Consider the following 62803-nt stretch of genomic DNA (forward strand, 5'->3'; position numbering starts at 1 on the left):
GTTGCCTGTAGAAAGTCAATGAACTAGAAACAATGTTCCATCAGAAGCTGTGTCAGACTGCTGAAGGGAAGGAAAAGAGTAGATGGTGCCATCTCTGACAGCCTACCCCCGTCCTGGGTCCCCTGCCCAAATGGCAAACAGTCTCACCCTTGCTGATAGCCTCAGAGGCCCCATACAGCCTTAGCTGGACGTTGCTCACCCTGAGGTTTCAGGAAGGTAATGACCTTGGTGGAAGGGCCGTGGAATCAGGAAAATGAAGGATGGAGAGCCAGGACTTGTTGGTATCTAGATGAGGACCCTGAATGTGGACTGAAGGGACCACTCTGCCCATTATCCAAAAGATCTCTGTCCCGCAGTGCTCCGCCCCTGTACTCAGCCCTGGGAGGATGGACTGCGCTGCAGGCTGCCTTCTGCCTGGTAGATCTCAGGGAGGGGAGGACCTTGGTCTAAGGAGTGCTACAGAGAGAAGAGACCTGGATCCTACTTGGAGTCCAGGTGAGGAAGCCAAGTGTGCCATTTGGACTCCTGTTCAAATGGTGGAGGCTGGCAGGGCTCCAACCCTGTTATCAGGACTTGGAGCTCTAGACAGGGGTAGCCAGGGTATCATAAGACTCCAATTCCGCTTCCAAGGGGGTAAGGATGTGATGGCCTTGTGGGGAGGCTTTTAGATTCAGATCAGTAAGGAGACCTCTGACAAGCCCAAGATAGAGCATGTCGTCTTCAGGGCTATCAGCACTGAATGCCCCCTGGCAGGGTTGGTGGCTGAAATGCCCCTTCTCTTTCTTGCAGAGGATTCCAGAAACGTGAGGGCCAACTTTAAGATGTCAACTTCAGCACAGTGGAGGGAAGGGGCTCAGGCCCTGTCGCCAGCTGATATGATGGTACTGAATGTGAACTAAGAGGTCCACCACCCCAGAAGAGCAACTCCACACTACCAGCTCTTGCCATCACTCCAGGAAATCCAAGGCAGGGCTGGCAGGCTGTAGGACAAAATACACTCTAACTTCATCCATGGAGTCCTCAGGGGACAGACTAACTGAGAGAATAGGAATCCCACCGGGTCCTAGAGCAGCACCCACAATGATACCTGCACAGGGGCCTTCTGAAAGCCAAGGTGGCACCTCCCTGCCGAGGGGTTCACAAACCTTCTGTTCCTCCTCCTCCACATGGCTGCATCACATGCCCTCCTGTAGTTGACCTGCCTGCTGTCCCTGAGCACAGTATATCAAGACTGCTGTTCAGAAGACTCGATTGGAGCCCTAAGTGGAGTCTGGATGAAGACCCTGAGTGCTTTGGAGAGGACTTCTCCCCAAAAGAGTTCGCTGAGCCAACCCCTGCCCTGCTCTCAGCCCTGGGAGACCCCTAATGACCTCAGCTGGATTTGCCTCACTCTGATTCCCACCTTGGAAGCTTCCAGGACCAGAGGATCTGGGTCTAAGGGATGCTGCCTCAGGCTACCAGAATCCCAATGAGACAGGATAATAAGGTCTGGAGGCAGGGAACCTAAGGCCCATTCACACTGACTTTCTAAAATTAAATCAAAAGGGAAACCCCAACTTTCCACTTTTGTCCTAAGTTACAAAAAGACCAGAGGCTACTGCAAACCACCCTCCCTTTTCTGCTTTCCCTAACTTTTATGTAACTCCCATACAAAGATGCATAGGAGTACAACTTTGTAACTTTAGCCTTTGATTGCTTGCTTCCTGCAACCAATCAGACATTTGCATAGGAATGTAACCTTTGTAACTTCACTTCAGCCTCTGATTGCTTGCTTTCTGCAACCTCATTTGCATGGGGTGAACACCAAGAAACCAATGGGAAACCTTTAGATTAGGGAAACCTTTAGAGGGTATTTGGACCCCAGAAGATTCTGTAACAGGGCCTCAAGCCTCTGCTTGGGTCACTCCCACCCTGTGGAGTGTACTTTCATTTTCAATAAATCTCTGCTTTCATTGCCTCATTTTCTCCTTGCTTTGCTGTGGGTTTTACCCAATTCTTTGTTGAAAAGGCCAAGAACCTGGACAGCTTGCATTCAAGACCCTCTACCTGTAACACCAGGACTGGTTGTGTATCAAGGTCAAGACCCTGATTGTGGACTGAAGGACCCACCTGCACACAGCCAAGGCAGTTGCGTGAGCTCCTCACCCCAGCCCCTCTGCGCCTGCCCCTTGTCACCTCAGCCCTGTCCCAGCTGTGGCTTTGACTTCCGCCTGGAGTTTTCCAGGGAGGGAAGGGCTTGGTTTTAGAGTGAGGACCTGATTCTGCAGAGAGACAGATGCTTAGGTCCTAATCGAAGCAAGGACCCTGTTGCTGATAAGGGGACCTCTCTCAAACACAGGGGGCCCACAAGGTGGGGTGCGGTGGCTCACAACTGTGATCCCAGTGCTTTGGAAAGCTGAGGGAAGAAGTTTGCTTGAGTCCAGCAGTTGGAAAGCAGCCTGGGCAACAAGGCGAGACCCCATTTCTCCCAGAAAAAAAAGAACAAAAATTAGCCAGGTTAATTAGCAGAAAGCAAATGGCTCAGTGGTTCTCAGTCAGGGGAAATCTTTTTCCTTCTCTTCTCCCAAGGCCACACTTAAAAATGTCAGGAGACATTTTTGGTTGTTACACTAGGGGTAACACTGTGTAAATGGGATCTAGTGGGTAGATGCCTAGACTGCTGCTAAACAGTGTCCCACAACAAAGACTTCTCCAGCCCTGAATGTCCTTAATGCTGAAATTGAGATATGCTGGGAAGTGATAAGCCATGAGAGTTTTGCCCACGAAAGGATGACTTTCTCAAAGAGTGTAGGTGGCAAGAAATATGGGCTAAATTATCAGCCAAATGAAACTCTGTTACCTCATGGAAGGAAGGTCAAATTGTTAGGTCCCTCTCCAATGTAGAAACATCAGTACATCAAACTGGCATCATCTCTAGGCTGAGTGAAACCTTTCACAGGAATATTTAAGCAGTTCGTGGTTTATTGATTGCGATACATACAAACTGTCTTTCCAGTCCCACCTGTTTCCCACAGAGTGGAAAAATCCTTCATTGCGCAGTGAGTGTTAAGACGACTTAGGGTAATTTGGGGCAATTTCAACTCCCACAAGTGGGAGTCCGACCAAAGGTCTCTCTGGCCAGCCATTTAGTAATTTAACTGAAATCTGATTATTAGAGTTACTGGATCTATATACATCACCAACAATTTCAGTGGCTTCCATTCAGGAGACCACTTTCCCTCAGAAGAAATAATGCACTGCCATTGAGAAACAAAGAAAATCTCAAGATGATTCAATCACATTTTAGTTTTGATGTTTAACTTAGGGCAAAAAATATAAACTTTTGATGATTCTGTAACATATATTGTTATCAGCAGACTTCCTAGGGTTATTAATGAGAAGAAGTAAAATAATCTTTAGGAGAGAATCTGAATCAGTCAAGATTCTGTCAGAGAACAGAAATACAATGTAGAGTGTGGGATTTATTATTGGATTTGCCCTTATGCAATTGTGGAGGTTAGGGTCAGTTGTTTCTGCATCTAGAGTTATGCTGTAAGTAATTATAGGTTACCCAGACCAGAGTTTGGAGGTGAGCTAGGTATGGATGCAAGCAAAGAGAAACTAGAACCTGCATTTCTCAATACTTCCCACCTCAATGCCATGGATGACCTTCAGAAGCTGGCTTTGCCATGGCACTGCACATGCACTTGCCTCCAAGAACTCTAAGAAGGGAAGCTATCAGGAGCTGGAAGAGCTGGTTGTTCAGGTACTGCCCAGTGTTGACAAGGTGAACCAGCAAATTGGTGACAACCTGCCTGGCACTCTATAGCAGAGTGTGAACACAGCTGCTGCTTCACTTCTCCCTTCTAAATCTCACGCAACTTTCTTTTGTGGCCAATCCTAACCTGGAACCACAAAGGGAAAGGAAATATGGAAAGCACAGTACAAAGCCACCACAAATATCCTGCTTTCCAAAGGAAGGGCAAAAACTCACAGATAAGCATTTCCCACCATGAAATTAGTGGATGATTGTATGAGAGGTTGGCAGAAGCCTTGGGACTGTGGATGTCAGGGAATACAATTCTAGTGGATGATAAAGATAAAATGACACAGGGAGTCTTCAGGGAATTCTCTATCCAAGAGGATGCGTACTGTGAAACAGACCGTGAATATGTTTAAGCTGGCAGGTAAAACGGTGATTAGAACTCGGGAGGGCAACAGTGGAGGCTAGAAGGTAATTCCTTATAGGCTATGATGTTTTATTCTATTTTATGAATGTGGAACTGTAAAAATTGGTTTGGAAGACTAAGTAAGCTAGAGGATGGAAGATTAACAAACCAAAAGAAAAGGACATATGATACTTTCTGTAGAATCTGAGATGGCATTTGGAAAAATTTAATAACTGTTTGTGATTTTAAATGAACTATTAATAAAATAAGAATTGGCTGGGTGCAGTAGCTTACACCTGTAATTCCAGCACTTTGGGAGGTCAAGGCAGAAGGATCATTTGAGGCCAGGAGTGCAATACCAGCCTGGTCAACATGGTGAAACCCCATCTCTACTAAAAATATTAAATACAAAAATTAGCCAGGCGTAGTGGTACATGCCTGTAATCCCAGCTACTCAGGTGGCTGAGGCATGAAAATCACTTGAATTAGGGAAGCAGAACCTGCAGTGAGCTGAGATCATGCCGTTGCACTCCAGCCTGGGCAACAGAACGAGACTCTGTTTCAATAAATAAATAAATAAAATAAGAATTGATGAATTTACTTTCTTATCATGATAAAATATATCCAAAGAGTCAGCATTGTGATTTATGAGAAAATGCTAGCAACATCCCTATTAAAATGAGTGTAAGACAAGGATACTTTTAATTACCATTGCTATTTAACATTTAGAACAAATTTTAGCCAAAACAATTAGACAGAAAATTAAATCAAAAATCATAAAAAGTGGAAAGGAGTGGGTCAAATTGTCATTATTTATGGATAAAATGATTTTGTTTTGCTAGAAAATGTAATGGAATGAACTAAAAAACTATTACAAATAATAGGAAATTTGAGTACATTTCTAGGTATAAAGTTAATATACAGAAAACAATAGCTTTAACACAAATAAACAACTACTAATCACAAGATGTACTGGAGAAGCCAGGCACAGTGGCACACATGGCATTCCCAGCTACGCCAGAGGCTTAGGCAGGAGGACTGCTTAAGCCCACAAGTTTGAGTCCAGCCTGGACAACGTAGCAAGACCCCATCTCTAAATATATGTACTGGAGAAGACTCTACTTAGAATAGCCACAATTGCCACCAAAAAAAAAAAATGAAATGCCTGGAAATAAACAATAAGAAATGTACAAAATTTATATAAAGAAAATGTTTAAGGGATCTTGAGGGATAAAAGAAATATATACAATATCCTTGGATAGAATGACTCAATATCATAAAAATGTTGGTTCTCCTTAAATTAATCTATAAATTTAGCAGAATCTCAACAAAAATTCCATGGACTTCTGGGGAAAATATACAAGACAAATCTAAGGTTCTTATAAAAAAGTTAACAAGCAAGAAAACCCAGTAAACCTTTACCAATTATTAGGTTTTCAATCTTACAAGACCTGGAACAGCAACTTCTCCATGATTGTATATTCCATACCATACGCAGCAAAGAAATAAGGTGGTTAATATAACAGAATTGGTGTGGGAACTTGGCTTACACTGGATATGAATCCTTGATGAATCACTTACTAGCTGGGTGACCTTGGATATGTTACTTAATCTCTCTGTGTCATATTTTCTGTATCTATCACATGGTGATGATAATCCCTAGCTTACAAGATTGTTGTAAGAATTGCAAAAGGCATGAAGCGATGTACAACTTAACTAATAATTAAGAAATTTAAAGCCAGACTGCAAGGAAATACCATTCTACATCCATACAATTGGGAAAAAAGGAACCCTGGTAATATCAAGTATTGAAAAGGAGATGAAACAATAGATCTCTTATGCAATGCATCTCTCATACATTGTATATTGGTCCAAATGATTTGGAAAACAGCATAACATTATATCATAAAGTTGAACATTCTTTAAACTCTGTAAAACAGCAATTCTACCCCCAGGTATATCCCCAAAGGAAACGCTTGCCCATGGTTATTCAAAAATATATACAAAAATGTTTATGTTAGCACCTTTCAAAATAACAAAAATTTTTGAAACAACTCAAATGCCCATTGACAGGAGAATGGGAAAACTAATTATGATACATTCACACAATGGAATATTAAACAGCAGTGAAAATGATTGAACCACAACTATTTGCAGCAATATGTTGAGTGAAAACCAAGCACAATACCCTTTCACAATGTTCACTGAAAGTCAAAACATACATTTATGTTAAAGCATATGACATATGTCAAAACAAAACAAAAAGGCAATGGGACAGTAAACACAAAATTAATATAGTGGCTATCTCTGAGGAAGAGGCAGAATGGGAAAGGGGCAGAGAACAGAGTTAAAGTCAGTTTTTGTATGTTCAAATTCCTGCTTTAAGTAGCAGGTTCATGGATGGTCATGGAATAATCATTAACAGATATGATTAACATTATAAATGCAGCTGAGGTGGATCCAGGTTTTGTAGGGGTTTCTTTTAGAAAAATAATATGAGGTTATAAACATCCAATATCCTTGGCCACTCCCATGCTCCTTTGCATGAAGGGGAAGTGTGATGGAGAAGTCAGAATGGAAAGAGAGTTCTTAACCAATCCTGTTTAAAATATCTTTCTTTTGCAGATTTTACAAAACTGGTATGGCTATGATAACACATTGCTCATGTTCTGCAAGGGGCATGGAAGAGGCCTCTGCAAGTGAGGGGCCCTGAAGCTTAGGCTTCAGTGGCTTCATGGTAAATGCATCTCTGCCTGATCAAGGAAATTCGATGTAAAGGGCCCTGGCTGGGTCTAGTTCTGGCTCTAAAACTAGAGCTGCGTGTCATCAGGCAGGTCACTTACCTCCTCTAAACCTCAGCTTCTTTCTCTGTAAAATGATGGATCAAATAATATCTTCAAACTTGAACATCCTGCAACTCTGTTAGTGAAGTTTATAGACTCATTTAGTAGATACACACAGTGTGGAGTCTATGTCATCAACATAGTGTGTTTACAATGGGTTTTAAGGTAAAACTCTGTCATCTCCTATGTAGCCTGTAATAGAATTTATACTGAAAAGGTTAATGGCAGCACAAAAGAGAGTTTCCTTAGCACATAATTTTTGTTCCTTCAGAATGTAAATATTTTAAAACATTATGAAAGTTCAAGGCTATTTAAGGAGATAGGTAAAGTAAGTTATATATGAAAAGAGGGAATGGAAATAAAGTTAACCCCAATTAACATGCATGTTATCTTAAAAAGTTAAGACATTATAATGAATAATTACAGTTACTAATAAAAGAATTCAATAAGAATGAAGGCCGATTAAAAAAACAGACAAAAATTAATCACTTTTTATTTAATTCCAGATACAGAATTTGAGTCCTTTCTTTCCCTACACTGGTGGTAATACTATCATCAGGGGGTGGCACATGGTCACTCTCTTTTTTTTGCTTTATTTTCTTTTATCACCAACCAGCAGACCAGTGGCTGCATTTCCACTACAACCAGAAACCCACTTGAACATATTTGTTATATCTCCTTTGGCATATATACATTTTTGCAAAGTATAAAATGTATGTATTTAAATTTATATAATGGTATTGTCTTGTAGATATCATCTGTTTCTCTTTTTTTAACTTGAGAGTGCATTTTTAAGATCTTTCCACAATGCAGTTGCTCCTAATTCCTGTATAGTATGCATTTCATTTATCCATTTCCCTATTGATGGATGGCAACAATGCTCCAATGAATAAGTTTATTCATATACAATTACACACCTGTGTGAGGGTGTTATCACATTCTACACAGAGTGGGATTGCCAGTTCATTGGGAATTTGCATAATTTCTCTTAGGATACCAATGCTTTTGTTCACAATAACTGCACCAGTCTACTGCATGCCAGCAGTGCATGTGTGTTTCTATTTCCTCACCTTTTCACAAACCCTTGAAATTTTCTGACTTATTTTTTGACAATAAAACGAGAATAAAGGTGTATTGCTGTTTTACTTTGCATTACCTGAGGTTGAGCATCTCTTCTTATTGTTGTTTGCCCATTTAGAATTCACTTTCTGTGACTTTCCTTTTCATAGAAATTGCCCATTTTCTTATTTTTCTTTTCTTTATCTTGTTGATTTGCTTGATTTCCTTGTATACTGTAGTATTAATCCTTTGACTCTAGTTTTCGATGTTACAAAAATTTCCCATTAAGCCACTCACTTATTAATTTTATATGTGATATCCTTCATTCCAAAATGCCTTTGTGTTGATATGAACAAGCAATACTTAGCTATTAATTAGACAATAATTAATTTTTAAATAATGGTAAAAAATCATTTACTAGTAGAAAATCATATGGAAAGAGTGTGATGTTGAGAAGTTCAAGGTGGAAAAGTTCTGCCTATGTTTCCGTAAACTAATTTTGAGCTACTTTTTAGTTTTTTTGAAAATCAAACACCTTATCTGGATGCAAATACCTCTCTAAAGTGCAATGAGTCAAATAATCATATATGCAGATTGTATGACTTAGACAAAAAGCAGAATTCTGTTTAAGAATGATGTTAACTGTAATCCCAGCTACTCAGGAGGCTGAAGCAGGAGAATCACTTGAACCCAGGAGGCGGAGGTTGTGGTGAGCTGAGATTGCACCATTGCACTCCAGCCTGGGCAACAAGAGCGAAACTCTGTCTCAAAAAAAAAAAAGAATGATATTAAATTCTCTTTTAAAAATATGTTCTTTAATTTGTACATATTTTACATATGTTTAATTTATATGTATGTTTTATACACAATTTTTACATATCATATTACACAATAATAAAAATTAATAAATACAATGTTCACTATAGGTGTTTAGTTTGGTTTTGATTTTTGAAACAGGGTCTCACTTTGTTGCCCAGCCTAAAGTGCAATGGCACAATCACAGATCACTGCAGCCTTGAACTCCTGGGCTTAAGTGATCCTCCTGAGTAGCTGGGACTACAGGCGTGCACCACCACACCCGGCTAATTTTAGAATTTTTTTAGAGACAGGTTGTTATTTATATTGCCCAAGCTGGTCTTGAGCTTCTGGTCCCAAGTGATCTTCCCATCTTAGTCTCCCAAAGTGATGGGATTACAGTTGTGAGCCACTGTGCCCAGTTTATTGTGAGTTTTTAACAGAGCTTTTATCAAATTAAGAAGTTCCTTTTTCTTTTCTTTCTATTATTTCTGGTAGAGTTTTCCTTTTGTTTATATGATGTTTCTCTTTATTTCTAGTAATAATTTTAATTAAATTTCATTTTATGTATTGCTATTATTATCCAAGTTTTAATTTGGCTAATATTGATCTAATGCACTTTTTTCAGGTCTTTATTTTAACCCTTTATATATGGTTTTGTTTTAGAAATTTCTCTTATAAATTAAGGTGGCAAATTTTGTTTTCACTTTTAGTCTAATCTGATAATCTATGTCTTTTACTGGGTGAATTTAATTTATATATATTTTTTAGAACTCATCACTCTTAAAAACATATTTGCATATAAATTTTTGAAGCAATACAATGTTAACCAGTTTTATTTATCTTCCTTCCAATGGCAAAGATTTTAGCTTGCTTTAACCGTGCATTGAACAACTCGATCATTTTATTGTTGCTTTGAAATTTAGTTTTACTCTTGTTTATACAAAACAATTACTTCTTTCAGTCATTAATTAAACTTACTGGCATATTTTACCAATTTATTTGTTCATTGTGATTTTGCACATCTTAAGCATTCCCTCTGTGTTCACTTCTCTTCTTGATAATGTACATAGTGTAATATTTCTTTCAACAGGAGTCTGTGAGTCATAAATACAGCCTTTGCAAATCTGAAAATATTTTAATTTTTCCTTCATTCTTAAGAATTTATATGCACATAAATTTCTTGCTTGAATATGTTACTCCATTGTCTCCTTGCAACTATTGTTAAAGAGAAGTCTGTTCTCTAATTGTTTTGTTATATCTGCCTTTTTATTTGGTAGCTTTTAAGGTATTTTCTCTATATTCTTGCTGTTCTTTATTTCCACTGCAATATGTCTGTGGCTTGAAGACTCATGTCTGTTGTCAGTTATAGAAAATCTTCACTTTTTCTTTTTTTTCCTTTTAGACAGAGTCTCACTCTATTGCCAGGCACCAGGCTGGAGTGCAGTGGCGTGATCTCGGCTCACTGCAACCTCTGCCTCCCGGGTTCAAGCAATTCTCCTGCCTCAGCCTCCCGAGTAGCTGGGACTACAGGTGCACACCACCACACCCAGCTAATTTTTGTATTTTTAGTAGAGATGGGGTTTCAACATGTTGGCCCATTATTTTCTTAAATATTGCCTCTTCAACTTCCCACTCTCTTTTTTCTCACGGAATTCACATTATGCCTGTTTATTCCTCAACCTTATTGTGACTGTTCTTTTATATTTGATATCAGTATCTGTGTGCTATGTTCAGGTTAAATTCTTCAAGACTTTTCTGATCCACAAGTTCTCTATTCAAATACATCCAGATTTCAGGTCATTTTATCCTTTGAGCCTTTAACACAATTAACTATATGTTTCATTCTGTTTTGTTTTGCTTCCTTTCATATCTACCCACCCTTGTTCTTTCAAGTCTGCTTTTTTTTATATATATAATTTTTTGTTATTTTTATAAAAATGTAGTTTTCAACATATCTTAGGCTTGCTTATGATCAAGTCTTTTTTAAACTTTTACAAATTATTTAAATTTCATCCTGAGTGAATTCATGTTTGAGTGGTGATTTTGTCAGCCACCTTTCTTAACACACAATTTCTTTACTTTCTTTGGAGTTTGGGTTTATAAGACCATTTTGAGTCTTTGAGACAGAGCTCTCTCCCTTTCTCTCGTATTGCTGCTTCCCAGCAGGTTTTTAGTACCTCTACCTCTGGACTGATAATACAGAAACAGGAGGTTTGGTTTTTTTTATAGTTCTGGGTCTCAGCCCTGTGATGGTATCAGGGATGTCTCAGATCCAGTCACTAAGCCTGTGGACATCTTGGCTCCATTCTGGTGTGAGAGCTGCTTATGTCTTCCCTTCTGTTAGAGCCCCACCTGTGAACTACAGCCAATAAACCACAGCCCCAGGTGGCAGTGAGCAGCAGATCTTTATAGCCGCCTTTCACCTTTTACCACTTTTTCTCCTGCTTCTGTAGGCAAACAGAACAAGGCACAATACTTGGCACCTATTTCTAAAAGATGGCTGAACTTTGTGTGCCTTGCTGCCTGGATAATGTTTTAAGACAGAGAAGCAGACAGTCTGTCCTTCTGGGGAGCTTCAGGAGTCAGGTTTTTAAAGACCAAGAGGAAATTTTACTTGAAAATTAATCTGATTTTATATGGCGTTATTTGCCCACAAATAACAGAAAGATGTTCATTATAAGTGCTTTTCTATGGGAGATCTATCAAGGATTCAGTAAATGAACCTACCTTAAAGAACATCAGAACATGAGAAAACATTCCAAGGACCGAAGGAGGGACCAGAGCAGGGGAAGGTAAGCAGGGAAAGAGAGAAACTAGAAGGAAAGAGAGAAGGGGATAGAAAAACGAGGTAGGGAGAGAGGAAGGGAAAAGAGACAGAAGCAGAGATAGAGAGACAGGTCAGGGGCAGAAAGAGCCAATGGGAGAAATATAGACAGTATGAGAGAGAGCCAAAGGCAGAGATAAAAAAAAAAAAAAAAAAAAAAAAAGCTTGCGAAAAGTAATGTCACTACATTGAAGGGATTCAATTTTCTGGCTTTTATAAAAGAAAATATGGCCATAGCCCTATGAGTAGATGCACCCTACTTGCTGAGTCTGTTGAGAGGATAACCCAGAAGGAGGGAAGTGATCAAAATGACTAATCTGGTAAAAATGACTAATCCTCCTGTCAGTTGACTGACCCCTTCCAAGCCTGAGACAGAAGGCTGCTCTACACTAGCTGTTGCCCAGCACAGACAAGGAGCCTTCCCACTGCCTCTGGCCACTTCTAACAGCCAGGCTGATTCGATAGTCTCTTCAATAACCCATTCATCCACAGCCTTATATTCGTTTTCATCCTGAGTAACACTAATTGCCCTTCTGCTGAGAGCATGTGGAAGGCATTGATTGATGACATTGCAGCATTTTCCACCTCAGCAGCAGCAGTCATGTGTGTCTTGGCTGATGCAGACTTTTCTCCCCACATGGCAGGTGAGCATTTTCCAGGATCAGTGACTGTAGGAAAAGTGAGCCCTCATCAGCAAACTAGTTGTTGGGTTAATAAAATAAACCACAAAAGATTAACCCCAACCTAATGACTGATCCTTCCCTATGAAACATCACAGTAAACTCTCATAATGAGGCCAAATACTCACTCTTCTTAAGACTGCTTCCATTTATCCAAAGCTGTCTTTGCTTGGGTTTCCCCAAATGCAGAATCTGAGAGAAGGAGTGCAGGTAGTTTATTTGGGAGATGCAGATAACATTGGTAGGAGAGTGGGGAAACGTGACAAAACAGAGAAGACAGCCAATAAAGGATGCATTCTCAAGCCAGCTTCCACTGTGGGCAACTAGAGCTTATTCTACAGGGAAACTCTGAGAAGTGGTGTGAAACCTATGCCTTGAGGGGTTTTAACCCAAGGAGAAAGGGAGCTGGGGTATTTATATACCAACTTCTGTCAGGCATTAGCCTCTCTTGGGAGAAATTGTTTCCTGGAAGTTCCAGCCTGCCTTACATATAAGCAGAGTGGCCTCCCACTTAAACAAGAAAGGCAGACATTTGCAGTTGAAAGTTGGATGGGGTAGACTAAACTGTTAAGGCCTGAGGAATATGTGGCACTTCTGCAAAGCTTGCCCAAAAGCCTTAGGGGAAACACTGAAATTTGCTTCCTTTACTGAGCTCCTCTGAAAACAGCTTTCCGTTTCTAATGGTTCACAGCATGAGCTCATTTATAAGTAGTTTAGTAACCTACATTTGTGGTACACCCGAATTGGTCCCAGAATTTAGGTTCAACATCAACTCTTGATATATAACTAACCAGGCAAAGACATTTAACCTGAGTCTCAATTTTTTTCATCTGTCAGGATGAGATACTAAGTTCTGACCTCCCTCACACGCGTGAAATGAGGCTCAAAATATGATAATATGCATGAGGTGTCAATAAACTTTACTAAAGATCCAGATACTAAATATATCAGCCTTTGCAGGCCATGTGCTATCAGTGGCTACTCACCTCTGCTATTTCAGCAGGAAAACAGTTTACACAATAGGTAAACAAATGAGTGTGGCTGTATTCCAATAAACTTGATTTACAAAATAAGGCAGCAGACTAGATTTGACCTACCAATCCATGCGCTGTGGTTTGCCAACCTCTTATATACATGAAAGACTTTTGTAAACTTTAATGCTATGTACATTCTCTGTATCATTTATCCCTCATTCAATAAATCGTTGGAATTCACTATCCCTGTCATCCTGGGGGTGGAATTCTTAGTTTCTTCCTTCATACAGCACATGTTTACTGAGCTCCTCTTCTGTGGAAGGCATTATGCTGACCCTGGGATTCAGTGCTAATAAGACAGACACAGTCCATGCCCAACACCTAGAAAGGCAATCCTAAATCTGTTCTCCCACCAGTCTGTACAAAATAGCTATTCCTTTGGATGAACAACTGACAACTGCAACTGAAACTCTATCTGAGCCTGGGAGAGCTGGAGGCACTGGCAGCATTACTAAAACAGCTTAACCTCAGGGCCCTGGAAGGGGCCCTAGCAGTGATTCATATGGTCATGTGTTTTCGTCAAATTCACAAATACAAGCTATTTTTTTCCACTCTGACTTATCTTCCATTACACTTCCCCTATGTTAGATGGTTTCCCTGATTCTTCCCTTTGAAACAGCATTGTAAGCTATGAGTGGTCATTCGAAACTATTTTTAATAAAAAAACGTTATCACTGTGTAGACTTTGGAGTTATGGTCTACTGGAACTTCTTTCAGATATGCCCCTGTTTGAGAGACAAGAATGACCAATAGTTAAATAATGATTCACCTCAGCTCTTTGGTGCCTCTGTAGCCAAAGCACTGTTGGAGACGGCTGGTATTAACATTCACGATAACTTCTAGGATAAGAACTAGTGGGAAGATGTAAAATGACAAGAGGTGCTGTCAAATTATTTAAGGAAGCAAACTTCTAAGTTTAGGGAAAGAGCTCAGGAAAATCCAAGTAAAATATATCATCACTAAGATTTGGACATTTACAAACTCACTGTTAGCCTTTTACAGGTTTGTATTCATTCCTGAGCTAACCTGAGCCCCATACATTGACAACATTTACCCACCTAAGGACCAGCCCAGTATTCATGAAAAACCCATGAATGCAAGTGTTCTTCTGTGTACGGATATGTATCCATGTGCATTTGAGTGTATATGTACACATGTAACTACGTAATTATGTTTGACATCTATTTAAAACTCTCTTAAAACAAATATTCACGTACTAGGAAAAGGTAACATCATTATACTTCCAAAGATAGACCAATTATATGAACAATAGCTATCATTCCTTGAAAGCTTACCATATGCCAAATACTATGCAACCATTTACACAAAACCCTACAAAGTAGGTACAGTTGGTACAGTTATTATTGTCTCTGTTACTTGGATAAAGAAATTGGAACACTAAGAGGTTACGAACTTTCCTAAGATCAATAACTTATAAGTGATGCAGCTAGGATTTAAACTCAGGTACTTTTGACTCCAGAACCTGATTTTTAACTACCATATAGTCACGTTAAGTGTAAATGTCCTGTCAAAAGGACAATGTCTTCACAAAACAACCAGAGCCTTGGGAATGAATTTGTTCACCAAGCGTCATTGTAGGAAAGTGGCATTTGTATGTCTGGGTGAGGGCCAGGGTTGGGGCACAGAGAACATTTTCTCCTGATGTCAGTGTTATGGACAGGACTCCAGGACTCAGCCTCACTCTCTCTTAATGCTTTTCCATTATGTCAGTCACCCCAGGGATTATTCCGTCTGTCTTTCTCCAGATTCCATGAGGCCCATTTTCTGACAAAGATGTCTATCATCTCTGACCCACTAAATATTGACACCATACACCTCTCCCCTGGGCAGCTTTATCTAAGTAAGGCACATATTCAATACAAGGTTTCCATATGATGCATACAAGTTTTGTTTCTTTCTGCTTCTAGTAGCCAAGAGATCAGGCTAAAAATGATTGAGGTACAAGAAGTCTCTCAAGTGGGACATAATTGAGTTTTGCTACTAACCTAGATGCAGATGGTCCACAAGGTGTGATTTTTCTTGGTATTCACATTGTCTTGAAAATTCCACTCAATTTCTTAATACTTCTGTTAATGTACTTCTGCTGAAGACCACCAGGAGCACACCTATAGTCAGTCAAAGTTGGCTTTATTGACTTAATACAATGAGAGTGAATGAACATTATGGGGAGCCATAGGGCATTTCAATAGAGGGTGTTAGGATTTATCATAATATTTGAACTTGTAGTGGGTGATTTGAGGAAGGTTCAGGAAGCAAGACTTTATTCCAGATTACATGCTGTTAGAAAAGGATAATCCTATTATTGAGTATCATAATGTATCTTATCTAAAGGAAGGAAGACTAATATGAGGCTAACACTGTCATTGATAAGGCAGCATCAGTTACATTAGGCAAGATAGAAAGCCATTTGATCATTTTTGTGGTTTGAACAATGATCATGCTTTTGTTTCTCTTCATACATGGCTAAAAAGTGGTCTTATTTTCTCTTGATTCATCGTGGTCACAGTGTGGGCTTATCTGAATCTGATGTTCTGTGTGATTGTTTACGCTTAACAAAACACCGTGGTTTAGCTGTAAGTGCCAAGCTAGCTCTTAGCAACACCAAGGATTAGTTAATATGACCAGGCCAACTCTTGAGCTTAGAGATGCTTCAAGTTTGCTGTTTTCTTATATTTTCTAGATATTGTAGTTTTAAAAAAATTGATCCATAATTGATGTACATATTTATGGGATACATATGATATTATGATATATGTATGCAATGTGTAATGACCAAATCAGAATAATTGGGATATCTATCATCTCAAACATTTTTTATTTCTTTGTGTTGGGAACATTTTACATCTTCTCTCTTAATTATTTCAAATATACAACAAATTATTAACTATAGTCACCTTACTATGCTATTGAACTTATTCCTTCTATCTGACTGTATTCTTGGATCAGGCACACTGGCTCACTCCTATAATCCCAGTGCTTTGGGACTGATGCAGGAGGATAACTTCAGTCCAGGAGTTTGAGACCAGTCTGGGGAACAGAGCAAAACCCTATCCCTGCAAAAAATTTAAAAAGTAGCCAGGCCTGGTAGACCTAGTTATGTATCTTTAGTCCTAGCTACTCAACAGGCTGAGGTGGGAGGATCACTTTAGTTCAGGAGTCTGAGGATGCAGTGAGCTATGATCATGCCACTACACTCCAGACTGGACAACAGAGTGCTGTCTTTAAAAGAATAAAATAATATATATTTTTTTGAGATGGAATCTTGTTCTGTCACCAGGTGGGAGTGCAGTGGCACAATCTCGGCTCATCGCAACCTCTGCCTCCCAGTTTCAAGTGATTTGCTTCAGCCTCTCATGTAGCTGGGATTACAGGTGCGTGCCACCATACACAGCTAATTTTTGTATTTTTCTTTTTTTAGTAGAGATGGGGTTTCACCATGTTGGCCAGGACGGTCTCCATCTCTTGACTTCATGATCCACCTGCCTCAGCCTCCCAAAGTGTTGGGATTACAGGCGTGATCCACTGCGCCTGGCCATAAAATAAATTTTTTAAAAATAAATTAAAAATAAAATAAAATAATTTAACTGTATTTCTGTACCAATTGACCAACCTTTCTTCATGTTTCCCTTCCACCTACCCTTCTCAGCCTTGTCACCACCATTCCATTCACCAACTCCAATCAATTTTTTAAGTTTCCACATATTGTTGAGACCATGGAATATTTATCTTTCTGTGCCTGGCTTATTTCACTTAACATAATGTTTTCCAGTTCCATCCGTGTTGCCACAAATGACTGGATTTCATTCTTTTTATGGCTGAATAGTATTCTATTGTGTATACATACCGTATTTTCTTTATGCATTCATCATTGATAGGCAGTTAGGTTGATTCAATATCTAGAATATCTAGGCTATTGCGAATAGGGATACAATAAACATGGAAGTGCAGACATTTCTTTGATATGCTGATTTCCTTTCTTTTGGGTATATATCTAGCAGTGGGGTTGCTGGATCTTATCGTAGTTCTATAAGTCTTTGAGGAAACTACATACTGTTTTCCAGAGTGGCTATACTAATGTACATTCCTACCGAGAGTATATGTACTTACTCAGTTTTCTTATCCTTCAGCAGACATTTCTGAGCCTCACCTCTTGAATGAATATGTTTCATCATGGCCACCCCTCCTACATATAGAACTCATAGAAAAAGACAAAGTATCTCAAAGATGCTAATAGTGAGCCTTAGGCCTTCCAAAAGATCTTTCACATTGGAGTGGAAAACACAGACACTATGTTTTCTCTGTTTTAGTTCTCATTCCCTCATAATATGGAAATAATTCCATCTGTAGCTGTACTTAGTATAGACCAAATTATAGTGCCTCATTGCTTGTGGCCTAATTAAGTAGACTAAGAAAAGAGAAGTAAGCATCAGTGCAAGCTGAAACCTGAAATTCAACAGTCCAAAGGTCATACAATGGCACATGCTAACAATAAGCAACACATTCTCTCTCACCACTCTGTGTTTGGAAGCTTTTTAATAACACACCTCTCTCTTGGGTAGCAGAGGGGACCTTCCTCTTTCCTTTTGTCTTGGGCTCTGCCTCTCCTCCACTCCTTTCATCCTTTTGACTATCACCTCCCTAATAGCCACAATGACTGGTTTCCTATGAACCGAAGCTTCCAAATGTCCTTCAGTACCAGAGAATAAAGCATTTAACACAGACACACATGTTTATATTTCCTGGGCTGCTAATAATAAATGTTGCCATCTTGATGTCCTCAAATAGAAACTGAAACTATCTGCCAGTAGGATTTGCATTTGTCTTTCAGACAATACAATTTTTCTCCCTGCATTGTTCATCAACTCTTTAGTGTGTTTTCTCTGCAAGAAAAATATTTTCTAGAACTGAAAGTTGTCAGCTTGTTCTGATTTCTACCACTACATAATAATTTGCAAGTTCTACAACTTTATATAAATTCAATTATGCAATATGTATTCTTTGTGTCTGGTATCTTGCCCTTAGCATGTTTCTAAGACTTATTCATGTTATTGTTTGTATCGGTAATTCTTTATTTACTGCTAAGTATTATGCTATTGTATGAAAAAACCACAATTTGCTTATCTGATCTATAGGTGGATATTTCATTTATTTCCAGTTTGGGGCTATTAAAAATGAAATTGTTGTTAACATTCTTATACATGGCTTTTTGTGGACATATGTTTTCATTTCTCTTAAGTAAATACCTAGAAGTAGAAATTTTGGGTCATAGAGTGGTGTACATTTAATTTTATAGGAAACTAACAAATGGATTTCCAAAGTGAGTATATTATTTTACACTACCACCAGCAATGGCACTTCTGGTTGCTCCACATCCTCGCCAACATTTTTTTTTCTGAAAGTCTTTAAAATTCTAGCTATTCTAGTGAAGTTTTATAGCATTTTAAAGTTTTCTGATTGTCCACATCAATAAGAATGCTAGATTCAATTATTGTATTTTTTTGTTGGCCAGTAAGCAAAACTAGAAAAGGTAAGAATTTTTCTTTAAAATTGTACCAAAAAGACTAACCATAAAAAAGATTGATAAACTGAACTTAACTAAAATTAAGAACTTCTGTTCATCAAAAGATACTTTTAAGAAAGTAAAAAAGGCAAGCTACAAATGGAGAAACATTTTTAGATCTATAAAAAATGAATCATATCTGGAATACATAAAGAACTCTTATAAATAAATATTCAAAAAAAGACAAATAGCCAAATTTAGAAACAGGCAATAGACTTGAACCAGCACTTTACCAAGAATATCCATATGGTTAATTGGTTAATAAAAAGATATACAACTTCTTTAATTCTCAGGAGAAGTCAAACTTAAATCACAATAAGATATTACTGCACACTGAATAGAAGTTCCAAAATTAATAAGATTGATAATACCAAGTGATGACAAGGATGTGAGAATGTGAATCAATTGGAATTTTCATATAGATTATTAGTAGGAATGTAAATTGGTAAAGCCACTTTAAAACACTGATGGTAACTACTTATGCTAAACAAGTATCTACTTAGGATAAACATGACCTAGCAATTAACTCCTAGGAAATAACCAAGAAAAATTAGTTCATATATGTTCCAAAGACATATACAAACTTGCCCATAGTAGCCTTATTCATAATAACCTAAACTGGAAACAACCTAAATGCCTATCAATAGGAGAAAGAGATATCAATTGTAGTATACGCATATAATAGAATAATATACAACAATAAAAATGAACTACAAAAACATACAGTGACATGGATAGCTCTCATAGACTTGAAGAGTAAAAGAAGCCAGACCAAAAATGACATACAGGTATTGATCAACTTACAACCTATGCAACTTACGACCATTCGACTTTACGACCACAATCGCTAGCCACGACTGCTCCGCGCCTGGCAGCGCAAATGTTGCCCAGCTGGGCGTACAACAGTGCGGACCAGCTTCCGGCAGCACTACCATCTCTGCGTGCACCATTTCAACTGTTATCCCAGACTGGGTACAGCAAACTCAACTTACAACCAAATCGTGTTACGACTGGTCTGTCGGAACCAATCGTGGTGGTAAGTCGAGCACTAGCTGTATACTGTATAATTTCCTTTGTATTAAATTCATTCACAAGCAAAGTTAATTGATGTTGTTTATCTGTCAGATACATTTTATCTCTAAAAAGGGGGTATTGGGCCTGGCACGGTAGTCACACCTGTAATTCCAGCACTTTGGGAGGCTGAGGCAGGTGGATCACCTGAGGTCAGGAGTTTGAGACCAGCCTGGCCAACGCGGTGAAACCCCATCTCTACTAAAAATACAAAAAAATTAGCCAGGCATGGTGGTGAGTGCCTATAATCACAGCTACGCTGGATGCTGAGGCAGGAGAATTGGTTGAACCCAGGAGGCAGAGGTTGCAGTGAGCCAAGATCATGCCACTGCACTCCAGCCTAGGCAACAAAGTGAGACCCCAGCTCATAAATAAATAAATAAATAAGGTAGTGATTGAAAACGGACATGAGGTAGCCGAGTACAGGAAATGTTCTTTATTTTGATCTGAATCATAAAAATTCATCAAGTTATACATGTATAATTAGTGCACTTTATTGAATACTTAAATATTTTTTGAAAAGTAGCAGGATTACATTAGACATATGGAGAATTAAAAATCAGACAGTAAGGAATTTGTTCCTTAAAATATGTAACCCTCAGAATGCTTAAATGTTATAATTCTCCCCTTAAAATAGTAATTATTTATTTGCTTCCTAAATGGGGATGGAAAATATTCTGAATGGATGCTGTCTAGTTTGTAAACCACTGCCCAGAGACCTGGTTCTTAGGATCTTTTCAAGATGGCTTATTATCTCTGATATGTCAAGACCTCATTTGGAAGGATTAGAGGCTCTTCAATGCCATTAACATTTTAATATTGGATTATGGCCTTCAAATTAACTCATTTTTCTGGTCACTTGGTTTCACCGATATAAATTTGGAGAAAATTACATTATAAACCATGTTTATGAGCTATAACCACAATATTGCGATGCCAAGCCTGCAAGAAAATGGTAACCTACTCAAGCATCCTGGCCAGAAAATACGGTTTGCAACACCATGCTATGATGGTCATCCAGGTTTACGTGTGTGTGTGTTTGTGTGATAGCGTGTGTGTGTGTGTGTGTGTGTGTATGTGTGTGTGTGTGTGTGCGTGTGTGTGTTTCTAAAGTCTGGCTTGCTTTCCTTTTATAACCAATGTTTTGCCATTTAAAAAATATTTTTGTCCTGTTGCCTTGGGTCTAAATAGGAGCAAAAACAATCTTTAAAACTTTACTCAATTTTTTTAGATATAATTTTCTACACTTTCCCTTATATTACATTAATGCCAATGCAAAAGCAACACACTGAGAGTGGAGCAGTAGGGGGAAGAGGTAAGAACAAAATCTTACTGGAGTAGCAAGAAGCCCTTTTGAGGGACTAAAATGGCAACCAAGAGATTATGATTTATAAATTATAATAATACTCATATTTAGCAACTCAACCATAGTATCAATATGAAACTGAATTAGTTTCATTTTTCCATAGAGGAAAGGCTAAGGGCAAAATAAACTCTACATGCATAATGAAATGTCAAAATGCCTTTATAAGAATGTAAAATTTCCTTCTTTTGTCATTATGATGGCCAATTCTGCTTATATTACAGTGTTCACTCAAGTTTACCATGTAAATCCTTCCTTTGGAGTACACATGATAGTAAGCAAAGCAGTTTCTGAACATACTTGATAAGTTCTTACTGTATTGGATAAGGTAAGGTCTGGTGATAAAATATTTATTTGGTAGGAACAAATCTTCCTCCGTTTGATAAATATCGTCTCCTTTGACTTCTAAGAGTGAACCTATAATACTTTTTTCCTGGGGACTCCTGAGTGGAGAAGACAGTATTGATATGACTGGCTAGGATACAAATTTAAAAAGGCAAATTTTATTCCACAGGGATCACCTCCATGTCCCAGGCTTTCCAGATGGGATAGCCAGCCATGCCCAATAGCTCCCAATTTTTGTTACTCTGCTATGAACATGCTGAATGAACCCTCACATATCTGGTGTAATGCATGAAAGTGAGGCCACCACTCAGCAGGAGAGAAAAATTCACTTGGCCAATCACTGATTTTAAATAGCTGGGTTAAATATTTATTTGCAAAAATGTCCAACAGTAGGCTAATTATAGGGAACAAAAAACCTTTTATCACAGTACTCTCAAAAAAAAAAAAAAAATTCCTGTATCACAGAACATCCCTCAAAGCCACGAAAAGATTGTGACAACGAATTGAGGGAAGGTTTCTTCTTAGGCAGGCCATTGCCACTTATTGTGAAATGAGACGTTTGATTTTAGAACATGTTTTGCTTTTAGCAGATTTTTACATTGCTTTAATTCTTTGCCTTGATTGTTTTGGTGACAGATTCTCAAGTCATACTTGAAGGAAGTTTCGTTGAGGACATTGTGGAACATTGGAATACAGTGACATGTTACATATTGTCCAACAACGAGTGTTTTTAAAAGTTTTTAATAATATTTTTTATACTACACATTGTTCAGCTTACAAATGAAGAAAAATTGTATTAATTATTTGGGATGCCTAAAGGGAACATTTTATTAGATGATGCTGTGATTTGGATATGGTTTGTTTGTTCCCACTAAATCTCATTTTGAAATTTAGCCCCCAGTTTGGTGGTGTTGGGAGGTAGTACCTAGTGGGAGGCATTTGGGTCATGAGGGTAGATCCCTCATGGATAGAATAATGCCCTCCCTTGGGACTGAGTGATTTCTCACTCCGTTAGTTCCTGAGAGACCTGGTTGTTACAAGAGCCTGGCATCTTTCCCTTCTCTCTTTCTTCTTCTCTCACCATGTGGTCTCTGCACATGCTGGCTCTCCTTTGCCTTTTGCCATGAATGGAAGCTTCCTGAAGCCCTCAACAGATGGAGATGCTCAATCACGAACTTTCCAACCAGTAGAATTGTGAGCCAGTAAACCTTTTTTCTTCCTAAATTGCCCAGCCTCAGGTATTCCTTGATACTAATGCAAAATGAACTAAGGCAGATGGGAATGTTACACTAAAGTACAAAGCAGAAATATGCCATCTACGGTTTCATGGGTACACAGACTATCACTGTTATATTTTTTTGTATTTTAACTTAACTTCTGACTCCAAATACCCATTCCAACAGGTTAATGGATTACTAAGCCTCTGTGCTTCCTATAGTGCCCAACTTTCTCCTCAATGTTGTATCAGGCTTCTTATGTCTTGGGACATAAATGTTAACTGGAGGCAGGGATGAGGAGTGCTCAGAATGATCATCCGATTTTCAGTCACGGTCCATGAAGGCTTCTGCTGAGTCATCTCCTATCTCTAACAACATCTCCATTGGGACAAGGACATAGTTTGCTACTTTCAACGGTAAAATGCACCATTGAGCCAATCAGCTTTGGGAGTTTGCCAGCAGAACATCCAGGAAGCTATCTGAAGATCCTTAGATTCTCCTTCTTCTTCCATTTCCCAGGGGAAATTAATTTCTAGTCTGGAAGAGAAGAAAACCGCTCTTCCCTCTGCTTTTTCAAAACTCTGAAAATGGCTGAAAACACACAATAACTACTCTTTATCTTCTTTGATAACCCACTAGGACATCCTCAGAATATCATGGAGACCCTAAAAACTTAGTCTTTTGGATAAAGTCAGAAAAATGTGGATTACTTCTGGTTTTCAATCCTTTCCATATACATCACCCCAAAAATGAACACACTGCTATCTGAGTGAGTAAGCAGAACAAAAGGGAATTTAAAAAGAAAACTTTTATAAGTTAATCTGTAGAAACGTTATCTCTCCAAAATTATGCGGCTTTATTTTTCCAAGTGCAGTTTTAAACATCGAGAGGGTAAAAATCATGTTGTCAAGTCTTCGATGCCCTTTATCCGCATAGTTAGACCAGTACCTAGAATATAATACAGTATCAATGAATAAGTGAAAGGAATAATAAATGAATGTTCTACCTGTTGTGGGAGCTTCAAGCAAAGGGAAATCCCAGTAGAGCACAATAGATGAAAGATGCTGCAAGGAAGCAAAGGATCCTGATATAGACCACAAATGTCTTTAGCAGGTGGAAAGGAGAGAGAAAAAATGACACTAGTTAAGTTGCAAAGGAGATAGGACACATTGTATTCAGGAGTAAGGAGTTCAGGCTGTCGAGAAGATGGGATGGAAGCAATAGTACATGGTAAACTAGCTTAAGTAGTGTAGGGAAGTTGAAACTTTCCCTCTGAAGGTCTGAACAGACATACAATAGGCAGAATAATAAAAGAAAAAGCATGCTGTAAACCAAAAAATAAAATTCTAAGCCACCCAACTGACTGAACAGCCCCCTCTTGGCCAAGGAGACCCCAGAGAAACCTGAAAAACTGAACTCCCAACCACGACAGGAGGGAGTTAACTCCTTTTTGCAGTTTAGGCACATTTGACAAGCATTAGAGTTCAAATAGAGAGCACAGGACTGAAAAACCAGACTCTTTGTGGCAATAAGATACTAAGTTGTAAATGAGACCTAAGGTCATGCAAAGCAAAGGCTAAGTAACTCTACAAACCATAAAACCTTGTTAGGTTTTTTATTTACCAGGTATAACGTGGCTTAATTTCCAAACTGACTCCGCTATAGCATCACATGACAGATAGAAGACCCTGAGGGAAATTAAAATATTTTACCCCCCCCCAATATATATATAGACATCAGTTATTTAATTAGGTTTTCCTTAAGAAATTTAGGATACTGGGCAGCCACGGTAGCTTATGCCTACAATCCTAGCACTTTGGGAGGCCGAGGTGGATGGATTACGAGGTCGGGAGTTCAAGACCAGCCTGACTAAGATGGTGAAATCCCATCTCTACTAAATATACAAAAAATTAGCCAGGTGTTGTGGCGGGCTACTATAATCCCAGCTACTCGGGAGGCTGAGGCAGAGAATTGCTTGAAACTGGGAGGTGGAGACTGCAGTGAGCTGAGATTATGCCACTGCATTCCAGCCTGGCGACAGAGACTCTGTCTCAAAAGGAAAAAAAAAAGAAATTTAGAATACCAATTTATGAGGATAAATTCCATTTATCAGGGCAAACACAGGTAGCCCTGGAGCTGAGGAAGAGCTTTGAATTTTGGTAAAATTTGTGAGTCCACAGCCTTCTAATCAACCTTACGATGCTCTGTAATGTCGTATTTCTCTTTTTCTGTGTCGAAGATCTCACCCTCCTGGTGTCTGGGCTTCCACAGCTGCTGCTTCTTGAAGTAAATGTCAGTAAGATGTTTGGGGATTTTTTACATTGCTCATACCAATTTTGGTTGAGGTGGCAATGACAAATTTCTGGTGTGTTCTTAGTAGAGGAACTCGATTGAGAACCAGAGGTCCAGTCACAAGTAACAAAACACTAGCCAGCTGCTTCCGGAAAACCACCCTCTTGCCTCTGTGGCGTCCAGTGAGGATGATTAGAATGGTCCCAGGGGTAATGCTGGCTCACAGTTTTCTCCCGTGCTGACTGAAGGGTTTATTGCCATGGCTCAACAGCTTTTGAAGCATATATTCAGGAGGATAATATCTAGTCATTTTGAGAAGTTTAAGCACCCATGTACCATCACTCTTGTCACTACCAACTGATTTTGTAACATTTGCAAGAAACATCTTCTTTTTCTTTTCAACCTTGGATTTAGCAGCTGAATGCTTCCACTTGTACATGGCCTTTCTGGAATACATAACAGATTGGGAGTATCTGCCAATTCCTCTGTCAAGGACAGGATTGTGACTGCAATGGCTATTTTCCTTCTTGGGCTTTTTAGCCTTGAGGTAATTATCCTTTTCACCTTGCCACTGGCATCAGCCTTCTTGGCTTTGGGTTTCTTGTCTTTAGTATCCGGCTTCTCAACGTTTTCACCTGCCATCTTGCAAGATGGCAAAAAGCCAGAATATATCTTTTTGACATATTTTGAAATGGCCCTGCAAATCTGTCTTTTGCGGGAAAAATTTGCATCCATAGAGAATCTCCATAAATGCAGCCAGGTCTTTCCTGGATCTAGGAGAGATGAAAAGTCTGATGCCTTTAAGGACTGGAAAGAAACATTTACCATCTATTCTCTCTAAGGGCTGCTACCTAGGAGGCTTTATCTACATAACAAGGGCCTTGCACCCCCCACCCGCCCCCTCAGCTCCCTCATCTTAACTCAAGCATTCCTTTCTACTGACTCCTAATCTTTAGACAATAGCTTAACTCTCTCACCCAGCTATCAACTAAACTAAAGAATCCCAAAATCCCACCTATGACTTGTAAACCCGCATGTCGAGATGTCCTGCCTTTTTAGGCCAAATTGATATATACCTTCCATGTACTGATTTATATCTTTGCCTGTAACTTCTGCCTCCCTAAAATGTGCAAAACTAAACTGTAACCTGACTGCTGTATGTGAACTTTCTCAGGGCCTCTTGAAATGGTGTTCCCTGGGCCACGGTCACTCCATATTGGCTCAGAAGAAACCTGTTTAAAATATTTTACAGACTTTGTTTTCTCTGTTAACAATACAAATTTATTAACATACACATGGGCACAGGAGTCCAGAAATATGAGACAAAAAGGGCCAGATGATTAAGACTTAATCATTCTCTTCACAGGGGAGAGTGAAGTAGGTTGCTGCAGGCAATTTTAGAGAGGTAGTTAATAAGTTTTAGGGAAAATAAATGGACCTGGATACAGACATTATCTTTTAAATTATTTTCTTAGAAAACCAAATAGTAAGTTATAGGAAGGTGATCGGTAGAACAGTAGTGTGAACAAAGATTGTCTTCTTATGTAAATAAACTTTCCCAGGTATTCTCTCAAAACTGCCCTCAGAAGCATAGACGAAAAGTCTATCCAGGTGTGTTGATGACTTTTAGTCTCTTCTCTTCTCCAGTGATTAATCATTCCTGGTTATTTGACAAGATTCCCAAGGAAGCATTCATAAGACAATTGCATTTCTTTTAAAAATAACCCTTCTGTCCAGGCACGGTGGTTCACTCCTGTAATCCTAGCACTTTGGGAGGCCAAGGTGGGTAGATCACGATGTCAGGAGTTCGAGACCAGCCTGGCCAAAATAGGAAACAGCATCCCTATTAAAAATACAAAAAGTAGCCAGGCGCAGTGGTGGGCGCCTGTAATCCCAGTTACTTGGAAGACTGAGGCAGGAGAATCACTTGAACCTGGGAGGTGGAGGTTGCAGTGAGCCAAGACTGCGCCACTGCACTTAGCCTGGGTGACAGAGCAAGACCCCATCTCAAAAACAAAACAAAACAAAATAAAATAAATAAAATAAAATAAAAATCTCTCCTTAGTCAGATAAGGAAATTCCAGAGTTTCTCCCTGCATTCAGGAGAGGGAGGAGAGCCTTCCAATTTATTTTAAGTCAAAGTGCTCAGCATGCCAAACCACCATACTTTGGGAGTATTATTCTTTGTGCCCCAATAGTAGTAACAGGATATATTTGAATGTGGTTGAAGAACCAAAGTAGAACTTTGGACACTTGATCAATAGACTTGACTACCACAGTGGGAGATCTTGTTGTGAAATGTAAACCCGCATATTTGAGGGCTACAAGTAGAACTTTTGGTGAGAAATGATTATTTCTAATTTCTCTTGATATATCTTAGCTCCGTAACAGGTTCTAACTTACAATTGAGAAGAGATACTCAATAACACTTTGTTAGTTGACTAATTACGGTGTAAAGGTCTTTAAATCTTGTATAAAAACATGGACTACAGTCTTAGCTCTGCCACTTAGTTGTACTTGGTCTCAGTTTTCTCAACTGTAAAATAAAGAGACTGGATTTAAAAATACTCAACTCTCAGGCCGGGCGCAGTGGCTCATGCCTGTAATCCCAGCACTTTGGGAGGCTGAGGCAGGTGAATCACCTGAAGTCAGGAGTTCGAGACCAGCCTGAGCAACATGGAGAAACCCCATCTCTACTAAAAATACAAAATTAGCCAGGCATGGTGGTGCATGACTGTAATCCCAGCTACTCAGGAGGCTGAGGTAGGAGAATTGCTTGAACCCGGGAGGCGGAGTTTGCAGTGAGCTGAGATCGCGCCATTGCACTCCAACCTGGGCAATAAACATGAAACTCCGTCTCAAAAAACAATAAAAAATAAAAATAAATACTCATCTCTCTTTGGGCTCCCAAAGCATATAATTGATTAAAGCCCAACTAAGGAATCAAGTTACAAAAGATTTTCTGGAAGAAATGAATCCTCAAGAGATTTTTAAAAGAAAATATATATCAACAAGCAAGGATAACAAATGAATCATTGAATCTTCATTTAATTACAAGGGTAGTACATCAGTGAAATCACATTGCAGGCTAGAAATTCTATTTTCAACAAAAGTAGGGAAATGTAAAGCCAGATTGATTCCTAATTGGAGAGAAGACCAATGTGTGTTCATGCACGCACGCAGGCACACGTGTGTGTGTGTGTGTGTGTGTGTGTGTGTGTGTGTCTAAAGGCATTCTCCATTCTCACTTCAGATCAAAGTAAATATGTCCTCAATGACCTGAATTTTCTACTGTGACCTCTATTCTAAACTGGAAAGTCAACAGGAAGTTAGCAAAAGCTTTCATTTAGCTGAAATCATTCAGAATATATGAAATCAATTAAAACCTTTTCCCTGTATGTAATTCAGATAATTCTCTGCCCACCATACTTCAGGGTAAGGTAAAGGTGAGGGGAGGTCAGAAAGTCATAGTCTCCAAATTCATCAATAGAACAAATCACTCAAGACATTTGAGTTAATTTTTTCTGTTGTTTAGATTCCTGTTTTTAATAGCGTCTAGAACACAGACCATAGACTTATACCCAACCCTAGAATTTTATCTTGTTGTACACTATTTTTTATCAATAATAAAGAAAAAAAAGGCTATAAATGAAAGTGGAAGAATTTTGAGCTCCTCAGAAATGGTCCTTGGATTTATTTCTTCATGTGTAAGATACTCAAAACACTAGACAATGACGAGTGTACAATAACTTACAGTGAGCCTGTGTTGACCTTCCATACCTCCCCAAAAGCCTGACATGAAAAGATTACCTAGAACATTAAGATTGTCTTTCTCAGGTATGTACGCTGGGAGGTATGTAATACATTAGTCATTGAAAGGATGTGTATAGGAAATGTCATATGTAGGATCCAGGTCATGATGGACCATGGCAAGTTTATATAGTGAGAAAGCAGAAACCGAGTAAATAAAAGACATGTTAAGGAAAAGTCAGGCAGAAGGCAGAAGAGAATGGAGTAGATTTTCAGAGCAATGCAAAAATGCCATAACAAAGGCCCTCTCGGATATATTGAAAGAAGTGAATTCCTAGAATCACCTTTTACCTCCCATTTCAGTTCAGACTACCTAGATCCTAACTATGGATGAGAACTTTCCTTGTGGTAACTTGAGAAAGACACTACTCTTTGAAGCCAAAAGGCTTAGCTAAAATAATAAAGAATATTTAATGCTGTGTGGCATTTATGTCCAACAATTCAATCCCAGAGGTAGGATAAACTTATTAACATCTTGTAAACAACAATGGCAATTCAGTCCAACCCCTCCCCCCATTTTGCAAATGGGAGAACTGAGGGTGAACAGCAAAATAATATAACCAGTATCATGCTGGTATACTGTCACTTGACTAAAATATAAATTTTCTTTTGTGATTGTTTCTAAAATGGTTCCTAGTGATCTCTTCTTCCTACTATTCATGTCTTCATGTAATCCCCTATCCTTAAGTGTGGGTTGGACCTAGTAAAATGCTCCTAATTAGTAGAACATAGCAAAAGTGATACGATGTCACTTCAGTGATTAGGTTGCAAAAGACTGTGACTTCCATCTTGCTTGCACTCTCTCTTTGGCCCTTCTTGCTTGCTCACTTTGATGAAGCCAGCTGCCATGCTGTGAGCTGCCCTATGGAAAAGCTCATGTGGCAAGTAACTGAGGGCTGCCTCTGGTCAACAGCCAGAGAGAAACTGAAGCCCTCAGTCCAACAGCCTATGAAGAACTGAACCCTGTCAACAACCATGTGAGTGAAATTATAAGCCATCAAGCCTTGAGACTACAGTCCCCATCAGTACCTTGTTTGTGACCCACTGAGAAACCCTGAGTCAGAAGACTCAACTAATCCTTGCCCATGTTTCTGATTCACAGAGATTGTGAGATAGTTAATATTTCTGTATAAAGCTGCTAAGATTTTGGGATAATTTGTTAGGCAGCAAAAGACAAATAATACACACCCAATGCCTAGACCAGTGCTTTTTGCTCAACAGCAGATTCCTGCAGAGTCAATAGTAGCCATGCTCACCTCTATTTAGATGGAAGCTGTGCCTGTGATTAACCTTTGATCCTAACACCAGGTGTTTTTCCCTACTGACCTTGGCAAAGAAACAATATTAAAATGACATTGGAGCAAGTAAAACTTGGGTGTGAGATTAAAACAAATGCAAACAAACAGTTGCTATCTCTAAAGTGAACGCCGATTTCTGTGATCTGGAAGCACAGACTCAAATTATCTACAGCTGCCCCTTAAACATTTCACCAGTAAATGCACAGCAACAATCTTGTTTCTGGTGATGTTCACAGTGAAAACAAACACTCTTGATCAATTTTTTTCCCTCCAATAGAATGAGTTACCCATGTTCTTTGTCAGTGTGGGCAAACATGTATGCGTATGTATATGGGGAAAGTGCACACCTTTCTCACTTGTTCAGTATAAAGAGTTACAGAAATCTAAGATTTGCATTCAGTTTTTAAAGACTTTGGTAGCTAGTCACACAGTATAAATTAAGATAATGAAAATTTCTCATGGAGAATAATTTTATCATTTTTTTATTCAGCCATTTACTCATTCATTCATTCATTCACTTACTTATTCAACAAATACTTATGATGTATCTAATATGTATCAGGCAATGCTTAAGGTCCAGGAGACCAAACAATGAATAAGATAAATTCCCTGACATCAAGGATTTTGTGGTCTAGAGGGGAAAATAGACAAAAATTAGGCTCTTTCTGTTACAAACCTGTAACATGACCAAAGTAACCACTGAGTCTTTAGATTTCTATAACTTTCCTAAATTTAAACAATCTTAGTGAAATTTTACAGACCATTAGTTTTTATCTTTCTAGATGAAATTTTGGATCACACCACATAACTTATTTTTGTAATCAATCATGTAGCCATTCTGTCAAAACTAGCCTAAGGGGCCCATGTTTGTGGCAGTACTGTTCACAATAGCTAAGATTCTGAAGCAACCTTGTGTCCATCAACAGATGAGTAGATAAAGAAAATGTGGTATATATACACAGTGGAGTACTGTTAAGCCATTAAAAAAGAATGAGATCCTGTCATTTGCAACAACATGGATGGAACTGGAGATCATCATGTTAAGTGAAACAAGTCAGGCACAGAAAGACAAACATCACATGTTATCATTTATTTGTGAGATCTAAAAATTAAAACAATTGAATCCATGGAGATAGAGAGTAGAAGGTGGGTTACCAGAAGCTGGGCAGGGTAGTGGGGGACTGGTGGGGGAAGGTGGGGACAGTTAATGAGTACAAAAAAAAAATAGAAAGAATGAATATGACCTAATATTTGATAGCACAACAGGGTGATTATAGTCAATAGTAATTTAATTATACATTTAAAATAACTAAAAGAATTATTTTTAACTGGGTTGTTTATAATACAAAGGATAAATGCTTGAGAAGATGGATAGCCCATTCTCCATGATGTGAATATGTCACATTGCATGCCTGTATCAAAACATCTCATGCATCACATAAGTATATACATCTACTATGTATTCACAAAAATTAAAAATTTAAAAAAAATACTAGACTGAAGGGTATGTGGTGCCACCCACTTGAATCTTATCAGTTCTCTTGCTCCATTTCTGGATATTCTTAACAGAGCCCTGCTCTCTAGGCTCCTACCCTCAGACTCTAGATAAAAGAGACCTTTTTGGCCCCAAGTGACTGTGCCATCTGCTCACATGTTGTCTCTGCTTAAAAAAAAACAACAAATTTGTTTTATCTGACTCTGTTTATTCCAAAAGATCTTTTGAAGTCATGAGTTCTGGCACAAGTTCAACCAAGGCCTATTCAGATCAAGATCAATACTTTTCTACATCTTCCATGCTCTTAGCATCTGCTCTAGTGGAGTAACAAGGAGGAAAGCCCATGTGACAGTAATTTTAAGATGTAAGTTTCCACCTTATACTGAAGTACTGGTCCACATATAAGTAATTATAAAGTTCCTTTTAGTTCCAGAGAAATGTCATAAAAAGTAGCATTTAATAGGTGCAGTGAAAAACAAAAGTACTAGTGAGCAAGGCCATTCAAGTCAGCTCCTGGAAGGTTTAAACTTCTCATCAGCAACAGAATTATCTGTTTGTGTCATAGAATTGCTCTTGGGTTTTTCTGTGTCTTTCCTTTATCATAATTGGTTTCCACAGTATGTAAACTTACTATTGAATATTAATATCCAACACTCCACAGGACACTGCTATTTTATTGTGGATCTTCAATTTCTCTGGGTATACTAAGTCCAGGTACCTTCTGGAGAGCCAAATTCTAGGTCACTGATGACAACTGGGGTCTCATTTGTTCTCACCTTGATGAGCGTCATTGGTGGCACTGATATCAATGCATGAAAAAGGTAGAGAAGAGATCAAATCCTCTCCAATTTCTGAGGCCAGACTCTGGTCCCAGCATCAGGTGAGGGCTGGTATGAAAGGGTTTCTGAAAAGAAAATAATCCATTACAAATACAAAATTATTTGATCTACTTTGTTTTATCCCAAAATTTCATTGAAATTTTGCATTCTGGTCAATAACACTCATACCAGAAACTGCCAAAATCTGAAGTCTACAACACAATAAATTGTCACAAACTGGAATCAACCACGCGATCAGCTCCCAGAACATTACCATCAGGCCCAAAAGCCCCATTGTGTCCTCCTCCAGTCACTATCTACTATTTCATCCACACCTCGAGGGTAATCATTGTCTTGACTTCTAAGAGCACGGATTTGTTTTGCCTATTTTTGAACCAAATGGAATTATACTCAACAAACTCTTGTATCTGGCTTCTGTCATTCTACATCATGTCTGTGACTTTCATCCATGTTGTAGTATGTAACAGTAATAATATTGTTCTGATGGGTAAACATGTACCAATGTATTTTTTCCTCTGTTAATGAACATTTGTATTGCATTCAGTTTGTGCTTATTACTAATATTGCAACTATGAACATTCTTCTGTTCCTTTAGCTGGGCACATTTCCATTGGAAATATATCAAGGATTGAAATTTCATAAGACAGGCAAATCTTCAGCTTTTATAATACTGCCAAACCATTTTCCAAAGTGGTTTTGTCAATTTGCACTCCCACTAGCAGTGTATGAGAGTCCCAGTTGCACTAAATCCTTGCCAACATTTATTATGTTTTGTCTTTTAAAAATTTTAGCCAATGTGATGTGCATATAGTAGTCTATGATTACTTTAATATGAAAGTCATGACTCTCCCCCAATCTTTGAATGAAATTGAACCCTCCATCAATATGCCACATTTATAGTCTTCATTTCTGTGTTTCCTGACATGACATCCTATATGTGTTTTTCTCCCTTTGTGAGACTAAAGCCTGATGAGTGGCAAGCATAAGTCTTGAGGTCCAGCAGAGTTTTCAAACTCTGTCACTCATGCTGTGATACCAAGGTCAATTTACTTAATCTGTTTTAGCCGGAATTCCTGTCATCTAAAAATGGAACAAAAATACATTGTTTGCAAGATTGTTAAAGGAGTTCAAATGAGATGATGTAGATAAAACACCTTGTCTGTAGCAGTTACACAATCAATGTCTTTTTTTTTTTTTTTTTTCCCCATTTGGAGAGAATGAAAACCTCACTGGACTTCAGATAAATCCCGAATTGTTCTCTGGAGCACCTTGATTCTAAGGAAATAGTACAGTTTTTTGTTTCCAATACACCTTCTGCAGGAATGAGTTCCTGGCTTCTGCGTCTCCATTTTGACACTTGCTATCACAAAACACTCTGAAACAATTGGCCCTTGAACGAGAGGTGGGGTTAGGGATCCCAACCCCCCATGCAGCTGAAGATCCACATATAACTTTTGACTCCCAAAACTTAACTGGTAATGAACAATTTGCAGTTGCAAAATCCTGGAACCAATCCAAATGCCCATCAATCAACAAGTGGATAAAGAAACCTTCGTATATTTATATGATGGAATACAACTCAGCCATTAAAAAAGATGACATAACGGTATTTGTAGCGACCTGAATGAGATTGGAAACTATTATTCTAAGTGAAGTAACTCAGGAATGGAAAACCTATCATATATTCTCATTGATATGTGGGAGCTAAGGTATGAGAACGCAAATATGTAAAACTAATACAATAGGCTGGGCGTGGTGGCTCATGCCTGTAATCCCAGCACTTTCAGAGGCCCAGGTAGGTAGATCACGAGGTCAAGAGTTTGAGACCAGCCTGGTCAATATGGTGAAACCCCATCTTTGCTAAAAATACAAAAACTAGCACCTTTAGTCCCAGCTGCTCAGGAGGCTGAGGCCGAATAATCGCTTGAACCTGGGAAGCAGAGGTTGCAGTGAGCCGAGATCATGCCACTGCACTTCAGCCTGCATGACAGCAAGACTCAGTCTCAAAAAAGAAAAAGAAAAAAGACTGATACAATGGACTTTGGGTACTTGGGAGGAACGGTGGGAAGGGGACAAGGGATAAAAGACTACAAATACGGTGCAGTGTATACTGCTCGGGTGGCGGGTACACCAAAATCTCACAAATCACCACTAAAGAACTTACTCATGTAAGTAACTACCACCTGTACCCCAAAAACTTATGGGAACATTTTAAAAAGTAAAAAAAAAAAGAAAAAAAAAAGCTGCTATGGCCTACTGTTGACCGGAAGCCTTACTGATAACATAAACAGTATTACCACGTATTTTGTATGTTATAGATATTATATGCTGTATTCTTACAATAAAGTAAGCTAGAGAAAAGAAAATGTTATTAAGAAAATCATAGACCTTGCCCTCCACACTTTATCTGATTTACTGCTGCTTGACAACAACCAAACTAAAAGGTTAACTCCATAACTGTACTTGGCCTCCTGAGTCTTCACAGGTATTTTTTAAAAAAATCATCGTAGATAATTATCCATCCTCTAAATAGAAAATCAAGGTAATTCATGTTCATGCCTCTGATCATCTTTCAGCAGATGTTCAGACACCAGGTGAAAGTAGTCATTTTGAGTTGTAAGTGTCAAAGTAACTTGACAATCTACTTAAGGCCTGGCTTTCTTCTCTGATAGATACTGTTATTCTCTGCTACTGAGAATTCACCCCAGGTAGATTTTGTAATCATTATTGCTCCTTTTCTTCTTTTTTCTTCAGCAATTCTTCTATTCACTGAATACATTCTATGTAATGGACATTGTGTAAGGTATTTGACAACCAGAAGATCTGGATTTTTCCAGGCTTTGCCACTAATTAACACTGAATCTAAGATGTCATCAATTATAAGATGTACCATTATTTATGTAACCCTAAGAAAGAAAAAGTACTTAAATTATAATACTTCCAAAATACTTATAAATTTTATGTATAGTTTTTGAAAGAACTCTCTTAGGCTTAAGCACAGATTTTAACCATATTTCACTATTATGCATATACCTAAAAGGGAAATATGAATGGAATAAACTGATTTAATTCCTAAGGATTTTTCAAATTTATTGTCTAACTCTTTTGAATCATTTTTCATTGCAGAATTTTCATGCCCAGGTTTTGGTTTTACATCTGTGTCATACCATAGAGTACATATGATCTTGTCCTCTATGTTACCGAGAGCTCTGGTAATACAGCATTTCTTAAGATGGTGCTCCATTATTGTTCCTGCAATGTCCTTGCAAGCTGCTGACACTCATTCTGCAAGTGCTGGTGTTGGCATATTCTTGCCTGATAAGGTATGGGTAAAGTTTTTGCCTGAACACAAATGGCAAAATGCAGCAGCGTTTCATCTACCTGTGGATATCTTCCTTAACTAGATATTATAAAGCACTTGGTTGTTGCATTGAAAGAAAATGTAAAATTGTCATCACTCCTTCAATGACAGATATTTGTTTCACTAATATCAAATTTACACCCTGCTGCTTTGTTTCTCTGCTTCTCTGCATTCACATTATGTTAATGTTTTAATACCAAATCACGGAACAATCCATTAAAGATACTTCAAATGCTAGTTAAATTTAAATTTAAATACCAGTTATATTTATTACCACATTGCTATATGAACAAATAACAGTACATATAAGTCTATTGAAATGGTAATATGAACACTGTGTATGATCAAGCTGGTGCCCATCCATGCGATAACCACATGATAACGACCACCTGGCTACCAATGATTGTAAGACACCACCAGCCATTAGAAACATCTTGATTTCAGAATGTTAATATAGAGAAGTGGGTATATCTTGAAATTGATGAAATATGTAGATTTTAAATAAAATCAAGAATGTGTTTAGATTTGTTCACTTAAGCATCAGTTCCAGTATTTCCCCTTTTCTCTATGTGGGATCATTAGTAGTTGCAAAGTGAGCTTGAGAAGGAAATCCAGAGATTCTACCCACACTTTTGCATAATTTAAATAAAAATACTCAGTGTGATTGTGTTTCTTTCTGATGATGTTAAGAACTCAGCCTATGTACAGTTTTATGTCTAGCTCAGTCCCAGGCATGGTTTAGGGAGCTTGATTTGAAAAGAGACATCTCATTTCAGGACTCTTTTTTTCCTGGTTCCCTTCCTCTATTACAAAAACATATCAAGGTAGCCTTTCTCTTAGAGAAAACCTGAGTATTCACTAATAACATCTGAAATGACTCAAAATGATTCTCTTTCTAGGATTATGTGCATTTTAATTGGGAACTCTGAAAGAAAGAAGCCTTCAGAACCCAGAAGAGTTAGTCTCCCAAAAAAAAAAGGATATGTGTGGGGTGATATTTTGGTTGAAAGAGATTTCCTAGCACACCTCCTTCTTCTGCCTACTCATGAGGATGGCTCAGCTTCCTAACAGACACGTGGGAGTAAGCTGCAGATTTCCTCAGTGAGTTGTCTCACCATGGCCAGTCCCTGGGACTGGAGATTTACTGAAAGCTTCTTACTTTGAGATTAAAAAGAATGAAAGATTTTTTTGGAAGGCCAAGAATATCATGATCATGTCAGATATCCAAATTTCCCTAGCGTTAGGTCCTTATCTTTCAAATAATATGGTTAGATAGAGTAATCTCTAACATCCCTTCCTGCTCTCCCATTTTATCATTCTGTGCCATGATCCAGTGAAAAGAAAACTGAGAGAAGAAGAGAGGATGACTGATTCCCGGTCCCAAGTATGCCATAACTTAGCTATATAACCTAGTGCAAGTCACTTAGCTTCTCTAAACCTCAATGGCAAAAGGAGAAAGCTGAAGAAAACTTTGTCTAAAATTCTATCAAGGTCTACATTCTGTTCATAGCTTCCATTTGTAAGTGATCAAATAATTTCCACTCTTTGGAAACCTTCATTCAGAGATACATATCAAAAGTTATTTTAGCTCAGAAAAAGAGAACTTAGAGTAAACAAAATTAAATGGAAACCAATTTTGGATTCTTTAGATGAGTATTAAAGAAAGGGGAAACTTGGCCGGGCGCGGTGGCTCACGCCTGTAATCCCAGCACTTTGGGAGGCCGAGGTGGGCATATCACGAGGTCAAGAGATCGAGATCATTCTGGCCAACATGGTGAAACTGCATCTCTACTAAAAATACAAAAATTAGCCAGGTGTGGTGGTGCACACCTATAGTCCCAGCTACTTGGGAGTCTGAGGCAGGAGAATGATTTGAACCCAGGAGGCGGAGGTTGCAGTGAACTGAGATCACACCACTGCACTCCAGCCTAGGTGACAGAGTGAGACTCCCTCCAGGAAAAAAAGAAAGAAAGAAAGAAAGAAAGAGAGAGAGAGAAAGAAAGAAAGAAAGAAAGAAAGAAAGAAAGAAAGAAAGAAAGAAAGAAAGAAAGAAAGGAAGGAAGGAAGGAAGGAAGGAAGGAAGGAAGAAAGAAGGAAAGAAAGAAAGAAAGAAAGAAAGAAAGAAAGAAAGAAAGAAATCTTTAAAAGTATTTAAAAGTATAAAATACAGAGAGGTTGTGGGCCTAAAAGAATACCAACATAATGTACTATTTTATTTTGAAAGCCTTTTAATGAACATCCTTGGAAGGAAAATAAATAACTATGCCACTAAGAAAGGTAGAGTTTATAGCATGTTTAATCAGAAAAGCCTGCTATGAAGAGCCAAATCAAAACACTTGCATGACACAATGTAGATGACTTGGAAGTAGTGGCTACTGTAGTAGCAGCAGGAGCAGCATGAAGTACAAAGTGACACAGATAAAGAATAGCTCATTTGGAGAGTGAGGTTTTGGGACAGAACATAGAAGTGATAAACTATAAACACAGCTCTGGTCATAAATTAGGGGGAAACTCTACTACATGCATCATGAAAACCAGTGAAAAGCCCTTGAGTATATTGATAGCAATGGCCAACATTTGTAGCTAAACCAACAATTATATTTAGGATACGATGCCAGAATTTCTACTAGGCATCTTTGAAAGGGAGTATCTTTTTAAATAAAATAATTTCGGTTGACTGAAGAATGCATTAATTCCTGCTGATGGTTCTTTGTGGTATAATGAAAGTAATATCAGCATAATAATTAATGTAAGAAAGGACAGACTTCTTCACTGTTAGTTATATGTGAGGGTGTGATGCTGTGCTGTGACCTCAAACAGGGGAAAAAGATTGGAACACAAAATTAACGTATGATAGTTGCAGCCCTACAAGTAGAGGCCATGTTTTGATTATCTGTTTTCTCTCTTCATCCATAAACTCACCCTTTGAGCAATAAATAGCCAGCTCACATACAAGGCAATCTTCTGATTAGTTTTCACCTTGTTCCCCCAAAGCCACATAAAAAAGGTACCAATTTAGATGATGAAGCCAGGCCTAATGGCCTGGTTGCATCATATAAAGGCTCCACATTGAATGAGCTGTGTGGATTCAAAAAGCTTAAAAAGCAATTCCTGGGTCTGGGTTTTCCATTAAAAGAGTTTATTTTTTTTTCTTTAAAATGGCCAATTTGAAATCTAATAAGATTCTTCATGATGTTATTCCTGTTCTGCTGTATACTTGAAATGGTGACTCAATTTGTAGCCCATTAGACAACATGTGGGCTAAACCTTCAGACAAATCAGAAAATGGACCCACAGTTTGTATAAAAATTCAATTAAAACTATATATTGATCCATCTTGTACTCTAGGCACTGGCACAAGGGATATGGAGGAAAGCCAGATATATTAGTCATCTTTTTTGTATGACAAATAGCTTCAACTATCTTGAGAACTTGCTACAATATTTGTTTGATACTCATGAGTCATAAGTTGGCTGTTATTTCAATGATCTCAGCCAGCCTAGGCCTAATGCTACCTATGGTTCATGTCTGCTCCACATTGTAGGACTCAGTCTGAAGAAGCAATGACTCTTGGGGCCATGCTGTTCTCATAGATGGTAGCAGCTCAGAAGAGCTGGTGGAAACTTGCAATACATGCCAGTCATGAATTTATTGCCTCTCAACTCCAAATTCACCCTTTAGTACCTGCTCTGCAACAATAGCCTAGACTCTTTAATCATTTGTCCTTTATAGTAAACATGTCCTTTAAGTCAGTTTTGTCAGTAGAGGTACATTACAGGAGGAAGGGGCCTTCTTTTCCTGGTTCCATTGTGCTGATTTTTGCTTTTCCTTGCTTCTGCTATATGGTGCATGTGTATAGGGACATCTAGTGGTGCAATGTCCCAGCTATGTGCTGAGAGTGTACCATAAGTCAGTGATCCCACAACCTGGCCCAGATCCAGTGACCTCCATGGCATGGTCCTCCTAATGTGGACACTGATGAACTCCAGGCCTCATGCTGGCAGTGATACTCCAGCTCTCTCTGTATACTCACCCAAGAGCCTTCGCTCACTGGTGCCCCAGTTATTAGTGTCTACAGCCCTCCCCCAAAGGCACCATGTATCACGGGCTGTGTACCACCTTGCCAGTGAGTGGGCTGCAGGTACCCTGACTCCCTCTATGCCCCTTTCTATCAGCCCCTGTCTGTGACTGTGGCCCAGCTCTGGTCAGAGCAACCCAGCAAAACTTCTTCATTATCCAGTAGGCTGTGGCTACACTCTCTCCAATGAGGTCTAAACTCATCCCTGGGAAACAGAGCCTCTTCCATGTTTTTTCTCCTTGATTCCTCTCTCTTCCTCACCTGTCCCCTCTGTCTCTATCTCTCTCTAAGTTATCCCTCAGTTCCTTTTATGTCTTTATATTAAACTTCTACACTACAAACCTCACCCTCTCTGCCATGCTTTTCCTGGCCACCTCCTCATTACTGGCCTCCCAGCACCCTTCTTTCTTGGTTTCAGTTAAAGATGGTATTTAAGCCTGAAATCAAAGCCATCTCTTAAAGAGTTATTCATTTCCCATGGGTATCTCCCATGCGTACATGAGGTATACATGCTACTAAACTTCTGTCTGATCTTCTCCTGTTAATCTGTCTTTTGTTAAAGACATCCATCTCAATTAAGCACTCAGAGGGAGAGAGGAGAAAATTATTTTTTCCACCCCTCCACCAACATATGGGAAGTGAACCTCCAGCATCAGATTTTCAAAAATGAATAAGAAACTGTCATATTCCTCAAAGAGCTTCAAGTCTTATAGACAAAACCTGCATATAAATGCATAATTTATACACCTGAGATTATAAAGTGAAACACTGGACATGTACATATAGAGTTAACAACAACAAAAAGGTATCAAGAAAGTTTTGGAGGGAGGAACATCTGATCTGATCAGGAGTCAAAAAGACCCATGGTGAATAGCAAGGTTGTGCACAGAGTTAGACTGAAGGGGAAAGGGATGAAAGAGGCAGAAGGAATACAAACCACGGAAAGTCAAGAAAAAGTCATATCATGACCTGACATTTGTATAGCATTTCAGACATTTCTAATTATAATCACATCCACTATCCCATTTGATTTTTAATGAACTCATTGACGTTAAACTATAGTGCCAACACAGAAATGTTTCCTGTTTTCTGAAATGAATCCAAGCTTAGATTATTTATGCTCAATGTAGAACAAGAGTTGAAAACTGTTTTTATGTGAGAAAAAGACTATATATTAGCCCCAAGTGAGAATTGAGAAGAAAAATGTTCTATCCATTCAAATTGTTTCTAAACATAAATCAAATGTGACATTGGTCCTTGAGATATTATGAGCAGCATGGTATCATCCTTGTTTCTAACCAGAGAAATGTTATTGTTTTAAAATTCTACCAAAATTCCCCAGGGAGCAATATTTCCTTCATTTTGTGCATTTATTTCTCCCTGTCCGGAAGAAGCTACAATAACATTGTCTTACAGTCTTCTTTCCACATACAAACATGCATATATTTTCCTCATTCTCCAGAAACTGAACCCGCATTTCAAGGGTCAGTTCAAGGCCCACTCCTCTGCTTCATTTCATCCTTTTTCAGAACTCCCACTTTTCATACCCTGCTCCCGTAGCTGACTGTGAACTATAAAATTTTTTTTCTGGGTCCCACTTGAAATTCACAATCTCTGGGGCTTGGTCTGCATGTTAGTTTCCCACATGATTTTAGTGTGGCCCAACATCCATCAGCTGGGAACCATCAATTAATAAACATCACATGATTAATACTGTACTTAATTGTTGTCTGATTTATATGTTACTGTATGTTCTATGTCAGTGCTTCTCAACATTTAAAGTACATATGAATCATGTAAACATCTTGTTAAAATGCATATTCTGGGTCAGCAGATCTGGGATGGGGCCTTAGATTTTGCATTTCTTTTCCTTTGTGAGTGTGTGTGTGTGTGTGTGTGTGTGAGAGAGAGACAGAGAGAGAGAGAGAGAGAGAGAGAGAGAGAGAGGATCTCTCTGTCGCTTAGACTGAAGTGCAGTGATGCGATCTCAGCTCACTGAAACCTGCACCTCCCAGGCTCAAGCCATTCTTCTGCCTCAGCCTCCCGAGTAGCTGGGATTACAGGCATGCACCACCCTTCCCGGCTAATTTTTGTATTTTTATTGGAGACAGGGTTTCACCATGTTGGCCAGTCTGGTCTCAAACTCCTAACCTCAATTGGTACACCTGCCTCAGCCTCCCAAAGTGCTGGGATTACAGCTGTGAGCCACCACACCTGGCCAGATTTTGCATTTCTAACAGGCTTCCAGGTGATGCTGATTTTGGTGATTATTTGTACCACATTTTGAGTAGCCAGCTTGATTACCTTGATAACAGGGTAACTACTTTAAGATTTCTTTCCTATTTCAAATGATATGACCAATAAATATTATTCAATTCAGAGCCATCATCTAAAACTATGTGTATTTAAACTAGTACCATGTTCAATTCCTCCCCTTGATATAACTTTATAACATGGCCCATTCATTTTTTTTGCTAAGATTTTCTACTCTTTCCCTCAGGATTTCAAAAATGAAGATTCTATTATCATTTGAGAAAGTCAGGCACTTTATATGCTATTCCTACTGAGAATTTTAGGTGGAAGGAAAATACAGAGATGCTTATACTTGAAGACAATTTTTAAATCATCTAACACACTCCTCCTTAAAGCACAATGTGCAAGGACTATCTGAAGTACCTGTTAAGGCAGATATCTGTATCCCATCTAGACCTCCAAAATGAGAATACTTGGGATAGGGGCTTAGGAATGCACGTTAAGCAAACTTCCCAAGGTCAAGCACATTAAAATTTGAGTAACATTGATCTAGCTAGTTTCCTTCTTCTGACAAGTTAAGAAACTGGGGTCCAGAGAGGAAGAAAGAAGGAGAAGGAAGAGGAGGATTACGAGGAGGAGGAGGAGGAAGAGGAATAAAAGAAAGAAGAAAGAAGAAGAAAAAAAAAAGGAGAAGGAGAGCGGTAGGAGGAGGAAGAGGAGGAAGGAGGAAAGTAAATAACACCAGTAATAATTGATATTTATTTAGTACGTACTGCCAGGGCTAAGAAAACAATACCCTAAAGTATGGAACCTTGGCATGTTGAGTGCTTTGAACTGAAGAAAATTGAGAGGGCCTCAGAAGCAAGGTCTCTTTGACCTTCTCTTGCCCTCTTTTCTTTTGTTTCCTGTTCTCATCCAAGGTAGGTTATAGAAATCAGAACTTTCTCCCTCCCAAAGTGGGTCATAGAAACTAGAACTCCTCTCCCTGAAAGCAAGCCATAAAACCTAGAAAAGTCACTCTCTGACATACTTTTCCTAAAAGTAAATCATAAGACCCTCATTCCAGAAGAGTCTTGCTCTAAACCCAGAAGGAAGGAATGCTACACAGAGAGGCCAAAAAGAATCTGGATAGAACTTGCTGGGTACCCCTCCAATTATTGCCATTAAATCATACTCTTTTTCTCCAATCATGTTTCTCCACAACTATCCTCTTCTCTCATTATACTGGGTATAAAAACAGCTTTCCCTGGGTCTTTGGGTGTTCACTTTTGAAGGTTCATTTCATGGAAAACTTTATTAAATAAATTTGTTATGCTGTTCTCTTGCTGACTTGTCTTTTGTTGTAGGAGTGTCAATGACCCTTCTGATGGAAGAGGAAAGGTATTACTTTTTCATCCCTACAAGCTGTTAGTTCGATAATTTTACATGAGAGTTTGATTTAATTTTAATTCTTACAACAATCTTAGGAGATAGTCAGTATTATCTGAGGAAACTAGAGAGGTTAGAGAAGTTATACAAGGTCATACAGCTAATAGCTGGCAGAATTGGGTCTAGAACCCAGATCTAGGAGGAAGAAGGAGGAGAGTAAATACATTCTCCCAGCACTCTTTCTATTGATTTACCTTCTAGTTCTCTCATCCTACCATAAATCATTTCACCAAAGAGCTCTTTCTCCCTTTCATGTATTTCCTGCCCCATCCCATTCTTACATATACTTAAAAGAGTGTTGAGAGTCACCAACACTGGAAATCACCTTAGTTCATCTCATGCTCCATCCTTCTTTTTTATCTTTTAGTGCAACCAGCCCCACCCTGCAGTTTAGGCTCCTCTCATAGGTGGCATAAGGATCATTTTGATTTAATAAGACAGATTAAAGAATAATGTTCAAAAAAGGTAAAATCATCACTCTGATGCAAATATAAAATGATTACATCATATATTTTCATTTAACCCATCAATTAACAGGGACCTGGAAAAGATGTTATAACCAGTTCATAGAAGAAGGCAAAGAACCATAAATTTACATACAGTTGTTGAAATAAGTTTACAAAAAAATGGTCTAACCATTGGACAATAATGAATTACATTCCACTGAACACAGCTAATTTGCATTTCTATGTAATGTCATAAGTATTTACATTGCCATCAGTTTTCTACCAGTTAACATGTATCTCTTCAGAGTCATGTAATAGCCTAGTCAAAGGCAAAGGAACACACTCCTGCAGCATGAAATAATCCCCAGAGGCTCCAGTATTTCACTAAAAAAAAAATACTCAGTAACTTCTTTTGTCCTACAGGAACCAAGAAAGGAAACAACCCCTTTGCCTTCAAAGGTTCAACTGAATAGCAACTGAAAAAAAGGCAGATTAATAGGAGAAAAGGCATGCAAATGTATTAACCTGTATGGGAGAGAATCACAGTGATTACTCCACCCCCAATGGGATATAGAACCTTATATACCCTTTTTCTGTAGAGGAGAGATGAGATGGGAAATATAGACAATATTTTGAGGGACACTAAGAGATTATTAGGAAGAATAAATGAACCAGAGATAAATTAACTCACACATGAATTTCTTCGGAATTTTTTTTTTTTTTTTTTTTTTGAGACGGAGTTTCGCTCTTGCTACCCAGGCTGGAGTGCAATGGCGCGATCTCAGCTCACCGCAACCTCCGCCTCCTGGGTTCAAGCAATTCTCCTGCCTCAGCCTCCCGAGCAGTTGGGATTACAGGCAGGCGCCACCATGCCCAGCTAATTTTTTGTATTTTTAGTAGAGACTGGGTTTCACGATGTTGACCAGGATGGTCTCAATCTCTTGACCTCGTGATCCACCCGCCTCGGCCTCCCAAAGTGCTGGGATAACAGGCGCGAGCCACGGCGCCCGGCTCTTTGGAATTTTAATGAACTCAAGAGGCAGGCATTATCTCATGGAAAAGTTCATCCAGGTGTGCTTGCATTCTTCCGTTTTCTTTTCTGCAATAGATAATGAGGTAACTGGGAAGGGATAGAAGACAGTTGTGTTTCTTTTGATAATAAAGTTTCTTCATCAGATAAGGAACTTCCAGAGAGAATTCTTCCCTACACTGGGTGGGAGAGGAACAAGGTTAGAGGGACCTTGATTCTGAGGCTTATTTCTGAGGCCTTTCAATTTTCAAAAGCATTTAGCATGCCCAAGACCCATGTCTTAGTCCATTTGTGTTGCTATAAAGGAAAACCTGAGGCTGAGTAATTTATAAAGACAAGAAGTTTATTTGGCTCGTGGTTCTCCTGACTGAAAGACTGGAGATCTGGTGAAAGCTTCTGGCTGCTTTCACTCATGGCACACAGTAAAGGGTAGCCAGTGTGTGCAGAGTTCACATAGTGAGTGAGGAAGCAAAAAGAGATGGGGAGGGAGGGGGTGCTACACTCTTTTTAACAACTAGTTCTTGCAGGAACTAATAGAGTGAAAACTCACTCATCACTCTGAGGATGGCACCAAGACATTAATGAGGGATATGTCCCCTTGACATAATCTCTCATTAGATTCATCCTCCAATACTGGGAATTAAATTTTAAGATGAAATTTTGGTAGAGTCTGTGAAAGGAAATAATTCAAACTTAAAATAATTCAAACTTAAAGCTGTTAGAACTTTAACTTATTCTTAGCCTTGAGAGGAATGTGGCTATGCAGCCTGAGTCATGCAACATACAGCTGCAATTTCTGGCTTTTTTTCCCCCTGTAAATAATAAAGTCAAATGCAGCCAGAGATAAGACCTCAGATCACTATCCCTCCTCATAGAGTACTAAAGTCACCTTCCTTGGAATATAAATGTAACCAATCAAATTGCTGAGGAGTGCACTGGTATCTGTGGAAAATGTAATTTTGCTAAAATATCTCTGTCTCTGCCTATATAAGTAAAACTTTTACTTCTCCACTTTTTGGAATGCAAACCCCATTCATTTGGAGTCCGTTCCCAGGTGGCATTCCTCAAGCTTGGTGCTCAAACTCTATACTGAATCATATTTTCTGAATCACATTATTTAAGGTTGACACTTCAAACAAACCAAACTATAGCATTCTGCCCCTAGCCCCCTAAATCTCATGTTCTTCCTACATGCAAAATATAACCATCCCTTGCCAATAGTCTCCCAAAGTCTTAACTTTCTCCACCACCAACTTAAAAGTTCAATGTCTCATCTGAGACTCAAGGCAAGTTCCTTACAGTTGTGAAACTGAAAAGTCAAAAACAATGTACTTACTTCCAAGATAAAATGGTTATGCAGGTATTGAGTAAACATTCCCATTCCAAAAGCAAGAAATTGGCCAAAAGAAAGCAGTAACAGGCCCCACACAAGTTCAATACCTAGGAGGGCAGAAATTAAATCTTAAAACTTCAAAATAATCTCCGTTGACTCCATGACCCACATCCTGGACACACTGGTATAAGGGGTAGGTTCACAAGACCTTGGGCAGCTCCACCCTCTTGGTTTTGCTGGGCACAGCCTTTGTAGATGCTCTCATGGGTTCGAGTTGCATGCTGCTGATGGCTCTATTAATTCTGGAGTCTCAAGGGTGGTGATCCTGCTCCCACAGCTCTACTATGCAATGCCCTGGTGGGAGCTCTCTGCAGGGGCAACAATTCCACATTTTTTTTCAGCAGTGCCTTGGTAGAGCCTTTCTGTGGGAGCTTTGTCCCTGTAGCAGGCTTCTGTCTGGGCACCAATGTTCTAATATACCTTCTGAAATCTCAGCGGAACCTGTTAAGCCTCCTCCACTCTTTCATTCTGGGAGCTTGTAGAATTAAAATCACATAGAAGCTGGTAAGGCTTATGGTTTTCACTACCTGGAATGGTGACCTGAGCAGTACTTGGAGCCCCTTGAGCTGTGGCTGGAGCCAGAGCAGCCAGTATGTAGGGAGCAGCATCCCAAGGTGGTGCAGTCTAGCAGTATCCCTGATCTGGTCCCTAAAACCATTCTAACATTTTTTTTGTTTTGTTTTTTGAGACAGAGTTTCGCTCTTGTTACCCAGGCTGGAGTGCAATGGCGCGATCTCGGCTCACCGCAGCCTCCGCCTCCTGGGTTCAGGCAATTCTCCTGCCTCAGCCTCCTGAGTAGCTGGGATTACAGGCACGCACCACCATGCCCAGTTGATTTTTTTTTTTTTGTATTTTTAGTAGAGACGGGGTTTCCCCATGTTGACCAGGATGGTCTCGATCTCTTGACCTTGTGATCCACCCGTCTCGGCCTCCCAAAGTGCTGGGATTACAGGTTTGAGCCACCACGCCCGGCCCCTAAAACCATTCTATCCTCCTAGGCCTCTGGTCCTGTGATGAGAAGGAGTAATCCTTAAGATGCATGAAATGCTTTGGGGGTCTTTTTCCTATCATCTCAGCTATTAGCACCTGGCTCCTTTTTATCAGTGCTAATCTCTCTAGCAAATAATTGCTCCATAGCATCCTTAGATTCCTCTCCTAAAAATGCTCTTTTTTTTTTCCTCTACCACATGACCAGGCTGTGAATTTCCTAAATTTTTATGTGCTGCTTCCTTTTCAATTATAAATTCCACCTTTAGATCATTCCTTTCCCACCATATCTGATGATAATCAGCTAAAAGTAGCTGCATTACTTTTTGAATGCTTTGCTGCTCAGAAAATTCTTCTCCCAGTTATCCTGGGTAATTATTCTTAACGTCAGCCTTTTATAACGTCCTAGTTAAACTTTTTACTTTGACTTTATGGACATAATGTAGTCAAGTTCTTTGCTGCAGGGTAACAAGGGTGATCTATGTTCCAGTCCCATAGTTCCGCATTTTCATCTGATACCACAGCTCAGCATGGTCATTTCTAGCTATATTTCTATCAGCATTTTGATCACAATTATTTAACCAATATCTAAGAAGTTCCAACCTTTCCCTTGTTTTTTTGAATTCTTCTGAGCCCTCCAAACTCTTCTAGCCTCTGCCTATTACCCAGTTCCAAAACTGCTTCCACATTTTCAGGCTTCTTTATGGCAAACCCCGCTCCTCAGTACCAATGTTCTGTCTTAGTCCATTTAGTGTTGCTATAAAGGAATACCTGAGGCTAAGTAATTTATAAAGAAAAGATGTTTATTTGGTTCATGATTCTGTTGGCTGAAAGATTGAGCGGTGGCTGAAAGATTGAACATTGGCTGAAAGCCTCAGGCTGTTTCTACTCATGACAGAAAGTGAAGGGGTGCTGGGATATACAGAGATCACATAGTGAGAGAGGAAGCAAAAATACAGAGGGAGGCTCTTTTTAACAACCAGTTCTCACAGGAACTAATATAGCAAGAACTCATTTATTTTTGCAAGGACAGCACCAAGCCATTCATGAGTGATCCACTCCCATGACCAAGCACCTCCCATTAGGTCCCACCTTCAACATTGGGGATTAAGTTTTAACATGAGGTTTAAAGGGTCCTACAAATCAAACTATAGATTGCTATTTTTAGGGGAATCATCTTCTGTACTCTAGTAGCCCATTTTAAGGTTTTATATTTTTCCTTATACTCCCTATCTCTTCGAGATCGAAGTAATCTCTAGGAATGATGATTTATGATCACAAAATAAAACTAGCCTCATTAGATTTGGTCTGATTATTTACATAGGTGTAGGAAGTTTTAGTTTACCACATAGGCCTTCCTAAATTAACTTTGCTGGAAGTTTACATTAAAAACTCACGTTTAACGATTTCTACTATTTGGAATCCTGAGGCTAGGAAACCAAGCCCAAGAAATGCTCTACACAAAATTTCATTTGCACTATCTATACATTCTCCTCAAGGTCCCCCAAGTGTACTAAGGTTCCTGGCCTGCCAGGAGGTAATGTTTCTGAGCTCATGTAAGGCTAAACTCTCCAGGTATCATGTGAGTTTTCCTGGAAGGATTTTGTAAGCATTAGCTCCAAAAGTAAAGCCAATTTTAGTCCATAAAAATATCTGGCCATATCTAATTCAATTAGCATAATTCTCAAATATGACACTTCAGGCATGATCTTGCTCATATAACTGTTTCTTCTGATTGTATTCTAGTAAAAAGGATGGCAGATGCTTAATTAAACTATAAAAATAACCGTGTTTCTAGGAAAAATAAGGAAACAGAGTTTTGGAATTTAAGGGGCAGTGGTAGAGGGAGGAAAGGCGTCAGAGAGAATCAGATATAATTTTAAATGTTGTGGGTTACAAAAATGTTTATCATCTGATGAAAAAGTAAGTAAAATGTGCCAAATCCATACAATTAAATATTCCTTTTTATTCAGCAATCAAAAGGAATGAAGTACTGATATGCATACAATATGCATGTACCTTGAAAACACAATGTTAAGTGAAAGAAGCCAGCCACGAAAGGTCACATTGCTGCATGATTCCATTTATATGAAATGCCCAGGATAGGCAAATCTGTAGGAACAGAAAATAGATTAGTTGTTGTCGGGACTGGAGGTGATAGGAGGAATGACTGCTAATTACCACAGAATTTCTTTTTAGGATGATGAAAATGTTCTAATTGTGTTGATGGTGTGGTGATGGCAATATCCATTCTGTGAATATACTAAAAAGCATTGAATTTTATATTTTAAATGGGCAAAATCTATGGCACGTAGCTTTTATCTCAGTAAAACTGTTTTAAAATGTTGCGAGTTACAGATAGCTTAAGTAGAAAAAGAGAAGTTTTTCTCATATAATACAGAAAAAAAAAAAACACTAAAACAGCTTTATTCCAAACAAATTCAACTTTATTCCAAACAAGCAATCGCAATACATTTTATTTTATCAGTTTATTTAGTCCTATGTAAAGTTCTTATTCTGATGGAGTAAGTGTCAGTAGTGTTATGAAAATATTTACTTCTTGGCTAAAAAGAGTTTTGAAAATCCTGACTCAGTCCAATGGTATGCTCTCAAAGATGTCTAAATGACACCATCAGAAGCCTGTTTTCAAGATTTTTTTTTTCAGAGTGTCAATAATTACCTGTCATAGTCTTTCACAGCACTCTGAGATGGTTCTTTTTTTTATTGAAGACAAAAACATGATTTATAGCTTATAATAGACAGAGTAAAATAAAAACTCTCTGTACAGCAAAGAGAGTTTCCCTGAAAATCAACTTCTACTGAAAATTCTCGTATGTGAAATGTTTGATGAAAGTGTATAAGAATAATGCAACTGACAAGGAAATTAGATTTTTCCAGGACATAAAAAGCAAAGATAGTAAAGTCATTCTAAAAATGTCCACAAAATGTCTTGCAAACAATGATTATGCCTATTTTCAACAAAGTTAGTGAATGTTACATTTGATGTATAAAAATGGAAAAAGACAAAAATGGATGAACATAATTTTTTAAAAGGGAAAAATCTTGATTTGTATAATAATCTTGAAACATAATTAATCTACTAAGAATAGTCTAAGCTTATACTAAGAATATCCTATAGAGTTAAGAGATTTAGAAAGTCTGGAATAGTTTATTAATATCTGCATTTTTATTATCTTACATGGGTAAACTGATGTACATGTCCAATTTAGACCCATTGGCCTAGAAGATGCTACATTCAAATTAAGAATTAAGGCTGTGGCCTAGTTAGCATTTTAAATAACTGAAATTATGACTAATAACACTATACTGTTGTGGTCTACTATCAGGCAAAGCACCATCAGGACTGCTATAAATAAAAACATATCGTGGATGATGAGGGCACTGTTAAATCTCTAGGAACTTTCCATAAAACATACAGTTCTAAGATATTTATATTAATGACATTTACCTACAAAAGTTTAACATAGGGAAGGCTGAATATCTCTTCTTATTTGACTGTACTTCCCATGCAACTCATTACTAGTAACTGATAAAGAAATCGAATTATTTCTAGTATCTCTCCTTTTGTACAGTGAAATAACAAACTTTTGTGATTTTCCAGGAGCCCTGTAAGACATCACAAAGATAGCTTTATGTGTTGAAGATATTCTGAAAGATTTACTTAACTTTTTCTATATTTATGATCTGATTGGGGAAGGTGAAAATCAAAGAAGTTGTAGGAGGAGTCTTGGACACTTGGTTAATATACAATTATGGGTGCCTGAGAAACAACATTTGGCCCTATATTTATCAAAGTGTCAATAAAACATTTTAAATAAAAGAAGGCAGCATGATTGTAAAGAATCTTTGTTCTTTTACAAACGAGGAACGACAAACCTTTGTTCCTTTTTTTTCCCTACATGGTCAAAGACATAATAAAATCAAAATAAAGCCCAGGGAATTATTCTGATTAGACACAGAATTTCTGTCTAGAAAGTAAAAAACAACTGTCTCTAATGTAGGCAAAGTCAATAAGCAGTAAACCTAGGAAACAAAGCCATCAAAATTGAGCACATTTTGCTAGGATTTTAACACATTTCATAACTTCTTTACAAACTCAGATATTGTAAGCCAGGGCAAATAAAATTCACTTTCTGAAGTTTGTCTTTCATCTAATCTGTCACTTTAAGACAGATCTTAGGGCACCCGAAAGGTCAGCATTAATTTCACTGTAATAGTAAAATGTTACTAACACGCAATGTGTTCATCATCACTATTTTTAAATGAACTAATAAATAAGTATTTTTAAATGGTCTCAGTTTTCATTTCTAGTATAATATGTATAGATAGTTAATCCGTATATACAAAAGTTATCTGGGGTCCTCAGTAAGTCCTAAGAATATAAAGAGGTTCAGACACCAAAAAGGAAAAAGATGCTGAACACTACTGCATTAAGGATTATAAGTACTCTTTTTTCTTGAATAAAAAAGGCACATGCACAGTGTGTTTTTCCACCACAATTTCTGCTAGGGTATCTCAGCCACTCATTAATTATAATCTTTAACAAAAATAACTAATTTCTATTACATGAAGCAAACAGGGAGGGGATAATAATTGAGAACTTTAGGCCTTCTGCAAGTGTTTCAGCAAACAGGCAAAGCTCATCATAGAACTTTCTGTAGTCACACAACCCCTTTTTATGCCTTGTCAAGGTGGCAAAAATGAATACATTCACTGACATGGCTCTAATGTATAACCTCTCTCTGGTATATACAAATTAAAAGCAAAACTTTATAAAGATAAAATTATGCTTGGTAATTATATGACCTAGGTATCCAATGAAGATTCATTAATTAACTCAATTTGCTATCATTCCCATTCCCAATTTTTTAAACATTTTTTTCTTTTTCTTTTTTTTTTTTTTTTTCGAGACAGGATCTTACTGTGTTACCCAGGTTGGCCTCAAACTCCTGGGTTTAAGCAATCCTCCTGCCTCAGCCTCCACACACCACTGTGCTTATTCCTATCATCCCCAAAGTTTAAGCTACTTTAAAATCATGGAAATTATCTTTAAACTGACATACTAGAAAACATTATTGCTGCTAAAATTCAAAGTTTTTTGGAATATCATTTCTTGGCCTTTTGGCTAAGATCAAACAATAATGATTCAATTTAATTAACATAAATTTACATTTTTCATGATCTTAAACATTAAGTAGGGATAATGTTATCTTACTTGATCTGTATACATTTAGAAAAAAATATGCAAATAGAATAAAAATGTATTCAACACTGGTAAGTCAGAAAAGACATAGTTGTTTTTATTAAACAAAAATTATTCAATTAGTGTTATTTGCCAAAATTACATGAACTTGGATTCTTAAAATATTTTTGAGTTGGTTTCTCTAAAAACTTTTTAGTACATTTAAAATATTCAAAGTGTCCTTATTTTCTGAAATATGGAGAATATTCCATTTCTATACGCTTTCATTTGTAGCTATAAAAATGTAGATTGAGAGCTCAAGGAGCTCAGAATAAAGTTCCTTTAATTTGAGATGCTTTATAATCTAATTGGTTAACATCCTCCAGAGATAGAAAAACACTGCACACTCAAACAAAAGTGGGTAAAGACCTTTCTGAATTCCAGACACATACACATAGTGAACTTATAGCTTCACTTCTATAGTTGTAGCCATGGGTCAAGAGTACACAGAGAAACACAAAAGCTCACTGGTCCAGATGTCAAAGAACTGTTCTTTTTCTGGGCATAAAATTCTTCATTAATTTGATTTCAAAAAAAGTAAATGGACAAACAAACAAAAACCTAACAGCCCAGATTCTCTGATACCACTTTTCAACAAGGAACAGATCTGTACCATCCATTAATCTATTTACAGAGATCACCAAAGTATGAGATCACAAAATAAAATTTCAAACAATTGCAGTATAGCATAGTGTTTAAGGATGTGGGCTCTGAATTCAGGCTGCCTAGGATGGAATCACAACTTCACCACTTACTAGCTGTGTGACCTTGAGGAAGTCACATTTCTTTGTTCCATAAAATGGAGATAACAGGCAGGACGTGGTGGCTCACACCTGTAATCCCAGCACTTTGGGAGGCCGAGGTGGGCAGATCACCTGAGGTCAGGAGTTCGAGACCAGTGAGCAACATGGAAAAACCCCATCTCTACTAAAAATACAAAATTAGCTGGGCATGGTGGCGTATGCCTGTAATCCCAGCTACTCAGGACGCTGAGGAAGGAGAATTGCTTGAGCCCAGGAGGTAGAGGTTGTGGTGAGCCAAGATTGAGCCATTGCACTTCAGCCTGGACAACAAGACTGAAACTCCATGTCAAAAAAAAAAAAAAGGTGTGGGGGGATAATAATAGTACCTTCCAATTGGGTTGTTGTGAATTTTGACATGATAATAAGAGCAACTGGCATGTTGTTAGCCCTGCTCTTATGTTAATTTATTTTATTAGACACTAAACTTCAAATATAAAGCACCAGATTATAAATCAATAACTTCAAATGCAGTGCGGCTCCCCATGATAACTCAGAAAATGCCCTGTTAAGTCTCCAAGCTTCTTCACATCTCAGTTCTCTGAATGGGTGATCCAAGGTCTCTTGACAAGGCCCAATGACTTACTTTTTCCATCCTCCCTCTTGTTAGCTGTCAGTTCCTGCTCTTGCTTCACTGACAAAATGAAGAGCAACAAGCAGAAATTCTACCAGCTTTTAGTTTACACCAACTGCCTACTCCAACACTACTCCCATTCTCTTTCTTACTGTGTCAGAAGAAATGAGTCACCTTTTCCTATAGGACAATTCCATGTACACATGTTAGATCCCACACATTTCTATCTCCTCAAAGACTGTTACCCAATATTTACCTCTTTCTCTGTTTCTGTCAACTGCTTCCTCCACAAAATCTTTTTTTAAAATCAAGCATATGTGTTAAAATGAGTCCAGCCTATACAAATTAAAACTTCTTCAACCACCCCACCCATGTCTTTTCTTTAAGAGCTACACTTCTTCAAAGAATACTATAGTGTGTTCATTGTCTCCACTTTCAGATCACTTCTTTACCTCTCAGTCAATTTCTGTTTTATGTCCATCTACACCAGGTCAATGAAGTGATCATATTGTTTTTTTTTTAAATTAATTTATTTTTTTTAATTGCATTTCAGGTTTTGGGGTACATGTGATGAACATGCAAGATTGTTGCATAGGTACACACATGGCAGTGTGGTTTGTTGCCTTCCGTCCCCTCACCTGTATCTGTCATTTCTCCCCATGCTATCTCTTCCCACCTCCCCATCCCCCCGCCCCTCCCCCATTTCCCCCCAACGGACCCCAGTGTGTAGTGCTCCCCTCCCTGTGTCCATGTGTTCTCATTGTTCAACACCCACCTATGAGTGAGAATATATGGTGTTTGATTTTCTGCTCTTGTGTCAGTTTGCTGAGAATGATGGTTTCCAGGTTCATCCATGTCCCTACAAAGGACGTGAACTCATCGTTTTTGATGGCTGCATAATATTCCATGGTGTATATGTACCACATTTTCCCTATCCAGTCTATCATCGTTGGGCATTTGGGTTGGTTCCAGGTCTTTGCTATTGCAAACAGTGCTGCTATGAACATTCGTGTGCACGTGTCCTTGTAGTAGAATGATTTATAATCCTTTGGATATATACCCAGTAATGGGATTGCTGGGTCAAATGGGATTTCTATTTTTAGGTACTTGAGGAATCGCCACACTGTCTTCCACAATGGTTGAATTAATTTACATTCCCACCAACAGTGTAAAAGTGTTCCTATTTCTCCACATCCTCTCCAGCATCTGTTGTTTCCCGATTTTTTAATGATCGCCATTCTAACTGGTGTGAGATGGTATCTCAATGTGGTTTTGATTTGCATTTCTCTGATGACCAGTGATGATGAGCATTTTTTTATATGTTTGTTGGCCTCCTGTATGTCTTCTTTTGTAAAGTATCTGTTCATAGAAGTGATCATATTGTTACCACTGATAGACAGTAATGCCATATCACCTGGCATGTGTTGATCCCCACCTCACTTTTCTTTATAGTGGTTTGGACACTAATGACCATTAAGTAGGTAGGACATTTTATTCAATCATGATATCCTTCAAGGGTGTTTGGATATTTTTGGTCTTTTATATTCTCATGTAAATTTACAATCAGTTTGGCAAATTCCCAGAAAAAAAATTTGAGATTATTTTGAGATTGCATTGAAACTCTTTATCAATTTAAGAAGAAATCACATTGTTATATTGAATTTTCTACCACTTAAAGAAGATACATCTATCCATATCTTTAAATCTTTTTCAGTGTTGCTATAAAGTTTTTATATATTTTTTTCTATGGAGTTCTTGAGTGTCTCTCACCTGAGATTTATTCCCAGGTCCTTGATGTTTTTATCCTGTCATAAATGGCATCACTTTGAAAACATTTTATTTTCTAAGAATTTGTTACTAGTATGTAGAAATTCAATGTATTTTGTATGCTGATTTTGTATATGGAAATATTGCTAAATTCACCTATAAATTCTCATAATTTATTTTACATTCTTTTAGATTATCTATGCAACAACTATAACATTTTAAAATGACTGCATCATTACAAAACAGTTTTGTTTCTCCCTTTAGAATGCTCATACCTTTTATTTCTTTGTTTTACCTCATTGCACTGCCCAATGTTGAGTAGAACTGGTGACACCTGGAACACTGGGTTTTTTGCTCAATCACAATGAAGAAGGTTTAATGTTTCACTATTAAGTATTGCTTGCTGTTTTCCTTCTTTTCTCCCTAGATAAACTTTAATCAACCTTCAAAAACATTTTTAAATGTCACCTCATTTGGGAATATTTCCTTGAGTCATTCAGTCTGAGTTATAGTCCCTTTCTCTGCCTGTGAATCTCACTAGCACAGTACTTATTCACCCTATATTCTAAGTCAGGCATCCCCAAATCTGGCCCCCCACCGCACTTCAGGAAGGGGCACCTCTTTCATTGGTGGTCAGTGAGAGGAGCACAGTATGTGGTGGCCCTCCAACGGTCTGAGGGACAGTGAACTGGCCCCCTGTGTAAAAAGTTTGGGGACGCCTGGTCTAAGTGATAGTTTATTTGATTCTTCCTGCAGCCAAAGAACTTCCTGTGACTAAAGAAGTGCCTAGCCCATAAAAGAAAATTGAAACTACCTTTTCAAAAATTGTAACAGTGAGAGAAATCAGACCTAACTAGCTCCATCTTGCTTATAACTTCCAAATTGCCCTTATTCATTCCCGGGCATAGGCCAAGCTAACTATGTGAGGAATTTAGTATATAGTTTAACTTTAGAACAAATATGATAAGAGTTCCTTCACAAAGCTAATCCCATCCTTGCCCAGGAACTAAAACTGCCTTTGTAAAACTAACAAATTAACCACAAGGTTAGAATTGTGGTTTAGGAGTCACACAGCCAGATTACATTTGTAAACTCCCCAACTACTCCTATAGCTAATATCACTATTATAAAACCCAAGATTGGTGTTTGAGGTACTTTCCAGACCCTGTGATTTCATCCTCAACCCAACCAGTTAGCATTCTCCATTCCCTATTCCCCTGACCACTAAACTATTCTTGAAAAACCCTAGCCTCCAAGCTTTCATGGAGGCAAATTCGAGAAATGTCTCCCTTCCTTCCACTTGGCTGGCCCTGCAATTATTAAACTCTCTCTACTGCTATACCTTTGTCTCAGTGAACTTGCTTTATCTGTGCAGTGGGCAAGAAGAACCCATCAGGTTCTGAACAAATGTGAATTACAAAATGAATAAATATCCATTGAATGAGTGATTAAAATGATTCATAGTGGTTTTTCTAAATGTGGCTTTTGAATACTTACTACATTCTTGAACTCTACTAAAAAATACAAAATTAGCCCGGCATAGAGGCACATGCCTATGATCCCAGTTACTCAGGAGGTTGAGGCAGGAGAATCACTTGAACCCAGGAGACAGAGCTTGTGGTGAGCCGAGATTGTGCCATTGCACTCCAGCCTGGACAACAAAAGTGAAACCCTGTCTCAAAAAAAAAAAAATAATAATAATAATAATAATAATGTATGTCCATTGTGAAATATTCAAATAGTGTAGAGATTTAAATTGAGAAATAAAAGGCCACTTTTCTGGCAAGCCCACTTCTCAGAGTTATCTATTGTTAGTAGTTTGATAATGCATTACATTATCAGTGTAATGCATGCACAGAGTTTTTAAAAAGCCACAAAGTATTAACAATGCCTCCCTGTCCTGCTCTACCTATCTCCATTCTCCTTTATTCGCCTCTCAAGAGGCAATCACTTTAGTTAGACTCTTTCAGGTGTTTCTTGGGGCACTTTTTTTTTTTTTCAAAGACAGGATCTCACTCTGTCACCCAGGCTGGAGTGCGGTGGTAGAATCACAGCTCACTATAGCCTTGATCTCCCTCATGGGCTCAATCCATCCTGCTGCCTCAGGCTCCCTGAGTAGCTGGGACTACAGACACATGCCACTGAAATCACCTTTGCAAAAAATTATTATTAGGGAGAAAATTATAACAGTATTATCACTATTAGTGAGAAAAAATATATAGCAGTAAACAGAGGAAACCGCAACTCTCCTTTTGCCTTTCCCTCAATTATTCCTGAGCTGTTAAGCCAGATTATAGTTTAAATGATAATAGGCCTTGCCCCCAAACTCATTCGCTTTTGTAACACTAATGAGAGGCCATCAGGTTGCAGGGAGGAGAGGAGGCTGAGTCCTGCTAAAATGCAGACATGAACCATTGCCAGCCATTATTCCAGAGGTTATAAGATATGCAACTTCACCAATTACTCTTGCAAATAACATTACTGTTGTAGAACCTAAGATTAGCCCTTTGAGATATCTTTTCAGGCTTTTTGCATTTCTGACACTCATGGCTCCACCTGGACCCCGACCAGGGGTCATCTCGCAGAAAGGAAAGCTTTGAACTCCTATCATTTCATTTCCACCCTAACCAATCAGGAGCAAGCAACTGTTACCTGGCCATCCCCACCTGTTCCCTCAAACTGCCTTTGAAAAACCCCTAATCCACGAGCTTTAGATGAGATGATTTGAGCATGGACTCCATTTCCCATGGAGGTCATGGTTGGCCTTCTATTTATTAAAATCTTTTTCTACTACAATGTGGTAGTCTTTCTTTAGCATAGGTGTGTCTCTATTGCAGTGAGCAGGAAGAAGGTGTATCTCCTTCTGGTGGGCAGGAAGAAGCTCTTGGGCAGTTATACCACAATGCCTAGCTAATTTGTGTATTTTCTGTAGAGATGGGGTTTCACCATGTTACCAGGCTGATCTTGAACTCCTAGGTTCAAGCAATCCACCCATTCTGGCCTCCCAAAGTGTTGGGATTAGATGTATGAGCCACTACACCCGGCCTCTTCTGGCACTTATATATAATTCACTTCTCTAACGTGTGTATGATATTATATTTTATCAGTTTTAGACATTATTTACTTCCTATAATGATGGATCAGGATTTAGTTCTTTTATACCATTCTTTCTGCTCCCCTCTCCTATCTATTGTTATATTAGGATTTTTGGTTAAATCAAAATTCAGCATTTCCATGAATTTGCCTAAGCAAACCCAATACACAGCTGGTAAATGTGGTATACTAATATTATTATTCCTTTTCTACTATTGTTTTACCTAATGCTAATAATTGCCTTTGTTTTTTAATTTGCTTGGTTTTCTCTATAAGTATCACTTATTGCTAGCTTTTCCCTATTGGCCAAGGGGAAGATTAGCTGAAAAATTGACATGAGGCACATGGGTTAATAGGAGAAAAGGCATACACATTTTATTTAACATGTATACTCAAGAGCCTTCAGAATGAAGATCCAACCCCACAATAAGGTACAAAGCTTAGATATCATCTTGAGATTATAGAAAGAATGTGAGCTCAGAGCATGGCCCAAAACAAGTTATGGTGGTAAATCAGGTTATAGTGGCAGGACAGATTATGGAAGGGAGAGAAGAGGAGGCTTGGCTTATAAATGTGATCTTATAAAGTAGATGAAATCTTACAGATAGCAGCCCTCAGACAGAATAAATGGTAAGTGAGGTTTTTTTTTGTTGTTGTTGTTGTTGTTTTGTTTTTTGTTTTTTGTTTTTTAGATCTTTAAGGTGTGAGACTCGCAGTTAATCTTTCCTAGATCCCAACAAGGGAAGACCTGACTGTATCAATGTAAATTGCCTACAGATGTGAATTTCCCCCACAAAAGACAGCTTTACAGGGCCACTTTTGTTTGCTGACTCTCTGACAGCCATCTCAAAATAAGTCAAAGAAATATAACTTGGGGTAAAATATTTTAATTTCCTTCATGAGCTACTTGCGTTCCTGGAATGTTCTTCCCTCTCACCCTAGGAATTCCCTTTGTCTGTGTCCTGAGTTGGAGTCTTTGCAGACTGGACTACATATATACCTCTATCTCAGTTTACTCCTCTGTTTTGTTGGTACACAGACTTTTGTAGCTAGGTAAGGTTAAATATTAAAATTCTAAACTGAAACTTTTAAAACTCTTTAATTACTAGAAGTAGAACAACTACAAACTCATCCAAAATATCAATTCATTTAGCTTTTAGAATTGTGAATTTTCCCCTTGTTCCCAGACAGAGCAAGGTCAGGCTGCTTGTTCTCGTGGTCCAATAACAAGATATAGACAGACTGGGAAAGAAGGGAGTTTCTGCAACCAGTTTATTTCTGCAACCAGTTACAGGGAGAAGGTCGGAGTAACTCATCAGACCAACTCAAAGTTACAAGTTTTTTCTAGTGCTCATATACATTCAGTGCACCTACATGCCAAAAGCCAGTGTTTCACTCTACCTAATCTTAACTAGGGTCCAAGGTCTAGACAATTACTTCAGGGCCTTAAAAAATTACTTAATCTAAAGTGGGTCCTGCCAAAAGGTGTGCAAGAATGTCTCCATGATTTTAATTAAACTCTAAGCTCTGAGAAAGCCCAGGCAGTGTCTTAATGGACCTGTTTTTACATTCTAGCCTTTGTATTAAGGCACCAGTTTCTCCAGTTCTTTAGCGTTTAACTTATACATTCATTAGAATTACACTAAGATATTGGTGAAGGCTGACTGACTGCTCTGGTTGCTAATAGAGACCTGGTCTGTCACATCCTCTCAATATTTCACTGAAGTCACTTCCTCAAGGTTACCATTGACATCCTTGTTGCTAATTCCAGTGACTATTTATTCAATTATATTTTATTGTATTCCTATTATGTGGCAGGTGCTATGCTAATTATACCTATTTTATGCAGTAGAGATACACCCATGCTAAGCTAAGGCTCAGCAATGAACAACATACATATGACCATCACAGAGTTTCTAGATATGATGTCTTTCATGAGTTACCATAGGCCCTGGAGAGCCACAGCTAATTCTAGCATGGCTCTACATTTCCAACCTAATGACTCACTGTGGTTCCCTTTGCATTCTACTACATTGGCCTTCTTAAAATCTGTTACACTATTCACCATTACTTGAGTGCATATTTCTATTTCCAGCCTCTGAAACTTATTCAGTCAACTCCCTTCACCTGAAATTCCCTTACCCATCCATCTGTCAAGAATTTACCCATTCTTTGGTGTTTACTTCCTTCATAAAGTATTTTATGGTTTATCTAGGCTCTCCCATCTTCTGCAGTAGAATTATCACCTTTATTCCTTAGCATTTTGTCCCTTTATTATAGAACTTTCCACATCCTGCTTTTAAGGTAGAAATCACATCTTGTCCTTCTTAGCACACTGTTGTCTGCACTCAGACTACTTGTGATCTTGTATGCCATGATCCTTTCTGACAAAAATACACCTTAGTGCCCCAATAATTCATTATTTAATTAAACTGACACCTATAAAGTATACACAATGTGTGAGGCCCTTCATTAGGCCCTGAGATGAGCCCATGTGATAGAATTATAAGTGATTACATCATTCAAGGTCTAGTGAGGGAAACAGAAACCACACCAGTTCTTTCAACAGAGAAAATGCCATTTACGACATAGGTTACAGGTATCAGAGTGCTGAAAAGCAAAAAGGAAAGACTGAGATAATATAGAATTAATAGGGAAACAAAAGGAACATCTTGGGCTACTGGGACTTAAGGCTCAAACACCATCTCTGAGGCGCTAGAGCTCTGAGGTGCAGACATGACCTGGTTGATGCTGGTACCTCTGAAGGCATGTGATGAGGGCTGTTCCAAAAATTCCAGGAGAAGCTGAAGATTGGAACCAACTGCTGTTACCCAAGTGAAGGGTCATTGCTAGGAGGGATAATAAGCAAAATAATAAGAAGTCTCTTCTCTTCTTTTCCTGCTATCAGAGGCATTTGAACCATACGTGCTAGGTAAAATGAGGCTGAGACCTACTGGGCTGTATTTCCAGGAGGTTAGGCATTCTTAGTCACAGAATGACATAAAAAGATCAGCACAAGCTACAGGTCACAAAGACAATGTTGATAAAACAGAATGCAGTAAAGAAGCCATCTAAAACCCACTAAAACCAAGACTGCAACGAGAGTGACCTCTGGTCATCCTCACTGCATATTGTACACTAGTTATAATGCATTAGCATGCTAAAAGACACTTCTACCAGCACCAAGGCAGTTTACAAATGCCATGGCGATGTGGGGAAGTTACCGTATATGGTCTGAAGTGGGGAGGAATCCTCAGTTTTGGGAATTACTCACCTCTTTCCCAGAAAATTCACAAATAATCCACCCATTGTTTAGCATATAATCAAGAAATAACTGTAAGTATACCTAGTTGAGCAGCCCATACTGCTGCTTTGTCTGTGCTTTCTTAATAAACTTGCTTTCAGTTTACTCTATGGACTCGCCTCGAATTCTTTCTGGCACAAAGTCCAAAAACCCTCTTTTTGGGTCTGGAGCAGGACCCCTTTCTGGTAACACTGCTATCTGATCTTTATCTAGTGCTTCCTATCAGCAGAACCTAAGAGGAAGCCAAATGACAAAGGGGAATTTTTCAGAGTCTTAGCATCATTGCAAAGAGTATAGAAGTATAGACTTGGAGTTAAGAGACAGTAGCC

At 38.5% G+C, this 62803-nt stretch overlaps 1 pseudogene; it reads right to left on the reverse strand.

Annotated features, from left to right (window-relative positions):
- Positions 1-25037: 25037 nt before the first annotated feature.
- On the reverse strand, positions 25038-25897 carry LOC101048138 (large ribosomal subunit protein eL6 pseudogene; annotated as a pseudogene).
- Between the last annotated feature and the right edge of the window lie 36906 nt (positions 25898-62803).

The sequence above is a fragment of the Saimiri boliviensis genome, chromosome X, assembly GCF_048565385.1.
Source record: "Saimiri boliviensis isolate mSaiBol1 chromosome X, mSaiBol1.pri, whole genome shotgun sequence".
NCBI lineage: Eukaryota > Metazoa > Chordata > Mammalia > Primates > Cebidae > Saimiri > Saimiri boliviensis.